Here is a 65,849-nt window from a genome sequence, read left to right on the forward strand (position 1 = left end):
CTCAGCCTCCCTTAGATACTGCACACTTCCGTTCATAATCTTCACGAGTCGTTGACTTATATAAAGTCCAAGACCTTCTCTCGAGACACTTCGGTTACTATGAAACATGTCCTGAATCAACTTCTCCGGCATCCCAGGCGACGGATGGGTAATTCTGTCATTTCATTCCACTTTAATGTTAAAAATTATTTATATAAAAATTTGAGAAACCCCTAATTAAAAAATTCAAAAGAAAAAATAATTAAAAACTCATAACTTGAAATATAAATCAAAAACTAAAAAAGTAAAAAAAACTAAAAAGTTTCCACCGTGTTTCTCGTTCCATTAAAAAAAAAACTCAAGAAATGTCAACCTGTTTTGACCCGTTTCTTTTTTTAGTTTGGCCCATTCTGACCCATCATATACATTTTATTACAACTCATTCAACCCAATGGGTCACATTTGCCACCCCTATTAAAAGGGTTCATTTCAGAACCATATATGTTGATTCCGTCACTATTTTTATTATCATCTATGCGCCACTGTATAGTTATCGCAGTTCTCAACATATTATTGATTTTTAAATAATCTTTATATATTTAATTATTTAAATAATAACCCTATGAATTATAAAGCTAAAAGAGACGCAATAAAAAAATATTAACGACCTGAATTCGAGATGTGCGACTCGTATCTTGGCCCCAATGTGTTCCATTTTATGAGTTACACGAAACAAAACTGAAGATCCTTCGAAGTCGGGAGTGAAACTGAGAGCGTTAGATAAGAAATCTGCGAGTACTTGTTGAACCCTCAAATTGTCACCGAACACGGATAACGAAGTAACTTGTTCGGGTGCATCTAAAACGACCTCCACTTTCCGCTCACGGCTCAAACTTTTCACCTGGTTTAAAACCACCTCTAGTGACTCCCCGAGTTTGAACTCCGCACATTTCACTTCCATGTAACTGAAGCAATGCATTCGCGTTAATTATGTGATAAGAGAATAATAAGATTTTCAATGTAATTAAGAAAGTGATATAGCATTTCAAGTTGTAATAATCAGATGATCAAATTATTGGATATTTTTTAATAAAAAACAAATATACTTTCTTTCTTTTTTTATAAAAAAAATCTATCAACCTAGTTTTGGTATATTACAATCTTTCAACTTTTAAAAAATACAAATAAAAGTGACTAAACTAATTTTTTTTAATATTGCAATCCTTAGAATTGTCTAAAATGCATATATTCTGATTTTTTGTTTTTAATACTAATAACTTGTTAACTCTTAAATTTATCAAAATTTGCGGAAATGAAATTATAACATTTTTGCAAAAGAAAAAAAAATTGTACTATCTTATTTTGTCCAATTACAAGTTAACAAGTCATTATTCACAAAAAGAAATAATGCATTTTAATAATAATAATTAGTTTAGGAATTATTAATACACTTTTTATAAGTTGAGGGATTTTAATATACCAAAATTGAGGTGAAATAGTTTTCTAATAAAAAAAATAATTTGGTTTTTTTATGGTACTAACCTTACATAAAATAAGATAATAAAACAAAAACAAAAAAAATACATTTTATGACAAAATTTGAGAAAATTTGTGAAATAGTAAAAAGTCCCATTAAAAATTACCGAAAAATGATTATTTGATCAGTTTATAATCAAATAATACAACCCGATATCTGCGGCTTCTGGTTGAGGTTACAATCGGAAACCACAGCAATATGCGATAACAGATAAAAATATTTCATAACATCGGGTTAAAAACCATACCATTGTTCGATGCTTTCTATATCCGAATCGTCGACAATTTGTTCCAACTGTTCACGACATAAGCAGCCATTACGCAAAATCCGCATCTATTCACCACACAACTCGGATTCCATTAAATCCTCAATAAACTTAATCCCATTTAAACCATTCTTAAGCTCATGTTTCAAATAAGACACTTTTGTAAGACTATTTAACGCCGCCTGTTCCGACATCTTTTGCACCAACATCGCGTGTTGCAACTCGGGGCTCGTTACATGTATAAAACACAAAACGCCCGTAATCTTTCCATCCCTGTTCACCCTTTTGGTAGCCGAAAGCAACCCCTCGACATACTTATCGTTTTGGTCAAAAAACCCGAACAATAATTTATCCGTATCCAACCCGGAAATAACCTCGTTTAGTAATATCCGGAATCGGGTCAACATATCGCCTTTGACCCGACACCCGAAATTACCATCGGTGAAAACTTCACCCAAAAGCATTTTATAATTCACCTCTTCGCGTGGAAAGCCCGTTAACTTTACCATCGCATCGTTCCATTCCAAACATTTACCGTATTCGTCCATCATGAAAATCGGGGGAATAAGTGCACACGGACTTCGGATAATACTCGCGTAATCACCTTTCGCTTTCGTGTATTTTTCGACTATCATTTTCTGAGCCGTTAGATCTTGCCCGACAAAGCATACGCCCACGATCGTTTGCTTTAGATCACGGCTACAACACGCGTTCGTCACAAGGGTAATTTGGTCATTTGGTTCTTGACTACCGAAACATTTAAACTTTATTTCAACGTCTTTTTCTTCAACCCCTGCCATCAAAAAAACGAAAAGCTGATTATTTTATTCTGATTATTCATATAAACGAACGTAAACTAAAGTACCTCGTAAAGCAGACGAAAGCATGACTTTGACTTCTTCAACCGAATCCTCAACAACCAAATCGACTAACGGGACACCAACCGCTTGATCCAAGGGCAATCCGGTAATTTCAGCTATCTTGTCATTCCAACCACTAATATTCTCATTTCCATCAACCGCAAACACCGGGACGGAAGCGGTTTCAATCAACCGAACCATTTCATTAGCCACAACCCGCAACTCATCAACCCGTTGTATACTCATATCAACATCCGGAACTCTAACAATCTTCTTATCATTATCATCGTCATCACCCGCCACGTCACCACTACCCGCCACATCATCGTCTTGCAAAGACCCTCGTAATATCAACTGCCACGAATGAATCGCATCCATCTCCACATCTTCCCACGGTAAGCTTCGGTTTTTAACCACTTCCAAAAACGCTTTAAACGAGGATCTTGGGTGCATTTTTCGCCAGTCATCTTTATCATCCGGGTCATGTTTCGCCCCACCCCATTTAACCTCCTTCGCCGCGTGGGACCGGAACCAAAACAAAAAATCTTTTGAGGTTATTTTAACCGCCGCCATTCCACAAACCGCTTTCCCGAGAATCGGGGCGTTTGGATACCCAGCATCCGTTAAACTATCCGTGCTTAACCCCGTCCTCCCGACATGTTCTTCCAAAAGCCAATTCGCAATATCTTTAACTTGCGATTCGGTTGGCGTAACACCAAGTAACCAAAACTTGTCTTTGTAATATAAAGCCGCCCCGTCACAGGTCACGAGGTCCATCACGTTAGGCGATTGAGTCATAATCCCGATCGGTGCGTCTCTCAAAAGCATATCGCATAGAACCGTCTGCGTTTTTAATATGTGCTTTTCGCGTTGTTGACCGGCCAACTCGACTTCTTTGTTGATTTGAACGCCGAACACTTGGATCAAAAACTCACACGCGTAACGTAACGGAAACGATACGAACCGAGCACTCGAATGATGACAAGCAACCAAACCCCATAACCGTTTCCCCTTTCGCGAATGTTGAATATTAATCCCACTTTGCGACTCGTTAACATTATCGTTATCATTATCATCATCATCCTCATCATCACCCTCACCATCGTTAATGGTTACCGGCATTACAAGAGACACGATCGAGCCCATATTCGTCATGTACTGCGAATGACACCCATGTGGGGCCCGCAAACCCGACCCGGAAAGATTTAACGGTTCAGTTAAGTTCTTCGTTTGAATCACTTTAACCGGTTGAGCCAAACAATCACAAATCACTCTAACTTTATTCTTCATAAAAAGCGACCGCGACGCTTGCGGGATATCAGTAGCAGGATAATGCAACCCGAGATATGGTTCAAGATCCGGCTTTTTACACTCGGCAATAACCTCACCGTGCTCGTCTTCATGAAACTTATACACCATAACTCGATCATACCCGGTTAACTCACTCACTTCTTTAACTAAAACATTACACAATCGCGATATATTCCCGCTCTGTAACGACTGCAGCCGCGAAATCGCCTTCGCGGCGAGCTTATACGATTTTAAGGCTCCGGCTGCGGTCATGGGTACTTCAGACGGGTTAACAGGTTCTAAATCTATAATCAACCCGACATCATCTCGATGCAAAATAGCGTAAAATGGTTTATTCGAAGTTTTACAATGAACTAAAATCGGGTTTAGTAGATTAACCTCGGGGAAACTAACGGCTTTTTGAAGAGCAGACGCGCTTGATGATCTAAACAGTGTCCGAATATCCGTCCCGAATGTTAACACCTCTTGCTGCTCGATACTCGGGACTGCGTGCGGTGCAAGATCGAGCATCTCTAAGGTGTTTTCACTATAAGCTAACACGCCTAAAGTTTGATCATCAACAGCTATCATACAACCAAAGGGTTGTATTTGACTACCCCTTTGGATTTTCCTTAAATAAGCAGACACAGTGGTGGACGGAACGACGTTGCTGGTGGACGTTATCGACGTCGAGTAGTCGAACTGGCGTTCGGACTCCTCGAAATCGACATGGAGTTTAGCATCAATCGGGGTTTGCGAGTTAACACGGGCGTCGCGTTTTAACCTTGAAGAACTGCTCTTGGAGCAGTGGGATTTGGATGACATGTTTCTTTGCAAAATTAGGGCTTAATGATCAAGAACTCGAGAACTCAAGAATTCAAGATCCTTTGAATCCAATAATATAGTGAGAATTAGATAAAGATTATAACATGAAAATTGAAGTGGATATTAAAATGATTAAAACCCAGATGGGAATCCAACAGTATATCTCGAATTCAATGAATTCAAGATTAGGGTTTGATCAAGAACTCAAGAATTCAAGAACCATTAAAATCCGATAAAATAGTGAGAATTAGAGAAAGATTATCACATGAAAATGAAGTGGAAATCAGAAGGATTAAAACCCAGATGGGAATTAAACAGTTTATATCAAATTCAATGAATTCAAGATTAGGGTTTGATCAAGAGCTCAAGAACTGAAGAAATTCAAGAACCATTAAAATTCAATAAAATAGTGAGAATTAGAGAAATATTATAACATGAAAATTGAAGTGGATATCAAAAGGATTAAAACCCAGATGGGAATTAAACAGTTTATATCAAATTCAATGAATTCAAGATTAGGGTTTGATCAAGAACTGAAGAATTCAAGAACCTTTGAATCCAACAAAACAGTAGGAATTAGAGAAAGATTATAACATGAAAATTGATGGGAATGTTAAAAAGATTAAAACCCAGATGGGAATTAAACAGTTTATATCAAATTCATTGAAATCAAGAATTCAAGATTAGGGCTTGATCAAGAACTGAAGAACTCAAGATCCTTTGAATCCAATAAAATAGTGGGAATTAGATAAAGATTATAAAATGAAAACTGATGGGATTGTTAAAAAGATTAAAACCCAGATGGGAATCAAACAGTATATACCTTTTCTAATTATTTTTATATATAATTAGGCTAAAAAGAGCTCCAATATAATCCCGAACTCAGCCTCAATCCGTTTAAGTTGGCTTGAATTGACTTTTTAGCAAATCCAATCTCAAATAACTCATGAACTACAACTTCTAGTTATAGTCTAGCATCAATTCACCTCAACATCACCATGTAAAAGCTTATCTAAATAGAACCACACTAGAGATTCTCCATCAATGTCACCATGTGAGAGGTGTATGAATAGAGATCAACCATACACGTTAGGGTATTAGGGGTGTATGAAGTCTTATGAAAAGAGATCAACCAATAAAGAAGTGTCATGTCAAAAATAGAGAGTGTATTAAGGGTGTATGGAAGAAAATATATAATAGTTACCCCTAAGTGTGTTGGCGATATGAAGCCGAGCGGTATGGGGTGGAAACTCGCTTCGGGCTCAAGGTAACCGAGATGAAACCGAGCTCTTCCCGAATACCCTTGTTTTAATCCTTTCATATGAGGTAACCATTCTTGTTTTAACAATTGGATTACTTTCCATGATTCTATCCATCTAAATACTTTATGCTATAATAAAGTTTCATAATTCCAACTCAGTGTTGTAAAAGTCGGATTTCAAGACCTTAGAATCGGCGATTCTAGGGTCCTCGGGCACTCAACCTTGCCCACTTTTCCCAACTCAGCCACCATTACTCGCCAAGGTCTAACTCGGTCAAAAGTCGGAGTACTCGGATTACTCCCCCTCCAAGGTCAGCTTGGCCACAAATTTTTTTAAGTAAAAAATTAAAAATAACAACAAAACATGAATTTTTTAAATTATGTTTTTTTTTTCATACGAATTATGCTTATTTTGATATGAATTAGAATTATGCTTGTTTTAACATATATATAATATCCAATAGTTATTTTATATTATATTTTGTCATGCCCGAATACAAGCCGAGTACTCCCCAAACTACAGGGGTCGGCCACCTAAAAACCACCCAGCGAGTTCTACAACACTGTTCGAAATACATCAAATTCTTGGAAAAAAAACCTACCAGTTTTCCAAAAAGAAAATATTCGTTAAAAAGCAAGCAAATAAAACTACAAAAGCATAACAAGTGGATATTATTCATCCCAACATTAAACCTAGGAAAAAAGAAACCAAACCTTTATTCCATTTCAAGAAATCAAATCTAACATATGTATGATATGAAGTCCAGTCTTTAACTACATACAACAAAATATTCATTCAAAATATTATAAAACTCATCAAAATGTTTTACTCCTCACATGATACATTTTAGCAAAATCCAAACACAACTGATGATCTCTTTTATCCCCCCACCCACCCCACCCCCTAAACCCGGCTTTATACCCGTCTTGATCGCGCATAACATGCACGCCCCACTCGGGTTTAATGTTAACCACCTTGTCAACCTCTTCGGTCTCGATATTCACCACCCCGTTATCCACACACGCAACGTTTGCCCCTTGACCCTGGTGCAACCCGCACTTCCCAAAGTGCACCGCACTAGCCCTCGGTCCACGTATCGAGTAAACCGGCCGACCAAACGACGGGTACACGGTCACCCACATGGTTATATCCCAGTTATAATCATCAAAGAAACAAAATTCCTTAGCTTTTCTATGTATTTTCCTCCACACCGTTCGGTTAAACGTGTACCCGATGTTACCCATTCGTTCCGCTACCAAACCGTCGAAATTCTCGCCTCGGGATTTCACGTTACTCGGAGCGAGATTCGCGGCGTAACAATCGGGGCATTTTTTCGGTTTTAACTTTGTTAGTAATTTCAAGTTCTGGTACGCGTTTGGGAAGATGAAATGATCTTCTTCGATAAAAAGAATATCACCCGAATGGCCCGTTGTCTCCTTTAACCCGTCCCAAACCGTGTTCATCATCCACCACCAATGATGCTTTAACGACACGATCTTCGGTGACCGATGGTTTCCATATTGATCGGTTGTACCCTCACATTGCTTCTCACTCGGGTTCTCTTTATCTTTACAATCATTAACCGATATACCCGGGAAACTATTCGGAAATATATGAGGCGAAAACGGTGCGAACACTTGTTTAACTTGACAAAACTTAATTCCTTCAACAATCTTGTTCATTTCTTCGAAGTACCCATCGTGACTTACAATCAACAACGTTTCGTTAATACCCGACACACGAGAAAGACTATCCACAACCAGTTTGAGATACTGCGGACGATTATGAACATAAAGCACGATTATTATCCGGTCTTTCGCTAGATTCGGATACAAATCCATGTTTCTTGGAGGCAACTGGTTTTTACCCTCCAACATTCTCGACAAGTGGTTATGTTTCGGAAGCTTAATACTCTTGATCAAACCCATGACGTTAAAGCTAAATTCGGTACTAATACTACTATCGACTTCATTACTTGAACTGATTGAACCGTTTGAGTTCATCCCAACAAGAAAGAATAACAAAAGAACCCCAAGAAGAGTTATCGACACTACCGAAAGAAACCTACGAACCGCACCGTCTCTAATTCTCGATTTCTTGTAAAACCCCATGGCTCTATCAATATTATTACTCCTAGACATTTTCACAAACACCTGGTGTTCACCGACACAAGATCTAATAATAATCTAACAACAATCTACAAAACCTATATTTATCTACCCAAATAAGATTCAAAACCGCTAACTAATGAGAAATAACAAAACCCTTAAAAACCCATGTCTCTATCAATATTATTTCTCCTAGGCATTTTCACAAACATCCGGTGTGCATAAACACTAGATCTAATAACAATCTACAAAACCTATCTTTGTCTACCCAAATAAGATTCAAAACTGCTGATTAATGAGAAACAATAATACTCTTAAAAACCCATGTCTCTATCAATATAATCTCTCAGACATTTTCACAAACACCTGGTGTGCACAACTGGATCTAATAATAATCCAATAACAATCTACAATAATATGCAAAACCCATGTGTATCTACCCAAGTAAGATTCAAAGGTGTAACTAATGAGTGATTTGGGGATAGATTTGATACCCTTGAATCGAATTCTTTCAAAAATGGTGGTCAGATCATAAAACCCAGTAGGGTTTAAGCTTGAAATCTGGTGATTGTTGGTGATAATGGAGAATTGGGGTTTGATTGATTGATGGATTGAGGAAGAGTAAAGAGTAATCAAGGTTCGGATACTTCAAGAATCGGTAAAATGGAGACTGCTAGTAAACGGTCAATGGTGATGTTGTTGGTGCATTGAATACTTTTTAGTTTTTATATGAAATCTAAGGTAAATATTTGAGCCGTAGATTATTCTCTCTTTTAACGTCAAATAATCTCACGTGAACCTTTGTGACATGCGGGAGTCGGATATAATCTATAAATCCTTATCACCTGTCGGGTTAGAACCTAAAGTTAAAGCGTTGAATCTAGTAGCGAAGTTTGGACTTAGTAACAGCGGTGGCCGAAGTTACGGACTTAAAAATTTTCGATTCGCGTTGGGCGAGCAATTCGGGTCAAGTTGGTTCGGCGATTTGGGTCAGTCGGGTCAAACAATATAAAATCTAAATATCTAATTTTTCATCATTCATTTAAATGATTGTTCCTACAAAAAAAAATATATAGATAATTTTTTAACCAATAAAGGACCTAAAATATTCATGATAATGCGAGAGGAAGGGTGCGGTTACTCGATGTTGCGGCGTGTGTGGGTGTCTCCAAGGTTGAAGGTGTTGTCCTGTGTGTGGTGGTCGATCCGGGGCGGTGGCCAACAACGGCGGACGACGGCGTGCGCTTAGTGGTGGCCAGTAGTCTCCAGTGAGACTATGACTTTAAGTTCTGTACGTACTGAATGAATGGTAGATGGTTTTTAAACTCTAATCCAATGGCAATCATGTTCTTTTTTGTTGTTGTTTAAACAAGTTTATTATTATTACAAATAGCTTCCTTCAAGTTTGAGTTTTATATAAACAAAGCATTTAGTATTCGACTAGTATTTGTTTAGAAAACTGCGAGGTTTTATAAAAAAAATAAACGCTAGGATGTTATAAAAAAAATTCAGTGGTGACCAGTAGCTTTTTGGAGAAATGCCTTGGGGGTGACCGCGCTCAACACCTCTAAATATTTTTGGACAAAAATCACGAAAGTTACCCTATTAATCGAGAAAATGGCAGTGACCGGGGTCACCCCCGGTCCCAATAAACCTTCGCCCCTGGCTGATTCGTCCTTTCATCTAGATGTCCATCGAACTGGTCCAAGTGAAAATCAAACTTACGTCTTCACTAAAGAAGGGCAAGGTCTTTTACCAATAGACTAGTTTCTCATGACAGCCGTCGATTATTTATGATCATCCTTTTTATTTATTTTTTTCATGAATTATGTCATAATCAATGATAAATAGGGCTGTTTAGAAAAGTTAATTATCACAATTCTCACAAAGTAACCATAGAAGAATTTTAAGAGTATATTTCAAAGGACGTATCTGCCCTTAAAGGTAAAAAAAATAAAAAAGCTCGTAACTTGAAAGTGTTTTGAGGAAATCTAGGTTGAAATTGCCCCGTTTATTAAGGAGTTGAATCGAATTGATTCTGTTTGTAAATGAATCGAGTTCAAGCTAACGTAAGATCGCTCATTTGGATTATTTAAATTAAGCTTAAATTTTAATGTTTATTAGAATATCCAAGTTGCAATGTTAGAAACACACAAACGCGATTATTCGGTTGTTACACTATATTTTATACATTTTCCTAAAAACATTCATTTTATCTTCTTCTCAACAAAAATTCCTACAAATATTTATATATTCACTTAATCATCACTTTTGACATTTATTTTTCATAATCAAAATATTTTTATATCGAATGAGATTTTTCATAAAAAGTTTTAATTAATTTATTATAATAAAAACAATTATTAGTAAAAAAAAGTATATAAAGTAAAGCATCGTATGAAAGAAATAAAACAGTGAAGAAAAGATACGAATTATTTTTTACTAACAAAAATATTACATATTTTTATATTTCATTCAACTACTTCATTTAAAATGTTTAAAATTTTAATTTATGTAGCATTCAAATTATTAAGACACAATGAAGTTGCATCGATCGGTAAAAAATGTCTTGCCAACTAACGATTAGCTAAATGAATCGATCGTAGCAAAGAAGTTATGACTGACCTAACGAAATTAGCCATTGATTAGTGGCAATAGCAACTTATCTAATAACATTGACATTTGATCAACGACAGTTGTGCATTGAATGTAACTCAATATTCGGTCGCAAGTATTATCTGTAGCATCTGACCATGTAATGGTAACTCCACATAATTGTTCTGAGCGGTTAAGAGGGTTTTCGTCGGTGAAGCCAACAAAGTTGAAGAAACTGCTATTACGATATTTGATTTTACGATTATCGTTATAATGTTAACAGTCGTTTAAAAAAGCTCGTTTGTATAATTCGTTACTCATTATGGCCTAAGGGTCTTTTTCTTTCGTCTCGGCCGATATATTTATATCCTCGGGACCGGCCTTGGTTGTAACTTATGTTCCTAATAATCAATAATATTATTAATATTAGGTAAATTGGAAATAAATAATCCAAACTTGTGTATTGGCCGATAATAATCTCAACTTTAAAAATCAATATCAGTGGTCTCAAGTTTCAAATATTTTTGTCTCAATGGACCTCCTTAAAAAGCATTTAACACCGTTAAGGTTTTTTCCAAGTTTCAAACCGATGTTTTAGGGCTTTTGATAGAAAGAACAATACAAGTCGACCGATGTAAAACTTATCTCGAAACGGTGACCCAAGCGACGAAACAATGTTTCAATTTGGGTGTTTGAATTTCCAATTAACAAAAATCAAGTCATCTGAATTACCGTTTCGAGATAAGGTTTACATCAATCGAATCGTATCGTTCTTCCGATCAAAAGCTCAAAAACATCGGTTTGAAACTCAAAAAAAAATCTTAACGGCGTTAAGTGATTTTTAAGGAGGTCCATTAAGACAAAAATAGTTAATTTGAGACCATTAGTAGTGATTTTTAAATTTATGATTATTATCGACCAATACACAAAAATTGGATTATTTATTTCCAATTTTCCTTAATATTAATATTATTATATTTGTATAGTGAGAAAATTTATTTATAAAATTTGAAAAGGGGGTAAAATACAAGGACTCCTTCACTGCCACTACTTTCATACCCCAAACTCAAAACACATATTCAAGATCACAACCACCAACTGCCCTTCTCACAAACCAACCAAAACATGTCTTCCATCACCATTCCCACTTCTACAACAACTTCATTAACCACAAAGCTTCACATCCCACCAAAAACACCTTCACATAGACCCATCAAACCTTCAAGAACATACCCAAATCATCACTTCAAACTTCAAGCAAAACTAGGTTCATTTACATAACCTTTCACCATATTTTTCTTCAAAATATTTTATCTTTTTGTTGTTGTAAAATGGTATTTTGGTAATTTTACAGGTGGGGAAGATGGGGAAGTTGGTAAAGATGGGAAGAAGAAGAAGAAGTTCATTACTAAAGAACAAGAACCAGATCAGTAAGTATTATCGGGTATTCGGGTGTGCATTAAACCGAAAAAACGAGAAAATATAACCGGCCAAATAAAAACGGATGGTTTTGTGTGATTAAAATCTAACCAAACTTATAGGTTATATATTTTATTTTTAATTTAAAGTAATTTAATTAATATATAGTTTAATCCAAATATATTAGAGCCAAAATGTGTAAAAATTAAATAACTTGTGAACTAACAGAAAAAAAAATGTGGTACAAATTAGCTATTTTTGAATGTATAACAATTAAATAAATTATTAACTATAAAAAAAGGTCAAAAATTTTCAAACTTAAATGACGAATCTGAAAAGTCCAAAGCCGAACCGAACCTCACTAAATGTATGATAATCAAATAAACTAATATATATACGAACTTTGGTGTAGCAAGGCCCCTATCGGGCCACTTGCCGGCACCCAGTGATCCATGGTAAATTTTTTTTCTAATTCCGTAAAAAACCGACCGAATGTCATTTTTTTATTTTATTTTTTGTTTTAGTTCCGGTACCGTAACGAATGTGACGAAACCGACTAAATTCGTGTAGACTCGCCGCATTTTATTTTAGTTCAGCTACCGTAATGAACGTAACGAAAGCCGACCGAATACCAATTTTGCTTCTTTTTTTTGTTTTTGTTTTTGTTTTAAATTCGGTACCGAAAAGAATGTGACGGAGCCAACCGAATTTGCCTAGACTCATAGCCTCAACGCCCAGTGTCTACAACACCCGGGTTTTACCGATCGATGCCACCTCATTGGTCCACCTCAGTTTTTACTTTTTTTGCTTTAGTTCTAATACCATAACGCACGTAATCGAAACCGACCGAATTCGTATCGATTTAGCACTTGGACACTGGGACCGACAATGCTTGGGTTTTACCACCCCAGGCCCAAGGTTTTGCCTATCTAATTATTGACTAACAATAAAATTGAAGCCTAAATTCATTATTTTTTGCCAACTTTCTTTTTCAGTTCAAAATTGTTAAGCCCAAATGAGAAACCCGAAAAGATCCAAGCCGAACCCAACTAAAAAACACTGAAACCGAATAGTTTTTACAAACTCAAAACAAAAGTTCGGTTTTAACCCAAAAGTGCACTGAACCGAGCCGTGCACACCCTTGTGCTGTTCACGAGCAGAACCGAACCAAGCGAAGGCTTGCTCGTTGCTTGGCTCCTTTACAGCCGAAACGAACGGCTAAAATTTGAACCAAGCGAAAATCGAAACGAGCCAAAATCGAATCAAGCATTTTTTGATCGAACATCAAGTGATTTTCGAACATTATTTATATATTTTTCACATTAAAATTTTCAATAAGAAACAAATTTGAAGGTTGTAAATAATATATTTTTATATACATATTGGTACTTTTTAGACAAATGTGCAATATGTTGTAAATTTTTTTGAGAAATAAATATGAACTGAGATATGATGAATATGTAAACAAACTTCATGTATTCTGAAAACTTAAAGCGAACAAATAAAACTATAAAATTTACGGAATTGAGAAAATTTTAAAGAGTTTAAAAATTGTATACCTATATTTATGTGTGTTGTGAATTTATTTATATTTTTGTTCATATCTAATTATATATAAAATAAATTAAAAATATTCGAGCCGAACCGAACCAAGTAGACAGCTTGTTTACAATTGAGCGAAAAACAAGCGAGCATTTTTCGAACAAGCGAAGAGCGGTTTGGACGGCCCTGTGAGCGGTTTGATTCTTGAGTTTTAGCGACGAGTGATGTTATTAGTGACGGTTGAAAATGTGCAGGTATTGGCAAACAGCAGGTGAAAGAGAAGGTGAGAATCCAATGAAGACACCCCTACCGTACATTATCATATTCGGCATGTCTACACCGTTCATCATCTTAGCCATTGGCTTTCTCAACGGTTGGATCAAGGTGCCCATCAGATGATTGATTGGTGCGTTGTATATGTTAATTTGTATATTCACTACTTCTATATATACATGTTTTGTATGAGATAAATAAAATGAGCAAAGATTAACTGTATATTTGGTATGGGGTAATGAAATGAATAATGGAATGGAATGAACGTGGTAACGGTATGGACAAAGGATTGAAATAGATCATCACATTTCATTGTCATGTAGAAATGAAATGATTCTTCACTTTATTATTATTACTAGATTTAGAACCCGTGCAATGCACGAGATGATCCAAATAAATTAAGCAATGATGTTATATTTATATGCAACCTGCAACTAATAGCTTTGCTAACTATGCATGTTAAAATTTCTGCATATATATTTCGTTATTTACCACATCACACAACTCACAACAGGTGAAGAAAATCATCTAAAAAATTCATGAGATTAAATTGTCCACATCATCAAAATCACCCACAAAAACAGCATTTGCTTATCGATTATTTCAAGATATATTAAAACTGATCCGTTTAGTTATTTTGCTTAAAACAAAAACTCATACCCCAAAGAAAATTATATGCGGTAAGTACTCAAGAATGCGAGTTAAAAATCACACATATTTTTTTTCCAACATAGTATTGTGAGGTGATTAAAAGAAAAACCTATCACCCATGGCTTCTTCTCTCATTGAGATCCTCATCATCAAAATCTCTTCCACTATCGTGGCTGCATTTTCTTTTGCTTGCCTACCAATTTAAATAGTACTAAATGACTTAAAAAGCAGAAACTTATAGTTTAATTGAAATGCAAAGCAACCTATAATAAGGCATGTTCTCACCTTCTGGAGTTGTATCTTAGATTTCCGATGAGATAAGTAACCATAGTAAGTTGCTTTTGCAAGAGCAAAGGTAAAATCCAATGAATTTAGTGCAACTTTTTGGTGAAATCTGTGCTGTTCAACCCATTACAGATCGAAGAAAACCCAATTAATCTTACCTCAATGCACCGCTCCTAAACAATCAATAGAATGGAAAATGAAACCAAAGCTTCAGAATGGTCATCACCGGAGCTATTTGTAACATTAATAATGGCATAATTCAATCTTGGATATGATTGAAACTTGAAACGATTATCAGAAATCTTACTTGCTAAAAACAATGGAATGGAAAGGATAGAGGTAAAAGAGAGTGACGGCTGCTGTGAAGACAAAATTAGGGTTACCAACAGATCGAGTCATAGTTATTTATGGGTGGGTAGAAAAGATCCATGTAAACAGGGATATGGGAATGAGCGGTGTCAGCCACAATGCGGAAGCGTAAAACGGGAATGTAACAGACACATCTGGTATCAACAAGATTGTTTATAAAGAAACATTACAAACTAATTTACATTATATTACATTGATATATCTTTGTGTTCAAACTAAGTGTTACAACAAAATATGTTAACCTTGCATCTATTCACATAGCATCGAGCATGTTCCACAATAGGTAGCACGACATCACTTTATTCCAACTTTGGTAATCCTAAAAAGCAGTTTAAAACAGGTCAACTACTGGAGTTTGTTAGTTTCAAGAAAACAGTTATGAATATTCACAAGTTAACACTTGTAATCATGATATAAGTATGTATGTATGTAAATGATGTAATTATGCTAAGCTACAGTGAAGCCTTGACTATATGTGCTGTGTGCATCCATTTCCCATGCTCAATCAACCACTGTGGCTCCCTTTTCGCCCACAACATGCCCCGGTAGCTATGTCTAACACTACATAGCCTGTATATATAAATATGGTCATCTGCAAATGGCACTATGTGACATGGCAATCAGGCCGATTTCGTTTGGGTTTGTCAAACCAATTCATAAGCCACCGGCTCGAAATTAATCACTGTGATCGTGGGGACTTTCGTGTGTTAGTACTTAGATAATTCACATCATTACAAATTTCAGATATGTATACATAATCAAACATGTTTTTCACCCCAAAAGTTCGTAAAACTGTTTAAAGAGTGGGGTCATGAAACTCACTGTTTAGTAGATAATCAGTAGCACGTCGGTTCGAGGTTTGTGTAACTTGTAATCACGGTTTCCTATAATCAATATTATAATAATATTAATACTTTAATATTATTATAATCTCAATACTAAACTGGGCTGCATAACTAATCTGGGTATGGCTGGAATGCCCAGAAAGTGACAATAGGCTTAGGTTGTGATGTTATTCAATGTCTAATACTTAAAACCGAACTTGGCTCAGATTCCCGTTTTCCCAGCTGGGCCAAGTTGTTCGTTTACGTTTTCTGAAAACAGTTATGGGGAAATAAACTTGGGTAAATGTGTTGGTTAATAAAATGATTAAGTTATAAAGAAAGATCACATATTGGGGTCCCGGATTAGCTACGGGGTCTGTTTCCGTTTATTCAGTTTAATTTGAGAAGAAACGTGCACAATCTATCCAGATTCTCCAGGTTTCTCATAAAAAGGTTCGTTTTTACTTAGTTAATCCAAAAATATGATTTTTGATCACTTTTGGGGTTTTGATATTCCCGCAGGTTCGTTAATCGCGAACTTGCCGGTTGTTATAAAAACTGAATTTGTTTCAAATTAGCATAATTAATTAACCGTCAATCGTTAAATTATGAAAATTTAGCCACTTATCAATTAAAATATTTATATTTTAATAAAAATATTTTTGGAATTATTTACTGATTTATTAATTTTTAAAAATTAATTTTATCAACTATATTTCGCCTGAAAATCGTCCGTTTATCCCAAACAATTTCCAAAAATTCCACAAAAATTCTTGAATACCTCAAATTATATCCCAAAACAACCTGTATCAATTCCAGAATGTAAAAGGCTTGTGCAATATTCTTTTTGGCCCAAATTCGGCTATAAAAATTCACACGAACGCATATGCACAAAACACCCTTAGACTTCTCCAAATGATCCCAAAATTCATATGTGATTAAAATACATTAAATATGAGTTCCCTGAAAATTTTCATAATTTTTGAAGCATTTTAACTATTTTTCCCCATTAAACGTCCCAATTCGGTAATAAATTCTCCAAATATTCTCGGATGATTGAAAAATTATTAAATTTGAACAGGGACTCAATGATATGGTCTCTGATGTCTCTGAAAATTTTCAAGACCTAAAAATATGAACATCATAACCTTAACCTAAACAGCCCGTAAGCGAGTGTTTCTGCATTACCTTAGCTCGGTTTTGGTTCGTTTCCGCCTTTCTAGTCAACTTTTCAAGCTCTTGTGCTCCTATGTAGGCTAGATAAAAGTCCTATATCACAAACCAAGCAATTTTTCATCAACATAACAGCCCTTGAGTTAGGGTTTCGGCTAGTGCACAAAAACAAACTTTTGAACCGTAAAAATGCCGTTTCAACCCTTTAATCCGTGTTTATGGCCAAAAAAGATCATGATTCTGATTTGAAACTAGGTTTAGCATCAAAGTATGTTTTTGAATGATTTTTGAGTGTTTTACATGGTTAACTATGATTTTTAACAATTAAAACATGTTTATATGGTATTAATAAAGGTTAAACAAGTGTAAAAGTTGCTTATTTAAGTTGTTTACCTTAGGGTTTGAAGAGTTTCCTGATGAAGAAAGGTTTTTACAGAATTTTGCTTGTGGATGAATGTGCAAAAATATCTTTAAACTAGTTTATATGTGAAAAAAATCAAAAGGGGTGGAGGGGTCCAAGGTTGAGGCCGGAAGAAAGATTGGGCTCCATTGGCCCCAATTTGGCCCATTAATCTGATTCTAAAGGCCCAAATGCGAAAACCCAGGTCCAAATTTAGTTCGGATTCGATTTTTGGCCCGAAAAACTTATCGAGTGTGTTAAACAGTGCGAAAACGAGCGTTTTTCGGCTAGTTTTGTGTAAAATTATAAAAACATACTATATGTTTGTAAAAATCGAAAATATTTTCATGGATCGCTTAAAACATTTCAAATAAGTGTTTGGTAAGTCTTTTTCGGCTTAACGGATGATACAATGCTTGGTTTGTAACTATCTTTCGCATTTAAATCTATAGCGGGTAGTTAAACAAACATGTTTTCGTTTAACTTGTTTGCTATTGAACTAAGGCCATATTACTACTATTTTAGCCTATATTAAACGTATATCACTTATAGATGGCCCCCCAGGATATCTGGGTCATAACCAGACCCGTTCGGTTAATCGTTTGATTGTTACGTGTTACGCGTTTATTTGCTTAATCGATAAATACGTACTGAGGTGTACCTTGTTTTGGCTCAAATGTCACAAATAGACCATTGGTTGTTTTTAGAGTGACGCGTGTACAGAATTATTTTCTTTTATTATATATGTAGATGTAGATTATTAAATATTATTCTAATAATAATATTATTGTTTACTAATAACAATAAACTGATAATATTTATCATTATTATTATTTACTAATTATTATTGTTATTAGAAAATAATAATAATAACAATAATAATAGCTAATAATATGAATATTCTTAATAACTAGTTTTTAAAACTCGCGCGTTACAACGAGATTATTTAATCGAATAAAAATAATCGTTAAAACGTTAAATCATGCATGCGCGTTGTGAAATGTTAACTCATTAAATTTAAATATAATAATAATTCTAATATGATAATAGTTATATTATAATATACAAATCAATAATGATAATAATAATAATAATAATAATAATAATAATAATAATAATAATAATAATATACTATAATAATATTGAAAATTTGACAATAATTATAATATAATAATAATAACAATTATTATTTATATTTATTATTATTATGTCATTTCATTCCTTGAAGGAATGAAAAAAAAAAAAAACACTACTTCTTAAAGAAATGAAAATTCTATAAGGTAGTGTTTGTTATGCAGGAATGGAAGATGGAATGTAATAAGCCATTCCAAAGGAATGAAAAAAACATGTTTGATTACCATGCATGAATGGAATAGATCATTCTAAATGAAATGAAACTCCTTTCATTTTTAGGATTTCATTCATTTGGGTATGGGTGTTTTTTTTTCATTTCTTCAAGTAATGAAAAAGTCAAAAAGTCAACAATCATTATTACTATTATAAAATTATAATTATATTATTATTATTATTTTCTAATTATAGTTATTATATTATCATTATCATTTTGTATATTATAATATAACGATTATTATATTAGAACTATTATTGCGTTATTAATATATTTTATTTTTAAATTGGATGAGTTAACATTTCACAACGCATATACAGTTTAACGATCTCGTTGCAGCACGAGGTCCAAAAAATACTTATTATAAATATTCATTTATTATAAATAGTATTTTTTTTATTTTTTATTATTATTACCAATAATAATAATAATAATAAAGTGATTAATCATTCCATTATTGTATGGTAACCAAACATGACAATGGAATGGTAATGATCCATTTCATTCCTTTCTCCATTTCATTACTACGTCCATTCCATTCCCTCATCTATTCTATTACCCCGTACCAAACATACCCTAATTGGAAGGAGTTTCATTCCTTAAGGAATAGCTTATTCCATTACCACATGACAACCAAACATGTTTTAATTCATTCCATTCCACCCTTCATTTTTTCATACCAAACACTACCTAAAAGATTTGTTTTGTTGAGATGAATAGATCTTGTTCGTGACAAAATGTCAGGTGTGGGTGGTGGGCTAATGGTTTTATCAAAGTGGGCCTTCGGGCTATGAGTTTTTCCAGGAGTTGGTGACGGGCTGGTTAACAGCGTTGTCTGTAATTGTGGGCGAGGGTGGCCTTGTGCCCGTTGATGTATTAAAGTGGTTGGGCTTTTTTGGTAGTTAAAAAAAAACGTAGTATTTATTTTTAGTCATGATTCATGGTTGCATGTGGTTTTAATGTTGTTTAAAAGGCTATTAAATTATTTGACCCCACTATTTGTGACAATCTTGAAAATTGGTAATTATAGTTTTTAAAAGGTCATCCCGTAAAACGGTGGAGCTTTATAATAAAACCAAATAATCTAATCTAACTATATAATAAGGCATAATTTTTTCACATGGTATTATTCTAAGGCTTCCACATAGGATGTTACATAAATGTCATGTGAGCAGTTTTCTATTTTATTAATTCTTCTTCTAAACACAATATGGAGCATGAACTTGTTTAGTTATGTTATAACCTATGACCCAGTTTCTCTTCAAATGCAACCATCTTCATATGAAGATAACACTTTGTAAAATTTGAAAAATAAATTACTATGTGATATAAGTCTCAAACTCAATACCTCATATTTCAAACTAAAGATGCTTACCAACTCCACTTAAGTAGTTATTGTGTTGGTTTTCTTGACTTATAAATGATATATTGTTAATTCACTTATAATTAATACCAGAAAATTATTAAACAATTAAGTTAACATCTAATGTTGTATTCAAATAAACTTTTAGAAATTTATGAATTGTAAAATTTTGTTTGTGATTATTAATATCATCTGAATCTATAACATATGTTATCATGTATATTACAAAATTAAATTTTTTTGTTGAATTTAACCACCCGTGTATTACACGAGCTCTATCCTAGTTATGCTATAATGTAACAAGACCTTTCAGAATACCCAGACATTATGAGATACTTGCATCGGGTAGTCCTCGTTTAATTCTTATCTTTTGGGCTACATGTGATACTAATATGTAATACACTGATGATTTATAGAGATCAATCACTAAAGATATTGAATGATAAGTCCGACATACCGCATTCAATAATAAATCATACAGACTTGTAAACAATACATTTATTTTATAAGAATCTAGGGCGCGTTCGTTTCACGGAATGCAATGGAATTGGAATTGGAATTTGCATAGGATTTGGAATTGGAAGGAATTGGATTTGGAATCTAAACATTCCAATATGAATTGGAATTTGAAGGAATTGAAATCTCATTCCATTCTTGATGTGTTCGTTTGACAAATAGATTGGAATCGAGTTTTTTTTAACGAGGATAACAGCGGAAACTATTTAGTTTTTTTTACTTATTTTGTTTTCGATTTTATTTTGAGTTATGAATATATTATTATTATTTTTGAATATTTTTTGAGAGGTTTAAAAACCCCTCAAAAAATATTCAAAAATAAAAATAAAAACTCATAACACAAAATATAAATCGAAAACAAAAAAAGTAGAAAAACTAAAATGCTTTATTCGTTGTTCTCATTAAAAAAACCTCGAGAAAAGATTCCAACGAATTCACTTGAAATTCTTCACATTTTTGAAGGATTTAGAACCCCTTTATTTAAAGGAATTTGAAGGAATTGAATTCCAATTTCAATTTTTTGGCAACCGAACACACCATTTAAATTCCAACAAATTAAGATTCCAATTCCAACAAAATGAACACGCCATATCATGGGATTTTTATTCCAATTTCTTTGAATTCTAACGAATTATATGAAACGAACACGCTTTAAAAGACAAATTCTACAAGTTAGGGAAACCCAAGGGACTACTTAAGTAACATTATAACCCACTCAAGATTCTCATGCAACTAAATTCACACCATCATCCAACCGTCCATTCTCCCCAACCCCAATCACCAATCCAACGCCTCCCACCCCATCCACGTCACGTTTCTCTAATCACCAGTTCAACGGCTTACATACCACCACGTGTCACTCTCGAAGCAAATTTTTTTTTTTGAACGATCAACAAAAACTTCATTTTAAAAACTAGCAAGATGCTAAACCACCAATACAAACATATAAAAAAGACCACACATTACTCTTTGAACATCCGCCAATCCTCCCAAGTAAGCCTCTATAAATTTCCCCTATTCTTAACCCATAGGAACCCCAACACCTTTATTTCCTCAACCAAGCTCGAAATTTAAACCGGTACCCCACTATGAACAAGTTTGTTTCTTTTTTTCCACAAGCACCAAGTCGCTATCAAACAAACCGCTTGAAAAGTTTTTGCTTTCTTTCTAGAAAACATGGAAAATTTATGGAGCTCTAACAAGTCGCGAATGCTAAACAAAAAGAAAGTAAGCATCTTGCACCATTAAGAAATCACACTTCCCCGCATACCAGAAAGTAAGCATCTTGCACCACGAAATAAAGACATGTTCTATCAATTCCTCAACTTCCCCGCATACCAAACACATATTTGATCTAACCGAAATATTTCTTTTTCTTAGCTCGTCAAAGGTTGGCAAGCGACCCAGTTCTGCACGCCACGCGACCAAGTTGACCTTCTTAGGCACTAACCGGTTCCAATTAAAAATAAAATCAGGGGTGGTATATTCACACTCGATCAGCTTCTCTTTTACACTTCGGACCGAAAAGTCACCCTCACCATGGCACCTCCAAACCACCCTATCCTCCCCTAATTTAATTATAACCCCTTGACACATTTGCAATAGACCACAAAATTCCTCAATTTCCTCCCTACCATATAATTGCCGTGACCAACACCACTGCCCACAAACCCAATTTTCAATCATAAAAAACCTATTTGCCACAACACAGTACTTATGCTTTTCTAAGGAAAAAAGCTTAGGGAACCGAATACAAAGCGGAACCGGGCCAAGCCAATTATCTAGCCAAAACCATGTCTTCGTCCCACTCCTCACATCATGCAAAAAACACCTCTTCAACTCAATCCCTTTTTCTTGTAATATCGACTCAATTTTTACAATCCGGTTCCACGGACCCGGATTAGATAATTTTATCGGAATCACAGACCATGACCTCGACGAGTGATGAAAGGCCCAAATGACCTTCCACCACAATCTACCTCTCTCATTTTTGAAGCGCCACCACCATTTTGCTAATAACGAAACATTCACATCCCGCAACCGACCAAGACCGAGAACCCCATATTCAATGGGAGCTACGGCCTTATCCCACGCAACCCAATTCATTTTCGCCTTTTCTTCAGAACCTCCCCAAAAAAATACTCGTTTCAATCTCTCAAGCTTATCCACAACTCATTCGGGCGCCTTAAATAATGAGAAATAATGAGTCGGTAAGGAGTTTAGAACCGACTTTATTACTGTGACCCGACCCCCATAAGATAGATTCTTTGCCTTCCATTGGGACAACCGCTTCCTAAACACCTCCACGACCGGATCCCAACCGTTAATCCTGTTCATATTCTTACCCACTTGAAGACCCAGATGAATAAATGGTAGTTTACCAACTTTACATTGAAATACCTCCGCTAATTGGTTTTCCTCAATATTGTTTACCTTAGTCCCAAAAAGCCGACACTTGGACAGATTCACCCGTAGGCCTGAAACTAAAAACACCTAAGAATTCTGCTTAGACTTACCGCATTTGATAAATTCCATTCTCCCACAAAAATCGCATCATCCGCATACAAAAGATGGGAAAGTACCGGCCCCTCTGACCCGCACTTTAACCCACAATACAACCCCTTGTCCACCGCCCGCTTCATCACGCATGTAAGGGCTTCTATAGCAATTACAAATTAGAAAGGAGACAATGGGTCCCCTTGTCGTAAGCCTCGTGAGCATTGGAATTCTCGTGTAGGGGACCCATTAACTAACACTGAAGCCCTACTTACCGAGAGGATCGCCAAAACCCACTTCCGCCATCTTGACGGGAAATTCATTTGTTCTAGGACTGATCAAGAAAACCCCAATTCAACGAATCATAGGCCTTTTCAATGTCTACTTTAAACATCATTCCCCATTTCTTCGATCTATTCAGCCACGATAACACTTCATTTAAAATAAGCGGGCCATCCAATATACTTCGGTTCGCAATAAACGACAATTGCTCCTCTGAAATTAACCTCCCTATAACCTTTTTTCAATCTGCCCACTAAAACCTTTGAAATTACCTTGTTCATACACCCTATTAAGCTGATCGGTCGGAAGTCATTTAAATTAACGGGATCTTTTGTCTTAGGTATCAAGGAAATAAATGAAGGCATGCATCCAAAACTGAATGAGTTTGCATTAAAAAACTCATCAAAGACCCTAACAAAATCCTCTTGAAAACATTTCCAAAACCGTTTCAAGAATTTTAAATTATAACCGTCAGGGCCCGGTGCACGGTCTCCATCGCAATCCCAAACTGCCTCCTTTATTTCCAACAACGTGAACGGGGAGACCAACAGACTCGCCTCCGAATCCGTCAGCTTCTGCGAATTCATCAAGGATAAACCCGGCCTATATTCCAATGGCTCTTTAAATCTTTTATCAAAGAAATCAAAAAACCAACTCTTTTATCAAAATCGGATTCGCCACCCACTCCCCACCAACTAACAGACCATGCAGCCGATTACTACTGAGGTTGTTGTTTATAACAATGTGAAAATATTTTGAATTCTCATCACCGTTTATAGCCCATTTGATCCTAGACTTCTGTTTAAGATCATGGTGTTTTAGATTGTCGAACGCCTTCACAAAAGTCATACACTCTGATCTAAACTCCAATTCTGTCACCGATAAGGATCTCTCCCCCCTACCGACTCAAGCTTTTGTATTGTCTCTTTTTTAAGTTTGTACACCCCCTTCTTCTGCTTATTGTATTCGGACAACCACCTTTTGATTTGGGCCTTTAACCACCGAAGTTTAGTTGATAGAGCCAGGTCAGCCGGGCCCTCAAACCTGAACCGGTTACATTTTTTCACCACAAATTCCTCAAAACCCGCTAGCTCCAGCCACGAGTTAAAAAACCAAAAAGGGATATGATCAAAGTCTGAAGCTACTGAAGCGAGCAGTAGAGGACGGTGATCAGAACAGTCCTTAGTGAGCAGAGTTAAAGACGCCAGTGGCCATGCTCCCATAAACTCCTTACAAATCAAGATCCAATCTAGTTTGCTGAATTTATCTCCTTTATCGGATATATACGTGAACGCCCCACCCCCCATATTATACTCCACTAGTCCAGCCCTCTCGATGATTTCGTTAAAAGCAACAGCGTTTGCCAACACAAATTCAGAGTTTCTTCTCTCCTCCGGGCCCCTAACCTCATTAAAATCTCCGAGAAAAACACATACCCAAGATTGATCTCCTAACCTCCAAGAGTTCATACCATAGAAACCTCCTTTCAGCCGGGTCATTTGGGGCGTACACATTAACAAAAGTTATATAACAACCCAACGGCTTAATGATCCCGCTTGTAACCAGGAATCGACGATGTTTCATTGAACCGGTTTTAAAAAAATAAGAAGGATCCCAGAGACTAAGAACCCCTCCCGACCTACCGACTGCATCCACTGAATCAAAATCACAAACTGACCTTCCCCATAATCTATTGACAACGAAAGACGCCAAACCTGCCGTCTTCGTTTCATGAATTGCTACAAAGTGTACACCATTACATGTTTTTAAACCACGAATCCAGTCCGCCTTTTTGGACTCACCGACCCCCCGAATGTTTACTACTGATAAAAGATTCATGAGGACCCATCAAAACCACCCTCACCAATAATAACTGATCTAACATGGTCTCTAAAATCTTGCAAATCCACCCAACGTCACTCCTAACTTTCATTGTTTCACATACCTCAATCTCTAGATTTCTATCATCGCGAGATTCTCTCATATACAGTTTGGACCTCCATAGGAACTACTTCAACCCCGTGGTTCCAACCTGATGCCTCCAAAAGCTCATCACCCATTTCTTTATCTTAATTAGGGAATGGAATCATATTTGGAGCCTCACCACCATTAATTGATATATCCATTGGACTTTCCAAGCTTGGGCTGTGTGCCAACCTCTGCCACCCTTTTGAATCTGATAAAACTGAATCCTATCCCTCCGCTCCGGAGTCTTTCTTTCGTGCTACATAAGCATCCGACATGGTACCATATCTCTTGAATCCGTTTGGGTGGTACCTGTAGGGGTATGGTACTAAACCCGGTTTTACGACCCTAAATTTATTATGTTTGGCTTATTTTATTATATGGACTAATACAATGTTATTGGGCTGAGGGGGTTTTGTGGAGGTAACCCTAACTGGGCTAGGCCCATTAGGGTACCATGATGGTGGCCATGAGGCTCTCTATATAAGGAGGTCTCCACCTCCTTACTAAAGGGTCATGCTCAATAAGAGCCACCACCACTTTTTTGTGTCTGTAAACAAGAGATCTTTGAGATTTCTTAGCAGTCACCTCCACACCCCCAAAAAACCATTGCAGGTCTCAAGCAACCGGAGAAGAAGATCAAGACGTGGTTCGTTCATCTCGAAAATCCGTGGAAACATCGTCATGGATCAGGTCAGATTCATTTCATGCTTCGACATTGGCGCCATCCGTGGGACGGCAACGAACTACCCTTCGATCTTCGTCTCGGCTGTCAGATCTCTCCCAGGAAAAACCCAGATCTGGAAGTTTACAGAAAAAGGCTTCAAGGCTTGTTCTATTAAAGCTCAAAAAGATCCAAAGACCTAAAAGAGGCTTCCAGATCTGTGCGAGAAGAAACTACCTGATTCGGATGATCAAGTCTCCGGATCTGTGATGGTTTTAAATCCGCTTCGAGCTTCAGATCTATCTAGATCCGATTTACAGATCTAGATCTAGATTACAGACCTGGATTTTAGGTTTAAAATTGCAGATCTAACTCTTAGATTGCAGATCCAAAAATTACCAGACTTCCGCCGCCATGTACGCGCGCTCGCGGATTCTCACTCCGCAGACATGCATGTGCCGCCGCGGGAACCACCATGTGGGTTTCGCGCAAAAGACCTCCACCATGTGGGTTTTGCGCAGAAGACTGCCACCACGCATGCTCGCCAGCGGGTCACAATTCCGCCGACATGCGTGAGCGCCCGTGGAACCACCGCGGAAACCACCATGTGGGTTTTGCGCAGAAGACTGCCACCACGCATGCTCGCCAGCGGGTCACCATTCCGCCGACATGCGTGAGCGCCCGTGGAAACCACCGCGGAAACCACCATGTGGGTTTTGCGCAAGAGACCTCCGCCACGCACGCGCGCTCGCGAGTCACCACTCCGTCGCCGTGCATACGCGCATCAGGCCACGCGCCAAACTTAAAGGTTGGGAATCCTCATAAACCCATCAGGCCAAGCGCCAAACTTAAAGGTTGGAATCCTCATAAACCCATCAGGCCAAGCGCCAAACTTAAAGGTTGGGAATCCTCATAAACCCATCAGGCCACGAGCCAAACTTAAAGGTTGGGAATCCTCATAAACCCATAAGGCCACGCGCCAAACAGGTTGGGAATCCTCATAAACCCATAAGGCCATGCGCCAAACAGGTTGGGAATCCTCATAAACCCATAAGGCCACGCGCCAAACTTAAAGGTTGGGAATCCTCATAAACCCATACGGCTTCGCGCCGAATACAAGACTGAACGCGGCTCCGCTCCGCTCAACGCGCCGTCATAATTAAACCTATTAACACAAGTCACGTCGCATGCGCGCCACCGCGGATCAACCATTCCGCCATTCTACATGCGCACCGCCATGATGCTTGAGCGCAGTCGCATATCATATGCTCACGCATCACGTATGCTCACGCATATTACATATGCTTACGCATCACATGCTCACGCATATTACATATGCTTACGCATCACATGCTCACGCATATTACATATGCTTACGCATCACATGCTTACGCATATCACATCAGCGCACGCAACATCTGCGCGTGGCGCATGACACAAAGCCTATGCGCACGCGCATGCAACATCTGCGCGCGTCGCATGACGCACAGTCTACGCGCACGCGTATGCGCGCCCAGGAGCAACGCTGGACTTGGGGGCTTGTAGGGGTATGGTACTAAACCCGGTTTTACGACCCTAAATTTATTATGTTTGGCTTATTTTATTATATGGACTAATACAATGTTATTGGGCTGAGGGGGTTTTGTGGAGGTAACCCTAACTGGGCTAGGCCCATTAGGGTACCATGATGGTGGCCATGAGGCTCTCTATATAAGGAGGTCTCCACCTCCTTACTAAAGGGTCATGCTCAATAAGAGCCACCACCACTTTTTTGTGTCTGTAAACAAGAGATCTTTGAGATTTCTTAGCAGTCACCTCCACACCCCCAAAAAACCATTGCAGGTCTCAAGCAACCGGAGAAGAAGATCAAGACGTGGTTCGTTCATCTCGAAAATCCGTGGAAACATCGTCATGGATCAGGTCAGATTCATTTCATGCTTCGACATTGGCGCCATCCGTGGGACGGCAACGAACTACCCTTCGATCTTCGTCTCGGCTGTCAGATCTCTCCCAGGAAAAACCCAGATCTGGAAGTTTACAGAAAAAGGTTTCAAGGCTTGTTCTATTAAAGCTCAAAAAGATCCAAAGACCTAAAAGAGGCTTCCAGATCTGTGCGAGAAGAAACTACCTGATTCGGATGATCAAGTCTCCGGATCTGTGATGGTTTTAAATCCGCTTCGAGCTTCAGATCTATCTAGATCCGATTTACAGATCTAGATCTAGATTACAGACCTGGATTTTAGGTTTAAAATTGCAGATCTAACTCTTAGATTGCAGATCCAAAAATTACCAGACTTCCGCCGCCATGTACGCGCGCTCGCGGATTCTCACTCCGCAGACATGCATGTGCCGCCGCGGGAACCACCATGTGGGTTTCGCGCAAAAGACCTCCACCATGTGGGTTTTGCGCAGAAGACTGCCACCACGCATGCTCGCCAGCGGGTCACAATTCCGCCGACATGCGTGAGCGCCCGTGGAACCACCGCGGAAACCACCATGTGGGTTTTGCGCAGAAGACTGCCACCACGCATGCTCGCCAGCGGGTCACCATTCCGCCGACATGCGTGAGCGCCCGTGGAAACCACCGCGGAAACCACCATGTGGGTTTTGCGCAAGAGACCTCCGCCACGCACGCGCGCTCGCGAGTCACCACTCCGTCGCCGTGCATACGCGCATCAGGCCACGCGCCAAACTTAAAGGTTGGGAATCCTCATAAACCCATCAGGCCAAGCGCCAAACTTAAAGGTTGGGAATCCTCATAAACCCATCAGGCCAAGCGCCAAACTTAAAGGTTGGGAATCCTCATAAACCCATCAGGCCACGAGCCAAACTTAAAGGTTGGGAATCCTCATAAACCCATAAGGCCACGCGCCAAACAGGTTGGGAATCCTCATAAACCCATAAGGCCATGCGCCAAACAGGTTGGGAATCCTCATAAACCCATAAGGCCACGCGCCAAACTTAAAGGTTGGGAATCCTCATAAACCCATACGGCTTCGCGCCGAATACAAGACTGAACGCGGCTCCGCTCCGCTCAACGCGCCGTCATAATTAAACCTATTAACACAAGTCACGTCGCATGCGCGCCACCGCGGATCAACCATTCCGCCATTCTACATGCGCACCGCCATGATGCTTGAGCGCAGTCGCATATCATATGCTCACGCATCACGTATGCTCACGCATATTACATATGCTTACGCATCACATGCTCACGCATATTACATATGCTTACGCATCACATGCTTACGCATATCACATCAGCGCACGCAACATCTGCGCGTGGCGCATGACACAAAGCCTATGCGCACGCGCATGCAACATCTGCGCGCGTCGCATGACGCACAGTCTACGCGCACGCGTATGCGCGCCCAGGAGCAACGCTGGACTTGGGGGCTTGTAGGGGTATGGTACTAAACCCGGTTTTACGACCCTAAATTTATTATGTTTGGCTTATTTTATTATATGGACTAATACAATGTTATTGGGCTGAGGGGGTTTTGTGGAGGTAACCCTAACTGGGCTAGGCCCATTAGGGTACCATGATGGTGGCCATGAGGCTCTCTATATAAAGAGGTCTCCACCTCCTTACTAAAGGGTCATGCTCAATAAGAGCCACCACCACTTTTTTGTGTCTGTAAACAAGAGATCTTTGAGATTTCTTAGCAGTCACCTCCACACCCCCAAAAAACCATTGCAGGTCTCAAGCAACCGGAGAAGAAGATCAAGACGTGGTTCGTTCATCTCGAAAATCCGTGGAAACATCGTCATGGATCAGGTCAGATTCATTTCATGCTTCGACAGTACCGTCTGGAATGTTCGAAACATAAAAAGAGGATTCTTTGTTGTGATCCCTCCCTTGTCCCCAGCCGGAAATCTGTCGTCTTCTCACCATTTGTCAAGGACAAAGCATTTTAACTAGAATATAACATGTGTAATACAAGGATGGTTAAAAAGAGTGTAATAAAAAAGTTAAATTTAATAATATAAATAATATCATATCTATAGATTTATAAGATATAAATATTGATAAATAAAATTTTATAGTTTATAAATATCTAAAAACCTTATTTAATATAACATTTAAAGCTATATTTGTAACTCTGTTATTAATAAGAATATAGATGGTAAGATTAATTAGCATTCTAGTTGACCACTCTATTTGAATGACATGTGAAAACATAATTTTGATTTAATAATATATGTAGATGAGATACGGCATGCGGAAGGTTTTAAGTGTGACTTTGGTTATTGTAGTTATTGACTGTTAATTGTTGTGTAAATGTTAGTGGATAATTGCATTTAGCTTTGTGAATTGTGATATGTGAATTATTTGTTACATTATGTTAGTTAATGTGAGGGATTCTCGTAATATTATTTTGTAATTTGTGTTTAGAAATAAGACCTCATTCCACTTGCTTATATCCTCTTATATCCGTTGTTAGAATTTTATAAGGCTATGCATTATAGATATTATTCACCATTCGTCACATTAACCCCCATCCCAAATACCGGTTAGCCTAATAAAACTCTTGCAAACAATAGAAAACTTGACTAGGGAATCAACATGAGCATTTGGCTTGCTGGTCTAATGACATAAAGGTGATACTTAAGGCTTTAGATCTTAAGATCTCAAGTTTGAAACATAACTCAAGGAGGTTTTCCCTTAATGATGGGTTTCCTCCTTGATAGCGTTCTCAGGTGAGTTAGACTTGACACGCCGAAACAGTATGAACGGTTGACACCCTGTCTCACGAAGGCTCATCCCGGTGTTGGGGATGGTGTCAAACGCTGTTTCAATAAGAAAAAGAAAAAAGAAAAAAAAAGGAAAGTGATCGATGAATTAACAATAACAATGATAAAAGGTTTGAGATAAAGATAGGTGAAGACAATGCTATCATCAAATGCATCAACGAGAACATAAGCGTGAAGGATGGATTTGGGAAACAAAAGAAAGAAAGGAGTGAAGCATGAGTCATAACTCGTTCACTTTATGATCTTTGTGTCAAGTTTGATGTGCAAAGTGACCAACTTACTAGTACATAAAGTGAGGGTTAAGAGACATCCGCTATTTTTTATATATTGTGTAAATTTTGATCCTTCAATTTTTAAACACCTTTGTGAAAAAAATTACGACCCCTATACCCAAAAAGTTTTATTAGTTAAGTTTTAATTCGTTACAAATTGATATATGAGCCCATTCTCTGTGAAAAAATGAAAGCTCAATTTATATATTTTTGCCAATTAAAAGTCCATTTTTATCAAATATAATATAATATCGGATAGCCCACACATGAAGTCTATTTCACCAATTACACGTATATCATATTTTGAAAATTCTAATTGATGAAAACTGAAAACCTATAATTCTACTCCTAACCCCACGACACTCATCGACGGTTCAACACTACAGTCGCCTATTCGACTATTCATCGATCAAAATCCCTGCTCTGAAAATGAGAGAAAAAGTCAACAAAGAAAATGCTTAAACAGGATCAAATCATGGTGGGTGACCATTAGAGAAGTCTCCGATGAAAAAACAAAGACAAATCCATAAGCTCATTATTGACAAAAATGATAATATATGTTGGTATTATAAAAATAATAAAGTATCAAGTGTTACAAATATATTTAGGCCGATAACTAGATTGACTCAATAAGATCTTACCCAATAAGCTCAGTTTTGACTTTCGAGTTGCTAAAAAACATACACATGTTACACTCACTCTCTTGCCCAAGAATTGTTCATATGCTCCACTCGCACCGTTTTCTCTCTCCTTGAAACAGACCCACTTTGTCCTCTATCCTCACACACCTGGTTTTAGATGTTATCATGAACTTCTCACTCTCTCTCACCTCCACCTCACTTCCTCTCTTCCTAAAAACACCTAAAATCAAACCATTAAAGATGTAGGACTACACTAAAAAGACATGGCCGATAACTTTTAAACGTGTTATTGATCTTTAAACAACATATGGTACATCATGTAACAATAAGTTTTTATGGAAATCATACAACTTCTATAACAAACAATTTTCTAAAATTATGAATATGGTACATACATAATATTCATCTATTTATCTATATTACTTTCCACATCAGTAGGTCAAAAGCTTAAAAAAAACCTTTAACACCTTGATTTAAAAATCAACTATAAGTATGATGTAAATCTGATCATTTATATATTTTTTGAATGACCAACAGAATATTTATTAAAAAATTAACTAGGCTATAGAATCGTCAAAAGTCACCTGACAAGACGCATAAATCCTAACAGTAGGGATGGAAACGGGTTGGACTTAGGTATTCCTAAACCCATACCTGGTTATAAAAGTCCGTCCTAAACCCCTCCCAAACCCGTCGGGTTTTAATCGAGTAATTACCCTTCGGGTTTCCGGTTTTCCCATCAGGTTTCAGGTTTCTTATCGGGTTTTGATAAAATACCCATCGGATATACCCGGCTCAAAACCCGTCGGGTTCCTACCTAGTTTTGACAAAAAAAAATATATTTGGAATATAGTATATATATATACACTAGTTTTAGAGCCTGTGTCACACACGAGATAATTCAAATTATAAAATTATAAGTAAAACAAATAATTACATAGCGTATATGAAAAAAATGTATTACATCTATGCTTGTATCTATATAATGTGTACATAAATTGATTTTATTTATATCACAAAATGAATTTTTTAAATGAACTTAATAAAAAATACTCTTGCAAAAACGTACCCGAGAACGCTCTTTCTATTGAAAAATTCATTCTCGGTGTCATATATGTATAACTGAAAGAATTTTGGTTATGAACATGGTGTAGCTTATAACTATTATTGTATGAAAAGTCTTTTTTGAAATTGGTTCTTAATCAAAATTCTCTCAATTATATATTTATATATGATACTGAGAATCAAATTTCCAATAGATGGACCGTTCTCAGGTATATTTTTGCAAAAGTTAAGCATTGATAGGCATGGGGGTGGTATGTCGAAAGTGTTCGCAGTGTTTTCTTAAATTTTAATAGTCCAGGGGAAAATAGTCGGTTTGCCAAATCCGAACCTTTTGATTATTTCAAAAAATGCCCTTAAAAATAAATTTGAAACCCGAATCATGTTTAAATTTTTAATTTTCATACTTTTGACATTTTAAAGTCAACACTTTGAACCCATAACAAATTTGACGATAAATCTATTTTACATTCTCAAACTTTTAAAAATACTCAAAATTTTCATTTTTGACCCTAACAAATTTTGACCAAAATGTTGTTAACTTGTACCAAACAATCTATTTACCAACTTTTGACCCATAAAATCAAATTTAAGTTCCACAAAAAAACCCGAAACAATTTTCATTTGAGAAACACGATTTGTTGTTAATTTTTGAAATTCACCAAGTATTTTGAATATATAATAAAATAATATGTTAATAATTATATTTATAAAAATATATAGATATTATATAAATATAGTGTAAAAGAAAAGTGAGTAATTATTGATTTATTACATATATTAGGGTATATTAATTTTGGAGAGAAAAAATTATGAGAATTAACCAAAACATGACAAGTGTCCACATTTATTTTACTTTATTAGAATAGGTAGATAATATAATAAGCTATATCGGGTACATCGGATATATAATCGGGTAAATGGGTCTATGCTATCGGGTAATCGGGTATATTAGAAATCCCAAACCCGCGAAAATTTCAAAACTAAACCCAAACCTGTCCCAAACCCTAATGGATAAACCCGTCCCATTTATGTCGGGTTCGGATTTCATTGCCATCCCTACCCAACAGCCAATGTTTTTATAACTGGATCGGAGAACGAACTGGATGGACAGCTGGTTGACCTGTTTATATAAAAAGAAAATGGCCAGACCTGGTCCCGTTTAATGGTATTTGTGAGACCCGGAAACCGACCATATTCTTAGATCTTGGTTGGATCTCACATGTCTTACTTTAGTTGATGCTCACCGCTACTTGATATCATTGTTTGTTGGTCTATTTGTCTATTTGATACCTGTAAGTATGAGATGCATGACGATTAATATGCTAATTGGTAAACATTTGGCCTTATTCTGTGGTGAAATGGGATTATTGCATTGACCCAAGCAATGTTTTAAAACCGTTTTTTTATGCTCGTATTGGATTGGGCTAAAAAATGGTACATCTGGTTTGAACCGGGCTGAATAGTTAGTTACCTTGTAAGTTCATAAAAATGCAACTTTAACTTAAAAAATAACCCAAAAGTATATGATTCCGATTCCATAATAATATATAATCCAAAAGTTAATACATAATAAGAAAAATAATACAAAAGCACTCGATTTTCAAAAAGTAATCCTAAAGTTTACTCGTTTAAATGTTAATCGCTAGGTTAAAAGTAACTTTTAGAAAATATGGGCTGCAAAATATAAAAAATCTCTTGGACTTAAAACAGGTATTTTAGAAAAAAACCGTCGGCTTGATGTTCTAGCAAACCGCCTGAAAATACCGGTCTGATATGCGAAACCCGGTATTACTGGTTCAACCAACCGGTTTTTAAAACACTGGACATAAGAGTAACAAATAACCAAACATATGAAAGCTTCTGTTTAAAAACTTAATGGTGTTTAGCATTTATGCAAGTAATTTTATTGACTTTTAGCAAATTCATTGACTAGATATTTTGATAATGGTTATTGATTTGTGTTTTTTTTACAGATTCCTAGCACAATGGCTGTGACGAGGACGCTGAATCGGTTCTAGTGATTGGAACCAAATTGTTTTCATCCGTATTTAGGCAGGGCAATTCGGTTGTCGATTTGAAATGAATACCAGTTTTTTTTTTCCCCCAATACAATCACTATGTTTGCAGCCATGGCGGGTTTAACTTTTTTGCTTGACTTCATTACAAATCTGAGTCCTATCAAACAATCTTTATTGTTTTAGTTTAACTGTTCGTTTGCATTTCTGCTTGATGAGCTTTATGCAAAGGTTGGTATTTAATTTGTACCTTTGTCTCAGCATCATGAGATTCATTTAGAGCTGTGATGGTGCTTCGCCCTTGTCGTGGCAACTTATGTTGCAGCCATGGTGCGGACCTGAGCCTATTGTGATTCTACCTCTTCATATTGGATTATGGCTATGATAATGCTCCGGTTTATGGCGTGGCAACTTATGTTGCAGCCATGGTGTGTACTTAAGCCTATTGTGATTCCACCTTGGCTACGATGATGCTTCGAATTTTAGGCATAACATCGTGCGTTGCAGCCATGATATCGACCTGAGCCTCGAGTTGACAATTTAATTCTAAAATTCTTGTGGGCCCACCGCAACGCTGTGAGCACACATCCTAAAATAGTTTACACAACCCCCCTTCTTGGCTGCTTCCATATCCACTTGTGTTATGTGACTATTCTTCCCCAATCAACCATCCACACTTCATCTTCAAACTCAAACCCATCAAGAACACATTACCAAAAAAATAAAAAAAAAATCAATTTTATTATGAATCCACCGACGTTTTTTTGGATGACCACTTTTTCAAAGGTGAATCCACCGACGATTTTTGATGACCATTTCTTTCAAAGCAATAATGCATGTTTGTCCCCCCTAAATAGTATTCACAAACAGTATTCTAACATTATAAATAGAGTGTATGTATAACGAGTACTGGCATCCCAAAAGATATTACATTCTCACTTTTCTTATCCCCTGTCTCTTTATCAATTAAATAATCTTGTTGTAATTAAGAGTAATATCATAACACGTTATCAGCACGAGCCGCTTATATCCTAACCAAGAAAGGTAATAGACACAAAGCAACAAAATGTCAAATATAGCAAAACTCGAATTCCCAGCACTCAACATTTCTGGAGAAAATTATATGTCTTGGACAGCAAATGTCAAAAGACATTTAAAATCTATGGATGTGTTAGACGCAATCCAAGAACACAATGATTGCTCTGACCAGGATAAAGCAAGAGCTGATGTTTTCATCCATAAACATATTGATGAATTGCTACAGCATGAGTATTTTAATTATGATAACCCATATATGATATGGGAAGATTTGAAAAGCAGATTCGGTCATCTAAAGGAAGTTTTACTTCCTACTTCTAGAGATGAATGGAACAGTCTTAGGTTCCAAGATTTTAAGAGGGTAAATGATTACACCTCTGCTTTATACCGAATCTGTTCAAAGCTAGAATTTTGTGGGTATCCCGTAACAGAGGAAGAAAAGTTAGAGAAAACTTTCTCCACGTTTCATGCATCAAATATAAACTTGCAAACACATTATCGTTTGCAGAATTTTAAGAGATACTCTGATCTAAATGCATTACTCCTTGTAGCCGAGAAAAATAATGAATTATTGATGAAAAATCATCAATCTCGTCCCACGGGTTCACTAGCAATACCAGAAGCACATGTTGCTCACAAAAGTTCTCATAAAAATTCTGATCATAAATGGGAACAAAGTCGAGGACGAGGCCGTGGACGTGGACGTGGTCATTTTGACAAAAGGCATTTTAATGATCGTAAGCATCCATTCAAATGGAACAATAACTCTTACGGTCGTGGTCGTGGTCGTGGTCGTGGTCATAACCAGAGAGCCAATAATTATCATGTCCCACACAATACCAATTCCAACCACCAAAATAAATGGAATGAAGCTGGTAGGTCCGAAAACAATGGCACTTCATGTTTTAGATGTGGAAGTACAAACCACTGGGCAAAGGCTTGTCGCACAGCTCCACATCTGTGTGAACTGTACCAAGCCTCTCTAAAAGGAAAAGAGAAAGAAGTAAACCATGTTGATAACTTTAATAATATCAATGCTGAGCTGAGCGTTGAAGACTTTGGGATAGAACTTTGAAACAAAGTTGCTTGACTATTATAATTAGATGCAATTATTAAGTGTGTTCTCATTATCTTTAATTATGTAGTTTCTCTTCCATGTACTACTTGTGTTCCAATTAAAGTTCTTATTAAAATATCATATGTCTTCGTTATACACTTATTTTTTTTTCTCTCTTAATATTTTTCAAGATTTAAAATGAAAATCACCGGAGCACAAGATCAAACAAATGAAGAAGATATATGTATAGCGGATAGTGGAGCCACGCATATTATACTTAGATCTAAAAAATATTTTTATGAACTGAAACCAACAAAAGGGATCATCAATACAATATCAGGTCCTACAAACTTGATAGAAGGAGTGGGAAAAGCTAATTTAGCATTACCAAATGGTACAAAGCTCAAAATAGAAAATGCTTTATTTTCCCCAAAATCAACAAGAAATTTGTTGAGTTTCAGAAACATATATCATAATGGATATGATACTCAGTCAAGGACTGTTAGTAATGAAAAATATTTGCATATCATAAGCAAAGATCAAATATTGGAAAAATTGCCAATGCTCCATTCTGGTTTGCATTATACATATATAAATGTGCCTCAAGCACATATGGCAGTCAAAGAAAATTGTTGCGATTCTGGTATCATAAACTTATGGCATGACGGATTAGGCCATCCAGGATCCACAATGATGAAAAGGATCATTGAAAATACACATGGGCATCCACTGAAAGGTCAAAAGATCCACAAAATAGATAAAATGCCTCAATGTACATCTTGTTCTCTTGGAAAATTAATTACAAGGCCTTCGCCATTAAAAGTCGATAAAGAAACACCAATGTTTCTTGAAAGAATTCAAGGTGACATATGTGGACCAATTCATCCACCATGTGGACCATTTAGATACTTCATGGTCTTAATAGACGCATCTAGCAGATGGTCTAATATCTCTTTATTATCGACTCGTAATGTTGCTTTTGCAAAATTTCTTGCTCAAATTATCAAATTACGTGCACATTTTCCGGATTATACCATTAAAAGAGTAAGGCTTGATAATGCGGGAGAATTTACATCACATGCTTTTGATGATTATTGCATGTCTGTGGGGATTGTTGTAGAACACCCTGTTGCTCATGTACACACACAAAATGGCTTAGCCGAGTCGTTGATCAAACGCCTACAGCTAATAGCTAGACCATTAATAATGAGGACAAAACTCCATGTTTCTATTTGGGGTCATGCAATTATGCATGCTGGATCATTAATCCGCGTAAGACCAAGTGCAAATCATAAATACTCTCCCACACAACTTGTTTCTGGAAATGAGCCAAATATCTCTCATCTTATAATTTTTGGTTGTGCTGTGTATGTTCCTATTGCACCACCACAACGCACAAAAATGGGTCCCCAAAGAAGGTTGGGAATATATGTTGGATATGAAACATCTTCCATCATAAGATACCTTGAACCTTTAACAGGTGATGTATTTACAGCACGTTTTGCTGATTGTCATTTTAACGAGACAATGTTCCCAGCATTAGGGGGAGAAATGAAAAAGCAAGAAAGAGATATATCATGGTGTGTACCATCATTGTTACACCTAGACCCAAGATCAAAACAAAGTGAGACAGAGGTTCAAAAAATAATACATCTACAAGAAATTGCAAATCAGTTACCTGATGCATTTACTGATATAAACAGGGTCACTAAATCTCATATACCAGCTGCTAATGCTCCAGCTCGAGTTGAGATTCCAAGCAAGCAAAACCATAATAATGCACCTCATGAATCTCAAAAACGTTTAAAACGTGGAAGGCCAATCGGTTCAAAGGATAAAAATCCTCGAAAAAGAAAGGGTTCTGAGAAGGATACTGACCCTAAGGAAGGAATGATTGACAAAACCTTCCCTCAGGAAAGAATAAATGATATAACATTTCCTCATGAAAAAATAAATGATTCCAATAAAGAATTGTCAATAAACTATGGTAAATCACATATAATGTGGGATCGAGATGAAATGGAAAATATTGATGATATATTTTCTTATTCTGTGGCAAGCGATATCATGGAAGAAAATGATGACCCTGAACCAAAATCTGTAGATGATTGTAAAAATCGACAAGATTGGAACAAATGGAAAGATGCTATGCAAGCTGAATTAAACTCACTAAACAATCGAAAGGTTTTTGGACCTATTGTCATTACACCAAAGTCAATGAAACCTGTAGGATATAAATGGGTTTTTGTGAGAAAAAGAAATGAGAAAAATGAAGTTACAAGATATAAAGCAAGACTTGTAGCTCAAGGTTTTTCTCAGAGGCCAGGAATTGACTATGAAGAAACGTATTCTCCTGTCATGGATGCTATTACGTTTAGATATTTAATCAGCTTAGCAGTCTCTAAAAAGTTAGAGATGCGTCTTATGGATGTTGTCACAGCTTACTTGTATGGATCACTAGATAGTGACATCTATATGAAAATTCCCGAAGGATTTAAACTCCCCGATGCAATAAGCTCAAAGCCTAAGGAAATGTATTCCATCAAGTTACAAAGATCCTTGTATGGACTGAAACAATCTGGAAGGATGTGGTACAATCGTTTGAGTGATTATTTGATAAGCAAAGGATACACAAATAATCTTATTTGTCCATGTGTCTTCATCAAGAAGACAACATCAGGATATGTGATCATAGCTGTGTATGTTGACGATCTAAATTTAATTGGGACACAAAAGGAAATTAATGAAGCAATTGCTCTTTTAAAGAAAGAATTCGAAATGAAAGATCTTGGAAAAACCAAATATTGTCTTGGTTTACAAATTGAGCATATGCATAATGGGATACTTGTGCATCAGTCAACTTATACTGAGAAACTCTTAAAACGTTTCAATATGGACAAAGCAAATCCTTTAAGCACACCGATGGTTGTTAGATCACTCAATGTTGAAAATGATCCATTTCGTCCTTGCGAAGATAATGAAGAGATTCTTGGTCCCGAAGTACCATACCTCAGTGCAATTGGAGCACTTATGTATCTTACTAACTGTACAAGACCTGACATTTCTTTTGCAGTTAACTTATTAGCAAGATTCAGTTCATCCCCTACTAAAAGACATTGGAATGGCATTAAACATATTTTTCGGTATCTAAAAGGAACTGCTGATTTAGGTTTATTTTATCCTAACAATTCAAAAGAAGGGTTAGTTGGTTATGCAGATGCAGGTTATTTATCTGATCCCCATAAAGCAAAATCTCAAACTGGATACATATTTAAGAATGGAGGAACTGCGATTTCATGACGTTCTCAGAAACAAACACTTATTGCAACATCTTCAAATCATGCTGAAGTCATTGCATTGCATGAAGCTTCAAGAGAATGTGTATGGTTAAGATCTATGTCACGACACATATTGATTTCTTGTGGACTAGAGAAAGATCGAATTCCAACTCCTATCTATGAAGATAATGCAGCTTGTGTCTCGCAAATGAAGGAAGGGTATATCAAAAGTGACAGAACAAAGCATATACCACCAAGATACTTTGAGTATACTCGAGACCTTATTAAAGACAATCAGGTTGCTATGAGATATGTCCAGTCCAGCAACAACTCAGCTGATCTTTTCACAAAAGCACTTCCCACAGTAACATTCAGGAAACATGTTCATGATATTGGCATGCGCCATGTACGAACAATGTAACGACCTGCAATTTGAGGGGGAGCTATATACTGCACTATTTTTCCCTTAGCTAAAGTTTTTTCCCATTGGGTTTTCCTTTAGCAAGGTTTTTAATGAGGCAGTACTTCAAGACCCCGAAGTTTTGAAAAGGTGTCATCCAAGGGGGAGTATTATGAATCCACCGACGTTTTTTTGGATGACCACTTTTTCAAAGGTGAATCCACCGACGATTTTTGATGACCATTTCTTTCAAAGCAATAATGCATGTTTGTCCCCCCTAAATAGTATTCACAAACAGTATTCTAACATTATAAATAGAGTGTATGTATAACGAGTACTGACATCCCAAAAGATATTACATTCTCACTTTTCTTATCCCCTGTCTCTTTATCAATTAAATAATCTTGTTGTAATTAAGAGTAATATCATAACAAATTTTTAATTTTTTTCACAAATTTTCACAAAACCCATAAATATTTCCCAAATGGGTAAAATCTTAACCATTTTGTTTTGCATTATAACATCAAAGCTTGCATCATCTTATGCACAAGACTGCATAAATTATGCTTTTTCAAGAAACACAATATACGCCACATGTGTGACTTTACCCGTGTTAAACTCACATCTCCACTGGAACTACTTCCCAGCCAACAGCACCGTCGACATGGCTTTCCGGCGCACGGGATCCGACACAAACACATGGGCAGCATGGGCTCTTAATATTAACGGTCAGGGTATGGTTGGAGCTCAGGCTCTTGTGGCTGTCGCCGCTTCAAACGGGTCAGTTCAGGCGTACACGTCAGCAGTAACCAATTACAACACGAGGTTGCAACCGAGTTCATTGAGTTTTTATGTGGTGAGTGTATCAGCTGAGAGGGTTAATGGTGACATGCTGATTTATGGGACGTTGGTGTTGCCGGACGAGGTTTAATCAGGCGTGGCAGGTGCGTCCGGTTAGTAATGGGGCTCCGGGGATGCATGGGTTGGGGAGTGAGAACAGGGCGTCTCTTGGGTTCGTGGATTTTAGGACTGGGCAGACGACTGCGGATGGGAGTGTTGGTGGGTCAAGAGACTGAAGACAGCGCCGGAGAAATGTAAGTTCTTATATTTGTTGTTTTGATCCAATACTTATATCATTTAATGATGCCATGTGGGGTCGTTTGAGCGTATTTGAGTAGATACATAGTTATCAGACTGTGTGTGGTGAGGCGACAAATACCTTAATTTTAAGGCGATATGTGACATGAACACCCCTTGGCGATAAGTTGGGGGGGGGGGCGACATATATTTGTCGTTGTCTTGTTTGATGGACTTGGTGACATGGCAAGCAACTATTGGAGGTGGGGTGATTTGTGGGCTACAAGCCTACAACACCACCCCTGGGCTACATATCACTCCATTGGCCACATGTTAAAAATCCCACTTATTTTGTAGCCTCTCCACTATAGATAACCTCATGATTAGGTTTGTGTGGTTGTTGGTGGTTAAAGATTGGATCTTTGTTGATGAAATTGAAAACCCGGTTTAAAAAATTGAAACTTTTTGTGACTTAAGATGAACCCACTTAATTTTTTTAAAAAAAGATTTTTTTTTCGTGTGGGTTTGAATGTTGGTGGTCATTGGTTAATGGTTAATAAACCCACTTGATTATTAAAATAAATTTGGATCTTTTTCATATTGTTTTGAATCTTGATGGTTATCAAAATAATTTGTGTATTTTTAGTATTGAATTAAGATTCGAATCATTTTTATTAAATGCTTTAGGCGCACTTAAGGCTGAGGGCCTAGGCACAAAAAAAGCACGGGCTTCAAAAAAAAAACGTACACTTAAATAAAAAAAACTAAAACAAAATTTGAAACGGAAAATATCACCTTTTTTAAATACCAAAATAATTCAAAACCATAATACTCGACATAAAGTACCAAAATATTCTAAACACCCAAAGTCACAAAGCAAGTACCAAAATGATCGATCTCTTGTGATTCATGAAAAACTCTCAATAATCTGCGATAATAGTGAAAGCTATTGATGTGATCAACTGTTTATTGTAAGTGTTTATTTAGTAGAACAATTTTGAGATGTTAATTGTAGCCAAGATAATTACGTTACCGATGTGTTTAAATAAGAGACATTATTATTTTATTTTGATAACTTTGTTCTTGGCTTTTTTTTTTTTTTTTTTGAATGTTCAAGCTTTCCTCCTACTATTTACATTATACCGCCAATGCCAGGAATCGAACCCTGGACCTCTCACCCAAAGACCAAAGCCTTTACCATCCCACCAAAGTGGTGATGACTTGTTCTTGGCTTCTTGCTTTGTGATACTGAAAAACCAGAGATCAATCATTTGATAGTGATATTGAGTTTATTTTGTTAATTAATTATAGGTAACTTGTTTAAGTAAGTTAAAGTGATAAATCAAAAAACAAATCAAATAAAATCAAGCTACCAACTGCCGACACAATGCCTAAAATTGCGCATGCTTTTATGGAAACCGCTGCAATTGTGCTTCTACTAAAAAAAACGCCTAGGCGCAAAAAAACAGCGCTTTTAATAACTATGGATTCGATCTTTGTTGATGAAATCGCAAATCCACTTCGTAAAATTAAGAAATCTTAAACCCACATGATCAACAAAAAGAATTGGATCTCCTTCATAAGGTTTTTTATATTGATCAGTTGATGTGAAAATTTGTGTCACAGACTCATGGAGTATTGAACGCGGTTAGTTGGGGAGTATTGATGCCCATGGGGGCTATGGCTGCAAGATACTTAAAGGCTCCGATGCACGGAAACGCCGATGGAAGTGGAGTCCCCGTCCCGGGGACGGAAACGCCGGTGAAACGCCGCCGAAACGTTTCCCGGTCGTTTCCGTAAAAATTAGATCCAGGGTTTTTTTTATTAAACTGTTCAACTTCCATTGATAATATTATATATATTAAAGTTTGGCACTCACGGCAGAAAACTTAAAAGTTAAAACCCTTTGGCTTCTTTGTCGCAAAGAATATTATAAATTTATAATTATATCATCTTTATTCTTCAGTCTTCACGTTACAAGTCATTCACTTACAGTGTGTTTATAATAATATAATATTATTCTTTAAACTTCATTCTTCAAACATCATAATCGATTATTAATTTATGGCTTCTCAAGACACAACACAAGGAACATCATCTACTACTGTTTCAGTAGATGAACCACCATTGTGGGATTACGTAACTAAAATTGAAAAGCAAGGTACGGCAGGAGGAACATGGAAATTCAAGTGCAACCTTTGCGGTGAGCCAAGACAAGGATCTTATTCAAGGGTTAGAGCGCATTTGCTTGGTATAAAAGGTAATCTTGGTAGAGTTTTATACGTTTATAGTTTTATGTTCATCACTTCGAATATGCTTTATCATTATTATTGTGTTTTTTGATTTTATTATTATTATTATTTTCATTATGATGGTAAAAGTGGTTTATTTGATAACTAGTTGAACTATTTTATGATTTATCAAGATGTTAAATTGTGTGTCAGGAGAATAGTTCTAGTGGATCTCACAAAATCGTTTCATACATAAAAATATTATCTAGGAAGTACTTGAGGTTATAATGTTTTAACGGGATAGATAATTATTTATATTATAAATCACACTTTAATATATATTTAGTAAAATAATATTGATAATGATAAATGCTATTTAATATCATCTTGGTTTCTTTTTAATAGTTATAATTTTTATACACTAACCATCGGTGTCTGTTTTATTATTATAATAATAATATTATTATAATATTATTGTTTTCTAGATGCACTTATTGTGTTTAACATTTTCTTTTTCTGTTTATACAGATAGTGGGTTTAGTATTTGCAAGAAATCAACAGAGGTTGACAAACTTGAGATGAAACGGTTAGAAGAAGCGTATGAAGAGAAGAAAGCCCAGTCAAAAGAGAAAGAAGTCGGGTTGCCATGTGAAGCTGGTGTTGGTTTTAAGAAAAGAAAAGGTGGTTCATCATCTATTGAGAAACTTTTTGGTGTTGAAATTAAAGACCAACTCGATCAAGAAATAGCAAGGATGTTTTATACAGGAGGGTTGCCTTTTAATCTTGCAAGAAATCCACATTATGTCAGGGCTTTTCGGTTTGCTGCTGAAAACAAAATTGTTGGTTATGTACCTCCTAGTTATAATAAGCTCAGAACAACGTTACTACAAAAAGAAAAAGAGAATGTTCACCGGCTATTGGAACCCGTTAGGTTTTCATGGAAAGAAAAAGGTGTGACTATTGTTAGTGATGGTTGGAGTGATCCTACAAGAAAGCCTCTAATCAATTTCATGGCTACTTCAGGCAGTGGTCCTATGTTTCTAAAGGCAGTGAATTGTTTTAGGGAAGTAAAAGATAGATTTTTTATTGCTGAATTGATGAAAGAAGTCATCAATGAAATTGCTCACCAAAATGTTGTGCAAATCATTACTGACAATGCAGCAAATTGTAAGGCAGCTGGAGAGATTATAGAGAGTCAGTTTCCTCACATCTATTGGACACCATGTGTTGTTCATACACTTAATCTTGCTTTGAAGAACATTTGCTCACCAAGGTACGTGGAAACAAATGTAACACCATATGAAGAGTGCAAATGGATAAAAGAAGTTCACACAGATGCGCTTGCAATAAAAAAATTTCATCATGAACCATAACATGAGACTCTCAATTCTCAACAAGTTTTCTCCTATTCGACTGCTTTCGGTTGCCGATACTCGCTTTGCCTCCATCATTGTCATGCTTAAGAGATTGAAACTTATCAAAAGGGGTCTTCAAGCTATGGTCATAAGTGAAGAATGGTTTTCTTATAGAGAAGATGACAGTGTGAAAGCAAATTTTGTTAAAGAAAAGATTGTGGATGATGAATGGTGGGAAAAAGTATCATATATTCTTAGTTTTATTGGACCTATATATGAGATGATTAGAGTTTGTGACACCGACAAACCATGCTTACACTTGGTGTATGAGATGTGGGATTCGATGATTGAGAAAGTGAAGATTGAAATCTACAAGAAAGAAAAACGCCAAACATCTTAATTAAGTCTCTTTTATGATGTTGTGCATGATATTTTACAGGCTCGATGGGCGAAGAATAACACTCCTCTACATTGTTTAGCTCACTCTTTAAATCCAAGGTATATAATTTTAAACTATGTGTCTATATGCTTGATTTCTATTATATACTTATGTTTTGACTTCTGAATGTTGTAGATATTATAGTGATGCATAGCTACTTGAGGATTCAACAAGAATTGCTCCACATAGGGATGGAGAAATTTCACAAGAAAGGATGAAATGCTTTCGAAGGTTATTTCCTAATAATGATGAGTATAACAAAGTTCTTGACGAGTATGCAAAATTTTCAATGAAGAGTGGTCCTTTTGAGGATTTAACATGCATTACACTGATGGGTATTATGGAACCAAAGAATTGGTGGGTTAACTTTGGTGCTCAAACTCCCTTTCTCCAAACTATGGCTTTTAAATTACTTGGACAGCCTAGTTCTTCTTCTTGTGCTAAGCGTAATTGGAGTACTTATGCATTCATTCACTCGCTTAGGAGGAACAAGTTGACAACAAGTCGTGCTGAAGACTTGGTTTATGTCCACAATAATCTTCGCCTTTTGTCAAGAAACCCGAATGATGATGTAAAGATGTGGGATGTGGGTGGAGATGCTTTTGATTCGATGAAAGATGTCGGGTTTTTGGAGGTTGCCGATCTTTCTCTAAATGAACCGGAGTTTGAAAACGATTTGATTATTGATAAATGATATTAATTACCTATGGTTGATGTTTTTTTTGGACATTGCACTTTATATGAATATAAATCTACTTTGGACTTTTTTTTTTAAATATATTTGTAATTTTTTATATTTTTTTGTTTGTCGTACCCTAGCCGTACCCGTATCTTGGATTTTTGATTTTTGCCGTTTCCCGTACCCGAAACGTCCCCGTATCCCGGTCCCGTACCCGTTCCCGGGCTACATAGCTTAAAGGTGTTTACCGTGGCTAACCCGGCTTGGTTTTACATCCATGTTGCAACACAAACATCGGCCTATATAGTCGGTGTAGCCGGGTGGGCCACCGGGCTCAAGCTCGGGAGTGACTCCATTGGAATTACACACAATACTCACCGTAGCATCGGGATCCTCCTGTTTTCCTTGGCAACACTTCAGGTACACCTTATAAAGTCCACAACCAAGGCCATCTCCGAGAAAGTAAAAAAAATTTTGGGCCGAAGGCGAAAATTCTGATATGGGCTTACTTGGTTATAATTTAGGTTGTGTAAAAAACTTTTGTATAAAAATAGGATTATGTAATTGAGTTTAAACACTAAATATACATATTGTTTTAATAAAAATACATATAATTTATATAAAAAAAATTCGGGCCTAGCGGAGTGTCGGGCCTGTGACCGTCGACCACCCGGCCACACCTCCACAACTTTAGGTACATGTATGTGAACAATGAATTTAGACGGCCGAATTAATAATTTTGTGGTAAACTTTTGTAGGTTTTTGCTTTGCTTTTGAGGCCAAAGCCGGATAACAAATACAGATTCTACTGGAACATGTACCACCATAGTATTGGATACTCGGTTGTTGTTATGAGCGCATTAACGTCTACGAAGGGCTCGATATCTTGGACCCGGAGAAGAAATGGAAGAATGCTTACGCTGGCATGCTTATTTCTTTGGGAGTTATTACGGTTATTTTGGAAGCGTTGACATGGTCTGTTGTTATAAAGAGGAGCTGATGGAGTCGATGGTAATGGCAAGTCAACATAGAATGGGTTGTTAGATGTTTCATGGTTATAAATTTTTTTTTGAGTGTTATTCATGTATGTGTATAATGTATATGCATATTGAGGTTTTTGAGTTCTTATTATTTTGAGTGATCCATAATATATGCTAGCTTGATATGTGACTTAACATGTTTTCCCTCGAAAATTTATATACGCAGTATAAATTAACCTGTTTTTGGGCAAAAATTTGAGTCCGGCCTCCCTTCTTTATGAAAATTTCCATACAATTTGAGTCCCCCCACCGGCGTTTTCGTCTAAGCTTCGCCACCGTCCTAAAGCAAGATAGTATGGCTTGGTGGAGATAAAGGAGTTGAAGAGACTTGAAAGGGTTTAGTGCAAGCTGTTATTATTACCATATATATTTTAGAACTTCGGTGCCGCAACAACCCTATTAGGCCACTTTGCGGTACCTTAGCGGTGGAAAAGATTTTTTGTTTATTTTTTTTTAAAATTTTTTTGGATATATTTTGTTATTGTTTTATTTTAGTTCCAGTACCGTAAAGAAAACCAATCGAATGTCGATTTTTTGGTTTTAGTTTCGGTACCGTAAAAAATATGACGGAAATGCCCCAAATTTGATAGGCTCATCGCCTTAACGCATGGGATCTACAACGGTTGGGTTTTACCAACGCTTGAGTTTTACTGACCGACACTGCCTCATTGGTCACCTTAATTTTTATAAATTTTGTTTTATTTTTGCTTTTTTTACCGGCGCAAAAACGCGCGTAACCAAAACCGACAGAATTCGTATTGACTTACCGCCTTAATGCTTAGGTTTTGTCATTGATCCGAGTTTTACTGACCTGCCCGGCGCAACACGCCGGATAGAAAACTAGTTGTAAATAAAATAAATATAACGATACTTTCGTTATACCACCAGGTAATACCGTTGTGCAATACGGTATAGAATACGTTATCGAAAACCGAATGAGGAAATAAATATAACGTACAAGTTATATAAATATAATGATTCAAGCCAACAACTTTGGTGAAAACTGAAAATAAAATTTCTTGACTCAAGTCCTCCACGTGTTGAGTATCTTCCCCTTCATCTTCGTTTTCCTTGTTAATAAAATATGACTTTCACTAACAAAACACAATATCAAAATTTGTATAATATAACAAAAAATAATGTTTTTTTTAACACAAAGAAAATAAACTAATTAACTAATAGAACACCTAAAAGGATGATCAACATACCAACATATCACAAAACCTTCTATAAACCTTCATCAAACACTTCACACACCAAAAGCAAACACAAATGGAAGCAACATCACAAAGCCACACTTTATTATCGAAAAACCGGAGTTTTGCGTAAAATTCCCATAATCATAATTAGGAAAACCCGAGTTTTGCACCGGATTAGGAGGCATATTTTGGCAGCAGTTAACAGGAGCCACAGGAGGACAATTCACACCAGCTGGAGGTGGTGGTGGAGCAGTATATATAGCACTTCCTCTACGCGGTGGCGGCGGTTGAGGAGTGCATGGATTTGGACAGTTAACATTGCAGTTTACACATGCAGCTGGTGGTGTGTAACCTGATACACCATCACCATATCCACTTTGAGGTTTTTTAGATATTGTATCAGAATATGCAAGTGACCAACAATATGAACATGTAAAGAGGATTATAATAAGTTGCATAAAAGAACACATTATGTATAAGTTTTTTGAATTAGATTAGCTGAAAATGAAGTGTATATACATACATATATATATACATATATATATATATATATATATATATATATATATATATATATATATATATATATATTCGGTCATTTACATGCTAGCATGACACATGAACATATTATTTTGACACCACACATGCAAGGTGGCAACAGCATATGAAGATATAGATATAGAATAATAGAAACATGATCTTCAACACAAAACTACAAAATTTGTTATAAGAAAACGTCTTCAAGTTTGAAGTTTCAACAAGAACCTATATAAATAATAGGATAACTGAGTGCATGCATATATATCTTATCCAGAAAATAAATATATAAAGGCATATTGGTTTTTATTCATCCTAACTATCATCTTTTAGTCGCTGTCGGTCCCAACTAATGAATTGGTTGTTGACGGTGTTAACTTTTAACGTATTTGTTCATAACGGTCCGTGACTAACAGAATCCTAACGCCGTTAGTTGCAGGTCGGCGGAAAAACATTTTTTTCCAGAAAACTCAACATTATTATCTCAAACATCTTTGTAGCTTTGTATCAGTCCTTTAATTAAGAACCTTTTTCTATTAAAGCCCCAATTATTGAGGTCACCAGAACCCTAGAACCATCATCGAAAACGGTTGGTGGTGCTCAAGTGATGGTGGTTGGTTGGTGGTGAGTCAATTGGTGGTGGTGGCAGTGTTCGGGTGGTGTTTTCTAGAAAAAACTGTGAGTTTTCCGGTCAAAAACGTTTTTCCCGCGACCTGTAACTAACGGCGTTAGGATTCTGTTAATCGCGGACCGTTGGGAACAAATACATTAAAAGTTGGGACCGTCAGCAAACAATTCGTTAGTTGAGACTGACAACGACCAAAAGATAATAGTTGAGACTAATAAACATCAATATACCATAAATAAATAAAAGTAAATAATACCAACATATATATATTATTAATTATTATATCATAGAGGCATCCTTAGTGCTCCAATTTATAATTGGAATACAAATAGCTTTGTTTGGCTAATGTGGCACTTGTTGTAAGCAATGGAGTAAATCCAACATATTTGTTACCTTTTTTTGCTATGCATATTTGAGTAATGTAGTAAAAAGATTTGTGCTTCTTTATAAAGGGTTGTGATAGACACCTCCTGTGCCAACGAATACTAGCCGTTAATGATAATCGGAACAAAAGACGGGCCAGTGTAACCGGGAAACGTTTGGGTCCGTTCGACCCAGATGGACCCGTTAAAAAAAGAAAAGAAAGATCCATATTGTTACACATGCAGGCCACGTTTCCATTACATTGCAAGTTTATTTAATTATATTATTTTCTTGTTATTTCCTTTGCAATTTTATTTCTTGTTTATTTTATTTTGTTGACTTTCAAAGTAATCTCCTGATTTCCCAACTAGTGGTTACCCTTCTATGTAAATTCGTATCTAATGAATGAAATGACAGGGAAGTTTATGAATGGATTTTGAGTTAAAGTTAATTTGTCTTTGCCATCTCGATTTTGGCATCTTGAGTGGTGATCTTAGACACGGTTTCTTAGTCAGAGTGGTGAATCTGTATCTTTGGTTGGTTATCGCAGCCAATCGGTTTGGTTTGGTGGTGTATCTGTATCTGAAAATAAGCTGTTGATCTATCCCTTTTATATTCGAAACAAATTCCATATCCGCTACCAATTGATATTCCTATCAGGTTGGTTGTTGCAATCTACTATGATCATGGACCCTAACAAATGGATATACAACCCAATGTACCAATACACATGCCAATAATGCAAAAGAGAATATTTGATCATATGGTTTCAATTTGAGTGCTAAACCAAACCATCTTCAGTGGTCTTTAATTTCTTGCTTGGCTTTAATTTGGTAACTGGTTAGCCCATAACAATCCGATCCTATCCGAAATAGCATTCCATAATTATAGATGTAGGGTAGTGAAACTACCCGCAAACCAAAGAATCGCCCCGCGGATCTCCAACATAGCCCGCAGATCACCAGTGAGCAACCGCGGAAGGAATCCGCGGGTCGCATAAGGAGCCTCACACAAACAAAAGTTCCCACGTGATAAGGAAGAGCAGTTATAACAAATTTTTTATAGAAGATTACCCCAACGTTCACTGACAGCGACATCAGCCAATGAAAGGAAGACAGCTGGACATCTGGTAACCGTCCCAAATGGGGCCAGACTGTCACATCCTATGAACGCGCGACACGTGTCAATTCAGATGAATATGGAATATCTTGACAATGACAACTCTACCAATCACCTTCCCTCATCCCCGGCTATAAATACTTCGATCATCTTCATGAGGTATTCATTCACTCACCACTAATCTCAGCAATTACTCATACTTTGTACTTATTCCATCCACAGTACCGTACTTATTCTCACGTCGGAGGGTGGTTACAGAAATACCCCCCATCTTATCCTTCCCGTAGCGAGTCTCACAGTGTTTGTTTTGTAGGAACCTTGCTGGAATATGATTTCATCTTACAATAGTGTATCGGTACTGGTTGAAACACCAATCTGAACTATCCGCATGACATAGCTTGGCCCACTCCAACTTTCAATGCAATTATCCCAGCTCAATGTGGCCATAATTTTCACGACCCAGCAAAATAAAGCCGAACAATTTTTTAATTCAAGCTTGCCAGCCCAAGTCTATCGTGGGCCCATTACAATATACCAATTCGATACAACAGTTGAAACCAACCCAGCTCGTTTCGACCCATGCGCTGACCGGGTATTCACTGCAATACAATCGTCGCGTACATATTAAAAGTGTCACCATTAACAGAACATAATTATGAATTTAAATTATAAAGTGTGCTTACCCAACTCCTTAACCTCACAGTTAGAGAAGGGCACACCCCTCTAACTGTCCCCTCTCTTTTGCACGAAAAATTAATAAACCAATATCCAATGACATAACCCAGTTCGTGTGCAGCCAAAATAGCATGCTCAATAGCAACATTTCTATTAAAAAAAAATTCAGCATTTAATCAAGATTAAGTTGTCCAAAGACAGCAATAAAATAGCAGCTCCACAACAACTTTTCTGCACTAAAATCAGCATGAAATCAAGGACAAACTGTCCAAACACAAAAGTAACATAGCAGCTCAACAACAACAAATATTGGTTTGACTCATTTGTTTGTTACAATAGTTTTCTAGTTGAGATATACCTTCAAGAATTTCTTTCAAACATATAAAGCATATCTAAAACGTTTTAAAATCACAATCTAATAGCTTCTTACCACGGTTGTGTGTTTAAACCTTATTAATATCTTTATGAGTTTCATTGCTCCTTTTCGTACACACACACACACACACTGAAGGACGAATTGATATAACTCACCAAAACGTAAACACACAATTTCAAGTCCCAGATTGATAATCAAACGCCAAGTAAACGAATAACTCTCGTTTATATTAATCAGAAAATATAACTCAAAAAACTGATTACAACTCTCAAACCCTAACTCGGTTTGACTCTTGATGAACCCTAACTCGGTTGCATCTCACACCACCTAGACATGACTTGGTTTATATAGACTAATCTAACTTGCTAGCTAAGACATTGCCTATTATAACTACATTTGACCAGCTTGTCAACAATGGTCCTTCAAGTTCACCGACTTGTGACTTGGAGTCCGAAATTACTTCCAACACACACACCCCAGAGATTAAAACCACTAAAAGACTCTTGTTTAAAATTAAGACATGCTTGCTTGTTTCCTTAGTACACCATGTGTATTCAAGGATTTCAAAATTTTGCTTAAATACATTTAAGAGATAAAAAAGAGTTCCAGCTGCAGGCTTACAGTAAACTAAGGAGGGAAAGACTTTCTATATTTGAACCCTCAAGTACCTAAACAAAGTTAAAAATGAGAATTGCATCAGTAAAACGTGTCACAATTATATATAGCTTAAGAGAAGATAAAATGTAGTTCATTAATTCTATTTTCGTCAAGTGAATAGTATTAATAAAAATAGTTATGACAATACTCAGCTTTATTAATAGGGTAAAGTTAAAATAAAAAGAGAGACAAAAATGAGAAGTGTGAGAAGGATTTGTGACTAAAAAAACCCCTTAAAAATAAATTCAAAAAAAATAATAAAAAAATCATAACTCAAAATATAAATAAAAAACAAAAAAATTAAAAAAACTAAGATGTTTCCCCATCATTCCCATTCAAAAAAAAAATGACGAAAAGACACAATGCAGAGACAAAAGACATAATGACGAAAATGAACATAAGACACAACTATAATAAAAAAAGAAACGATAGATCGCAAAATATAACACAATGTTGAGTAATATAACATAATATCAAGAAAAAAAGACACAATGACAAGGAAAAAAGACACAATCAATGACGAAAATAAACACAAAACATAATGATAAATAAAAAGACACAATGATGTTTTTCACTCAACGTTGTGTTTTTTTAGAACGAGAAAGACAGTGAAAACTGTTGAAATATGTCAAACTTCAATTCAATAGCAAACAATATTAAATATTAAGGAGATGATTAGTGCTAATTGTTGGTTGTTTATTTTGTTGATTGCATGTCAAGATAAAGTTGAGGGGCTTATTATGCAAGTCTTGGAAAATAGGGGTTTTGCTAAGCAAAGCTGTTGGATTCTTTGAGGACTAAAGTTCAATTGGGCATCTCATTCATCTATTTTATTTTTTGGTAAAGTAAAATTAGGGTTTGTTCTTTAGTTGTTTATACAGATCAAGTCTTAAGATTAACTTGTATTTTTTTCTGATCTTAAGTGTTCCTTGTATGTTTGTATTGTTCTCCATCATTCTAATGAGAGAATTGTTAAATCTGTATAAACAATTTGGGATTTAATAAAATTGGTTTGGGTATTTCGTGTGTAAATCCATGGTTCATGACATGGTATCAGAGCCATGGGCATTTTATTTACCGATAAATTATTATTCTGGGCACTATAGTCCATATTTCTTCTTGTCAAGAAATCCCAAAATGTGTTAACGCTCTTCCGCTGTAAATCTTGCTGACTTCATGGATCGAGAAGGTAAAGTATGATCATGGGTAAGAGTCATCTCTTCGGTATTATGACAATCGAGGATCAGAAGTTTGAATTTGTGATCATTTGCATGACGGGGTTCTTGAAAACCTTCAAAATTGGAACAAGAAAGGGGATAAAATATTTGATGGTTGCTTCATGGTAAAAGTGTATTCCGCTGCATCTTTGTTGTATTAAACCAAGGTAAGTAAAGAGAATGGTTCTCTTGTTCATTCATATACAAAGAGCACTGTAAGTCTTCTTCTCTATGGTGTATTATTGATTGTGTTGTTCCTAGAGACAAGGATTAGAAGGATTTCCATATTCTTGTTATTGAATTACTGGCAAATTCTTAAATCCAATCTCTGGACAGCTTGTTCGATTTCTTGTTTTATGTGTTTAGATATGCTCATTTTTTTCTAGCTGTGGTATGTGACAATTGACTTGTTTGTAGGCTTGTAGCAATCTTATTCATGATGAGGTTATTTACAAGCATGTACTTGGGTGTTTCATAGCTTAGTAGCTTGACCACATGCTATGTGTTAATTTTCCGCTGCTCTATTATGTGTTCATGTGTGCTTTATGATCACTCAGTAAACATGAATATGTATGCATAGTTTTGATTATGAAGTTTAGTTGGTGAAATGTTCTTTGTTTGCTACCTAAATTCATGTGGTTAGTGTCACACCCCGCCTTCGGGCCTAGGCGTGTGACTCACAGTTGGTACCACTTTTGTCAATTTATCAAAGTTTGCAGCGGAAAATGTTAATTTAAAATATTTAATTTCATAACAAAAGGGATTTAAACACCCTTGATCATTTTACAAAATTTCTTGTTTAAGAACAAGTTTAATATATATGCTTCATTACAAAATTAGCTGAGCCACCAGCTGTAAACTATGCCCAGTGTTCTTCTATCTTCACTGGCATATCCATCACTATTTCTTACTCCCGATTACCTGGAAACAGTTTCAAAATACGTCAGCTATATGCGGGTGAATACGCTGACTCAATAAAACATTTTCATAATTCGTAATGACACAACACCAATAGTGTTCAACGACTCAGTGGGTCTCAATCCCATCTCATCGGAACTAAACATATGCACAAACCACATAATCGGACTTCACTTGTGACATCTGCCCCGATCCGACCCGACCCAGGTACCCGTTTCTCTGACCCGATCTCTTTCTTTTATGATTTAATATTTATTTATACTTATATTTTACTTTTAATAATAATAATATATTTTCCTTCCCGCCTCTTTCTCTCTTTTTCTTTCCGCCGTCCCGTCCCTCTTCTCTCTTTCCGCCTTCTTTTCCCTCTTGTCGCCGTCCCGCCCTTACGCCTTGTTTCCCTCTTTTTCTTCTAACTCTTTGCTTGTCCTTTGTTCCTTCCCGCCTAAGGTTGTCTGCGCAGCTCCACGCGCCAGACCCCTTACAAGGAAGCCTGCGTGAAGACCATCTGTTCCTGCGATACGCGAGACGAACTCTTCTCGCAGCGCGCTAAGAATTGTAATTCTTCTCGCAGCGCGCTAAGAACGGTAGTTCTTCCCGCGACGCGCTAAGGATTGTAGTTCTTCTCGCAGCGCGCTAAGAATCGTAGTTCATCACTCGACGCGCGAAGAATTATAGTTCTTCCCGCGGCGCGCTAGGAATTTTAGTTCCTCCCGCGGCGCGCTAAGAAATGTGATTCTTCCCGCGGCGCGCTTAGAAATGTAGTTCTTTCCGCGACGCGTTAAGGTTGGTTCTGTCTGCCTTCGCGCTCGCGCTCTGTTGACCTTCTGTGTCTGCCTTCGCGCTCGAGCTTTCTCGCGCTAAACCCTTTGAGTTTTCTTCTGTTTAAATCTAGCCGTTTGCTTTTGTGTTGTCTTATCTTTTGTGCTGTTGACCTAATCTGCTTTATGTCCGAAAAGTTACTTTCGGCGCAGCATGCGCACCAACCCCATTGGTTGGCAGAAAAAGTGACTGACATTATCTTTGGAGATCTGCTTTTTCCATGCCTGACCTGTACCTTTATCTGAACTGCCCATGCCTTTTTACTGTTCTCTGTCAGCCTTTTTCTCTTTTTCCATGCTGCCATATCTTTTGATATCTTTTACTTGCTTTTGGATATCTTTTGCTATCTTTTGTTTTGTCTTGTTCTGTTTGTCTTGGAATCTTTTCCCCTTTTTCTGGATTCATGTCTCCTAGGGTTTCTCTATAAATAATAGTATTATTTTTCCTAACACTACACACACAAAGCACTTAATCTCTCCTGTTCTCCTTGCTCTCTCTGCCGCCTCCCTCTCTGCCTCCGTCTTCCTCCCTATTCTGTCCTGCTTTTCCGGTAATATATATATTATACATAATAATTTACTTATGCAAACTTATAATCAAGACTTAAAACAATAATCTTATTTATAGGTTAACTTGTGCTTGTTTAAAGTTGGTTCTTGCTTTATCTTACACCGCATCGTTTATCAAGTGAGTAATCTCGTACCTAATCCCTTTTTGCTTTTAATGTTTTGGGATGTTCATGTGTTCATACAAACTTAGAGTCTTAAACTGTTTATGAACTTTAGTCGCGCAGTATCCCATGTGTTGAGGACGTAGACTTGGCTGTTTATTTGTATGTGTGGATCATTAACCGTCTTGTCGGTCTATTCCGCAGTTCTCATGGTACCATTAGATGAACACGGGAGAACTATCGTTTATGATTTTCTCTTTTGTTTGCACATGCACAGTTTGTCTTGTTTGTGAGCTCAATTGTGAGCACTGGCAGTCTATGAATCTTAGAGTTGGTCCCGATCAGATTACACCCTTGTTGAAAACCAGACATACACATGTTGCGCGCAGATTTATGGTTATCTATGTATTGTATTAAACTTGATTTCTCACCAACACGCAAGTGTTTGACGTTTTATTTTAACACATGTTCAGGTTTGCAGTAGCTGTTTTGGAGCTTGTGGACACGTAGGAAGTTTTCTTTATTTTTGACCTAGATTAAAATGTATCAAGACAAGTTATTGCTGTTCGAATATTATGATTTATAATATATTGATTTATGATGTTTTATGTTATCTGTGTTTACTCTGCGCGTGCGCGAATGAATGTATTTATTAAATATTGACACCCAATAGTGTCACGAGTAATGAAACAATATGTGGCGCCCCGATGTATAATCCGCCTTTGGTCGGGGTGTTACAGATTGGTATCAGAGCTCGTTGACTTTAGGATAGGTGGTTAGACGTAACGGCCTAGAATACCTAAGAGTCCCTTCTCGCGCATGAGAGAAATCTCATGTTTGCGCGCTTATTGTTAATTACTCGTTATTTATGAATATGCTCGCGCTTGCGCAGTATATGATTTTATGTTCTATTCCGCGATATTTCGATTTTTGTTAAATTTCGATTTTTTATTGATTTTACTTACATATTCGTTTGTTGGATTTGGAAATCCGAAAAGTCATGGTGATACATGAATAGTTGATTTTCAATTTCCATTTACGATTATGTTCTGAGGTTGGAGACTTGAAAAGTCATGGTGATACATGAATTGTCAACCTCCAATACTCATTTTCTTGTACATTTTATATTGAAGATTGAAAAGTCATGGTGATACATGAATCGTCAATCTCCAATACTCGTTTGCTCGTATATTTTAAATTGGGAATTCGGAAAGTCATGGTGATACATGAATTGTCGATTCTTGATTCGAATTCGTTACCTTTATTAAGTCTGCATTTAGGGTCATTTATTTTACTTTAACTTTTGACAGTAACTGACTCCGTGAAACCAAGCTTTTCGAGGTTATACTTTGTGCTAAAACCAAGATATTAACTAAAATTAAAACTTTTATAGAATGCCTCCGCTATCTCGTCGCCATCTCAAGAAGAAAGAAGCCGCGCGCAGACGTTCGCAGCAACGTTCCCAGGAAATGGCCGCCGCAATAGCCCAAGCTTTGAGCCAAAACAATACCAACACCTCTGGTTACAACATTAAGTCCTTTAACGCGGGTAACCCTCCAAAGTTCACAGGTCTTGAAGGAGCCACCGTGATGCTCCAGTGGCTTGAGAAAATAGAAAACACTTTCCTCCACACCCAATGCCCCTCAGACAGACGAACCCTATATGCTTCCAGTGTCCTGGAATCTAGAGCGCTTACATGGTGGAATGGAGTAGCTCATGCGCGTGGCGCAGAAGCTGCTTCCAGCATGCTCTGGGAGGAATTTAAGGATCTCTTGACGCGAGAATTCTGCCCTCCCAACGAAGTTAAGCGCCTGGAGGAGGAATTTTGGAACTTGAAGCAATACAGCGGTGAAGCGCGCGAGTACGCGACGCGCTTCCATGAACTAAGCCTGCTTGTCCCTCACCTTGTTACCCCTTCCCGCCGAGCCATAGAGAAATTCCTTGGGGGTCTCCCCATGGAAATTCAAGATTCTGTATGGGCCAGAAACCCAGTTACCCTCTCTGACGCCATCGAATTGGCCGCTGTGCTCAGCGACAACCATGTCAGAGCAGGATCCCTGTTCCTGCGGGGATCTGAGAAGACCAAACTCACCAAGACTGTCCCTGAACCAACAGAAACCAAACCAGAATCCTCAAACCATAACCAGAAACGTAGGCGCAGACAAGCTTATGCGCTTACCAACCCGCCCGTTGTCCAGCAACCCACCTACCAACACCCAGTTTATGCGCCTACCCCACTGACAGCCTACCCAACACCTCCTGTAGTCCACAACTATGCCTTAACCAATCCAGCACTCCCTGCCCCGCCAACTAAGAAACCTTACACAGGAAACCATCCCTTTTGCCCAACCTGTAGATTTCACCACCCAACCCAAACCCCGTGTCGACTTTGTACCCGATGTGGCCGCGCTGGTCACCTTGCAGAAAACTGTAGAGTCCTTCCCGCCAATCCAATTGCGCCAACACCACCAGTCTACCCGCAGAACCCACAACCAACCTACCAAAACCCACGACCCAGATCGTGCTTTAACTGCGGTGATCCCAGTCATTTCCGGAAAGCGTGCCCAAGACTACAAGTGCAAATCACACAAGCGAATCCGGTGAACCAGATTTCGAACCAAGTGACGCGTGGACGAGCTTTTAACATAACCGCGCACCAAGCGCAAGCGAATAATGACGTAGTTAATGGTACATTTTTGCTTAACGGATTTTATGCTTCTGTACTTTTTGATACTGGCGCCGATCGAAGTTTTATCTCTCGCGCCTTCGAGCAGAAGCTTGCGCGACCGCGCGATAACTTAAAAGAAGATTTTTCAGTTGAATTGGCTAATGGCGAAACTGTTTTAATTAACTCAGTGATTAAAAATTGCACACTTAACCTTAACGAAAACGATTTTCTGATCGACCTCATCCCCATGCCTCTTGGGAGCTTTGATGTTATCATTGGTATGGACTGGCTCTCGAAGAATCGCGCCGAAGTTATTTGCGCCAAGAAGTTGATTCGCATACCTCGAGAAAATGGTGATCTTCATATCTACGGCGAGAAACCCTCCAGTGGTCTTAAACTTATGTCTTGCGCCGAAGCCCGTAGGCTCATGCGGAAAAGGTGTATTGCATTCTTAGCCCATGTGGTCAAACCTGCTGAAGAGAAGAAGCTTCGCGATATCCCTGTTGTGCGTGATTTTCCTGAAGTTTTTCCTGATGATCTTCCTGGTATCCCTCCCGCTCGTGAAGTCGAGTTTCGTGTTGATCTTGTCCCTGGTGCTTCCCCCGTAGCTAAATCTCCTTACCGTCTTGCGCCCGCTGAGATGCAAGAATTGGCAAGCCAACTTCAAGAGTTGACTGCTAAAGGATTCATTCGCCCTAGCTCTTCGCCCTGGGGTGCTCCGGTGTTGTTCGTTAAAAAGAAAGATGGATCGTTTCGCATGTGTATTGATTACCGCGAGTTGAACAAACTCACCATTAAGAACCGGTATCCCTTACCGCGTATTGACGACCTCTTTGATCAACTCCAAGGTGCCTCTTGTTTCTCGAAGATTGATCTCCGCTCTGGCTATCACCAGTTGCGCATCCGCGATGAAGATGTTCCGAAGACTGCTTTTCGAACTCGTTATGGCCATTTTGAATTCTTGGTCATGTCCTTCGGTCTAACCAACGCACCCGCTGTTTTCATGGATCTAATGAATCGGGTGTGTAGGCCTTTCTTGGATAAATTCGTGATCGTGTTTATCGATGATGTTCTGGTGTATTCTAAGACCAAGGCCGAGCATGAGCAACATCTCCGATTGGTATTGCAAAAGCTTAGAGCTGAGCAACTCTATGCTAAGCTCTCCAAGTGTGAATTTTGGTCGGATGAAGTACAGTTTCTTGGCCATGTTGTTAACAAGATGGGTATTCATGTCGACCCATCCAAGATTGAAGCAATCAAGAACTGGATTACGCCGACCACTCCTTCTGAGATCCGTTCCTTTCTGGGCTTAGCTGGTTATTACCGGCGCTTCATTTCGAACTTCTCGAAGATCGCTTTGCCTTTAACAGCTTTAACGCACAAAGGTAAACCGTATATTTGGGGCTCGAAGCAAGAAGAAGCCTTTCTAACGCTCAAGCGTTTGTTGTGTGAAGCTCCTGTTCTTGCGCTACCTGAGGGTAATGATGATTTTGTCGTGTACTGCGATGCCTCCAACCAAGGTCTCGGTTGTGTTCTTATGCAACGAGGCAAGGTTATCGCTTACGCATCAAGGCAACTTAAGGTTCATGAAAAGAATTATACAACTCACGACCTCGAACTTGGTGCAGTTGTTTTTGCCTTGAAGATCTGGAGACACTACCTTTATGGTACTAAGTGCATCCTCTACACTGACCATAAAAGCCTTCAGCATATCTTTGATCAAAAGGAACTTAACATGAGGCAACGCCGATGGAACGAACTCATCAGCGATTACGATTGTGAGATCCGGTATCATCCTGATAAGGCTAATGTGGTAGCCGATGCGCTCAGCCGAAAACCCTGCCATCTTAACTGTATCTTGCCGCGCACGCATCTTCACTTTGCGCCGATTCAAAGCAACCTTGAATCGCGTATTCGTGACGCGCAGCGCGCATCCATCAGTAATGGTAACCTTCGCGCCGAGTTAGCGTGTGGCGCGGAAGCACTCTTTGTCCCTAATCTGAATGGAATTCTCTGCTATCTTAATCGCATCTGGATTCCCTGTGAGGAGAATCTTCGCGCTGATATCCTGAGTGAAGCACACAAATCTCGATATTCCGTTCATCCTGGCGCTGATAAGATGTACAAGGATTTGCGCATTACTTATTGGTGGCCCGGTATGAAAAAGGATATTGCTGTGTTCGTAGCTAGATGCCTGACTTGTTCTAAGGTAAAAGCTGAACACCAACGCCCATCTGGTTTGCTCGAACAACCAGAAATTCCTACGTGGAAATGGGAATGTGTAGCGATGGACTTTATTACCAAGTTACCTTTGACAGCAAGCAAACATGACAGCATTTGGGTAATAGTGGATCGTTTGACTAAGTCTGCTCACTTCCTGCCCATTCGTGAAAGCTACCGTGTTGAGCAACTCGCGCAGCTTTATGTCAAGGAAATTGTCTGCCGCCATGGTACTCCTTTGAGCATCATATCCGATCGCGATGGCCGTTTTATATCTCGCTTTTGGAAATCTCTCTAATCTGCGCTAGGAACTCGCTTGGACATGAGTACGGCATATCATCCTCAGACTGACGGTCGGTCTGAGCGAACTATTCAAACTCTTGAGGATATGCTCCGATCTAGTGTTCTTGATTTTGGAGGTAATTGGGATTCGCACCTGCCTTTGATCGAGTTCTCTTATAATAACAGCTATCATTCCAGTATCGGTATGGCCCCATTTGAAGCACTTTACGGTCGTAAGTGCCGCTCCCCGATCTGTTGGAGCGAAGTGGGTGAAACTCAAATCACAGGACCCGAACTAGTTCAAGAGACAACCGATAAAATCGCCAAGATCCGTGATCATCTGCTGACTGCCAGAAGCCGACAGAAGAGTTACGCAGATCGTAGGCGAAAGCCTCTCGAATTTCAAGTTGGTGATCTTGTTCTCCTCAAAGTGTCGCCCTGGAAGGGTGTTGTCCGCTTTGGGAAGAAGGGTAAGCTTGCTCCTCGTTATGTTGGTCCATTTAAGATTCTCGCGCGTGTAGGAAAAGTTGCATACAGACTTGACCTACCGCCCGCGCTCAGTAATGTGCATCCAACGTTCCATGTATCCAATCTCAAGAAATGTTTAGCTGACGAGAACCTTCACATACCACTTGATGAAGTTCAAGTTGATGAATCCATGCATTTCGTTGAGAAGCCTGTTGAGATTTTGGATCGCGAGGTAAAGCAAACCAAGCGCAGTCGTATCCCTATCGTGAAAGTTCGATGGGAGTCCAAGCGCGGAGCCGAGTTTACATGGGAAAGGGAAGATCAAATGAAGATCAAGTACCCGCACCTGTTCTCTGCGCAACCTACTTCGAGATAAATTTCGGGACGAAATTTCTTAAAGTAGGGGAGACTGTGACATCTGCCCCGATCCGACCCGACCCATGTACCCGTTTCTCTGACCCGATCTCTTTCTTTTATGATTTAATATTTATTTATACTTATATTTTACTTTTAATAATAATAATATATTTTCCTTCCCGCCTCTTTCTCTCTTTTTCTTTCCGCCGTCCCGTCCCTCTTCTCTCTTTCCGCCTTCTTTTCCCTCTTGTCGCCGTCCCGCCCTTACGCCTTGTTTCCCTCTTTTTCTTCTAACTCTTTGCTTGTCCTTTGTTCCTTCCCGCCTAAGGTTGTCTGCGCAGCTCCACGCGCCAGACCCCTTACAAGGAAGCCTGCGTGAAGACCATCTGTTCCTGCGATACGCGAGACGAACTCTTCTCGCAGCGCGCTAAGAATTGTAATTCTTCTCGCAGCGCGCTAAGAACGGTAGTTCTTCCCGCGACGCGCTAAGGATTGTAGTTCTTCTCGCAGCGCGCTAAGAATCGTAGTTCATCACTCGACGCGTGAAGAATTATAGTTCTTCCCGCGGCGCGCTAGGAATTTTAGTTCCTCCCGCGGCGCGCTAAGAAATGTGATTCTTCCCGCGGCGCGCTTAGAAATGTAGTTCTTTCCGCGACGCGTTAAGGTTGGTTCTGTCTGCCTTCGCGCTCGCGCTCTCTTGACCTTCTGTGTCTGCCTTTGCGCTCGAGCTTTCTCGCGCTAAACCCTTTGAGTTTTCTTCTGTTTAAATCTAGCCGTTTGCTTTTGTGTTGTCTTATCTTTTGTGCTGTTGACCTAATCTGCTTTATGTCCGAAAAGTTACTTTCGGCGCAGCATGCGCACCAACCCCATTGGTTGGCAGAAAAAGTGACTGACATTATCTTTGGAGATCTGCTTTTTCCATGCCTGACCTGTACCTTTATCTGAACTGCCCATGCCTTTTTACTGTTCCCTGTCAGCCTTTTTCTCTTTTTCCCTGCTGCCATATCTTTTGATATCTTTTACTTGCTTTTGGATATCTTTTGCTATCTTTTGTTTTGTCTTGTTCTGTTTGTCTTGGAATCTTTTCCCCTTTTTCTGGATTCATGTCTCCTAGGGTTTCTCTATAAATAATAGTATTATTTTTCCTAACACTACACACACAAAGCACTTAATCTCTCCTGTTCTCCTTGCTCTCTCTGCCGCCTCCCTCTCTGCCTCCGTCTTCCTCCCTATTCTGTCCTGCTTTTCCGGTAATATATATATTATACATAATAATTTACTTATGCAAACTTATAATCAAGACTTAAAACAATAATCTTATTTATAGGTTAACTTGTGCTTGTTTAAAGTTGGTTCTTGCTTTATCTTACACCGCATCGTTTATCAAGTGAGTAATCTCGTACCTAATCCCTTTTTGCTTTTAATGTTTTGGGATGTTCATGTGTTCATACAAACTTAGAGTCTTAAACTGTTTATGAACTTTAGTCGCGCAGTATCCCATGTGTTGAGGACGTAGACTTGGCTGTTTATTTGTATGTGTGGATCATTAACCGTCTTGTCGGTCTATTCCGCAGTTCTCATGGTACCATTAGATGAACACGGGAGAACTATCGTTTATGATTTTCTCTTTTGTTTGCACATGCACAGTTTGTCTTGTTTGTGAGCTCAATTGTGAGCACTGGCAGTCTATGAATCTTAGAGTTGGTCCCGATCAGATTACACCCTTGTTGAAAACCAGACATACACATGTTGCGCGCAGATTTATGGTTATCTATGTATTGTATTAAACTTGATTTCTCACCAACACGCAAGTGTTTGACGTTTTATTTTAACACATGTTCAGGTTTGCAGTAGCTGTTTTGGAGCTTGTGGACACGTAGGAAGTTTTCTTTATTTTTGACCTAGATTAAAATGTATCAAGACAAGTTATTGCTGTTCGAATATTATGATTTATAATATATTGATTTATGATGTTTTATGTTATCTGTGTTTACTCTGCGCGTGCGCGAATGAATGTATTTATTAAATATTGACACCCAATAGTGTCACGAGTAATGAAACAATATGTGGCGCCCCGATGTATAATCCGCCTTTGGTCGGGGTGTTACATCACTCGCCCTAGAGACAGTCACTTGAATCAATGGTTTGAGGCAAAGATGATCTAACCATATCTCTAATTTCTTTTGGCGAACCCCAGATATAACGAGTGACCTTGTTATTTTCTGGCGTTACCAAGTGTGGTACTATCCTACAATACTCCAAGAACTTAGTATTGTAGTCCTTAAGATTTGTCCCAACAACTCTATGATTTAAAAACTTGATTTGAATTTCATCTTTTTCGTTCATCGGGCAAAACTTCCTGGTTACAAGATCCTTGAATTCTTCCCAACTCAGCTTGTACATATTTAATCTACCCTTGGCTTGAATAAGGGTATTCCACCATTGTAGAGCTTCGCCTTTGAACGATTGGGAGGAATACAGAATTGCTTCTTCCTCAGAGCACTTACTAATGACATTAATGGCTTCCATTTCTTCAAGCCATCCCAGTGCAGCAATAATACCATCGCTTCCATCAAAATTCTTGGGCTTAAACATCTGATATGTCTTGTAACTACAACCTTTCTTAGTCTTCTGTTTCTTGGTTTTCTTCTCCTCATAATCGCTATCAGCGTTAGAGCTGACATGTTCTTCTTCTTCTACTTCTCGCTTAGACTTATTAGATTTCTCATTGCTCGATGTTTCCTTCTTTCTCATAGTCTCGAGCATAGCGGGAAAAGCTTCGGCAATTCCTCTTACAATCAGTTCTTGCATATCATCTTTTCTCACAAATTGATCATCAGCAGGAGGGGTAACATTCACTTCCTGATTTTCAACAACTTGGTTTTCGACATTTTTCTTCAGTCTCCCTCTCGTGTTCCTTGAGGGTCCACTATTGACTTCAATGTTCGAATTTCCTCTTTTCGACATTCTATAGACGAGAAAATAGGAGGTAACTATTAGTTACTATTTCTAAGAATTCTTCAAAAGCATATATATCTTA

The 65,849-nt window shown here is 37.6% G+C and overlaps 3 protein-coding genes and 2 pseudogenes across 4 annotated transcripts; 2 read left to right on the forward strand and 3 right to left on the reverse strand.

Moving 5' to 3' along the window:
- Positions 1–6: 6 nt before the first annotated feature.
- Positions 7–4,977, reverse strand: LOC143584183 (phytochrome C-like). Its single transcript, XM_077066288.1, has 4 exons — positions 2,647–4,977; positions 1,764–2,574; positions 648–944; positions 7–154 (listed from the first exon to the last, which is right to left on the reverse strand). Exons 1-2 carry the CDS (start codon positions 4,754–4,756, stop codon positions 1,850–1,852), a joined length of 2,835 nt encoding a protein of 944 aa, XP_076922403.1. The 5' UTR covers positions 4,757–4,977; the 3' UTR covers positions 7–154; positions 648–944; positions 1,764–1,849.
- On the reverse strand, positions 20–940 carry LOC143584184 (phytochrome C-like; the record flags this gene model as incomplete). Its single annotated transcript, XM_077066289.1, has 2 exons — positions 648–940; positions 20–154 (listed from the first exon to the last, which is right to left on the reverse strand). Coding segments are annotated over exons 1-2 (428 nt in total), but the record flags the coding sequence as incomplete, so codon positions are not given.
- A 1,856-nt stretch (positions 4,978–6,833) lies between the features above and the next one.
- Positions 6,834–8,403, reverse strand: LOC143584185 (alpha-1,6-mannosyl-glycoprotein 2-beta-N-acetylglucosaminyltransferase pseudogene; annotated as a pseudogene).
- Positions 8,404–11,818: 3,415 nt separating this feature from the next.
- LOC143584186 (uncharacterized) lies at positions 11,819–14,121 on the forward strand. The gene is made up of 3 exons (XM_077066290.1): positions 11,819–11,988; positions 12,076–12,151; positions 13,937–14,121. The coding sequence occupies exons 1-3, from the start codon at positions 11,847–11,849 to the stop codon at positions 14,079–14,081; spliced, it is 363 nt and encodes a 120-aa protein (XP_076922405.1). The 5' UTR covers positions 11,819–11,846; the 3' UTR covers positions 14,082–14,121.
- Positions 14,122–41,273: 27,152 nt separating this feature from the next.
- On the forward strand, positions 41,274–47,593 carry LOC143584199 (cytochrome b561 and DOMON domain-containing protein At5g35735-like; annotated as a pseudogene). The gene is made up of 4 exons (XR_013144316.1): positions 41,274–41,906; positions 43,516–43,590; positions 46,834–47,013; positions 47,352–47,593. The product of XR_013144316.1 is annotated as a cytochrome b561 and DOMON domain-containing protein At5g35735-like (transcript).
- Positions 47,594–65,849: the final 18,256 nt, after the last annotated feature.

This window comes from Bidens hawaiensis, unplaced genomic scaffold (genome assembly GCF_021521415.1).
Source record: "Bidens hawaiensis isolate Kalapana, Puna unplaced genomic scaffold, B.hawaiensis_p1.1 tig00032846_1, whole genome shotgun sequence".
In the NCBI taxonomy this organism is placed as follows: Eukaryota; Viridiplantae; Streptophyta; class Magnoliopsida; order Asterales; family Asteraceae; genus Bidens; species Bidens hawaiensis.

Bases quoted from the DNA above. Each gene is read 5' to 3' on its own strand.
- LOC143584186 (XM_077066290.1), top strand. From the start codon at position 11,847: ATGTCTTCCATCACCATTCCCACTTCTACAACAACTTCATTAACCACA. The intron at 11,989-12,075 runs GTTCATTTACAT...GTAATTTTACAG, and splicing joins CAAACTTCAAGCAAAACTAG to GTGGGGAAGATGGGGAAGTT. The intron at 12,152-13,936 runs GTAAGTATTATC...GAAAATGTGCAG, and splicing joins AAAGAACAAGAACCAGATCA to GTATTGGCAAACAGCAGGTG.
- LOC143584183 (XM_077066288.1), bottom strand. From the start codon at position 4,756: ATGTCATCCAAATCCCACTGCTCCAAGAGCAGTTCTTCAAGGTTAAAA. The intron at 2,575-2,646 runs GTACTTTAGTTT...TTTTGATGGCAG, and splicing joins GCTTTCGTCTGCTTTACGAG to GGGTTGAAGAAAAAGACGTT.